Source organism: Pristiophorus japonicus, chromosome 5, assembly GCF_044704955.1.
Source record: "Pristiophorus japonicus isolate sPriJap1 chromosome 5, sPriJap1.hap1, whole genome shotgun sequence".
Taxonomy (NCBI): Eukaryota; Metazoa; Chordata; class Chondrichthyes; family Pristiophoridae; genus Pristiophorus; species Pristiophorus japonicus.
In genome coordinates this window covers 98,827,553-98,899,641 of record NC_091981.1, presented here as the reverse complement: position 1 = coordinate 98,899,641, position 72,089 = coordinate 98,827,553, and the positions used below count along the sequence as shown (strand labels likewise).

At 45.2% G+C, this 72,089-nt stretch overlaps 1 protein-coding gene across 3 annotated transcripts; it reads left to right on the top strand.

Moving 5' to 3' along the window:
- The first annotated feature begins 27,665 nt into the window (after positions 1–27,665).
- On the top strand, positions 27,666–38,967 carry LOC139264403 (cytochrome c). Of its 3 annotated transcripts, none has more exons than XM_070880800.1 (3): positions 27,666–27,773; positions 30,350–30,539; positions 38,574–38,967. In XM_070880800.1, exons 2-3 carry the CDS (start codon positions 30,371–30,373, stop codon positions 38,720–38,722), a joined length of 318 nt encoding a protein of 105 aa, XP_070736901.1. In that variant the 5' UTR covers positions 27,666–27,773; positions 30,350–30,370; the 3' UTR covers positions 38,723–38,967. The 3 variants fall into 3 exon arrangements, with proteins under 3 accessions (XP_070736901.1, XP_070736902.1, XP_070736903.1); XM_070880801.1 differs by having other exon boundaries at positions 27,741–27,837; XM_070880802.1 differs by lacking the exon at positions 27,666–27,773 and adding an exon at positions 27,874–28,171.
- Positions 38,968–72,089: the final 33,122 nt, after the last annotated feature.

Genomic DNA, 72,089 nt, shown 5'->3' with positions numbered 1-72,089 from the left:
GGGGTCTCTACATTCAAAAGTTTGCGAAGTATCATTTCGTGGCCAATGCCAAGCACGACAAAGTCTCTGAGCATGTGCTCCAAATGTCCTTCAAATTCGCAATGTCCTGTAAGGTGTCTTAGCTCAGCGACATAACTCACCACTTCCTGGCCTTCAGGCCTTTTGTCAGTGTAGAACCGGTACCTCACCATCAGAACGCTTTCCTTCGGGTTCAGATGCTCCCGGACCAGTGTGCACAAATCATTGTACGATTTCTCTATGGGTTTTGCTGGAGCAAGCAAATTTTTCATGAGGCCAAACGTTGGTGCCCCACAGACGGTGAGGAGAATCGCCCTTCAGTTGGCAGCGTTCGCTTCTCCTTCCAGCTCGTTGGCCACGAAGTATTGGTCGAGTCACTCCACGAAGGTTTCCCAATCATCTCCCTCCGAAAATTTCTCCCGGATGCCCACTTTTCGCTGCATCATTGGGTTCGTTATCTGTATTTTGTCACCAGTTGTTATGTATGAATAAAGAGTCTGACTGGATACTGAGAATTCAAAGTAAAGTGTGACCTTAGTCCTTTATTGCAGGTCTCCAGGGTGCCTCTCCAGCCTGTGAGGCCTGCTTAAGTACCTGTGCTCCCAAGGGATTGTGGGATCCCTTGGGACTCCAAGGGATGAGCTCCCTGGTGGCTGTACAAGGTATATACAAGTTTACATATATAACAATACGCACTATCCTCATTGACACTCCTGGTTACCTCCTCGAAAAATTCAATCAGGTTAATCAAACACGATCTTCTCTTAACAAATCCATGCTGACTGTCCCTAATTAATCCTTGCCTTTCTAAATATAGATTTATCCTGTCCTTCAGGATTTTTCCAATAATTTTCCCACCACTGAGGTTAGGCTGACAGGCCTGTAATTACTTGGCCTATCCCTTTCTCCCTTCTTAAACAATGGTACCACATTAGCAGTCCTCCAGTCCTTCGGCACCATGCCCAAAACCAAAGAGGACTGGAAAATGATGGTCAAGGCCTCTGCTATTTCCTCTTTTACTTCGCTTAACAGCCTTGGATGCATTTCATCCGGGCCTGGAGACTTTTCTACTTTCAAAGTTGCTAAACCCCTTAATACCTCCGCTCTCATCCAGAATTTCACACGCCTCCTTGATAGCAGTATTGCCCCTTTCCTTTGTGAAAACAGACGCAAAATATTTATTAGGAACCATACCGACATCTTCCGCCTCCACACAGAGATTACCCTCATGGTCTCTAATAGGTCCTACCTCTTCTTTAGTTATCCTCTTGCTCTTAATATATTTATAGAACATCTTTTATCTTAATTCCTTTCATATAAGAAAACCTATATACATTACATTACATAAGTTAATTAAAATACAGTGTGAATTGAATTGAAAAGAAATACAGAACATAATTGACAAATCCTTCATTTAACATGTAATTTTTTCATACCCCCTATATTGATCCGATGATTTGTATTGATAACCGGAGGGAATTTGATTGATTTTCCCTGTTTCTGGATTCTGCTGGGATTTTATCAATGGATTGTTATTGGAAGGCAAGAAACTCTGCTTGCTAAGTAATCAAACACGTAGACATGTGTTCAGAACTTAGGACGAATTTGTGGCTTGGAAATTACCCAGGGCTGTACTTATATGGAGTGGCAGCTATAGCACCAGTACATTGCACTGATATAAAATATTGCCGATTCTGTGTAGAGGAACAAAAGCACCTTGGAGTGCATGTCGACAGATCCCTAAAGGTAGTAGGCCAGATAGATAAGGTGGTTAAGAACACATTTGGAATACTTGCCTTTATTAGCCAAGGCATAGAATACAAGAGCAGGGAAGTTATGCTTGAACTGTATAAGGCACTAGTTATGCCACAGCTAGAGTACTGCATGCAGTTCTGGTCACCACATTGCAGGAAAGATGTGATTGCACTGGAGAGAGTACGGAGGAGATTTATGAAGATGTTGCTTGGACTGGAGAATTTTAGTTATGAGGAAAGATTGGACGATGGGCCGAAATGGCCTCCTTCCATGCTGCAAATTCCTATGATTCTATGATTCACAAAGACATTTAGTAAGAAAGGTGATCATAGGAATTTGTAGCATGGAAAGAGGCCATTTCGGCCCATCGTGTTTGCGCCGGTCAACAAAGAGCTATCTGGCCTAATCCCACTTTGCAGCTCTTGGACTGTAGCTCTGTAGGTTACGGCACTTCAAGTACTTTTTAATTGTGGTGAGGGTTTCTGCCTCTACCACCCTTTCAAGCAGTGAGTTCCAAACCCTCACCACCCTCTGGGTGAAGAAATTTCTCCTCAAATCCCCGCAAAACCTTCGACCAATTACTTTAAATTTATGCCCAAATTAGGAGAAAGATAATGGTCGGAAACTACCTATGGGGTTATTTTCTTTGAAACAGAGGAGGCTGAGGGGAGACCTTATTGAGGTGTATAAACTTATGAGCAGCCTAGGTAGAGTTGATAGGACGGACCTAATTCCCATAGCAGAGGGGTCAACAACCATGGGGCATAAATTTAAAGTAATTGGTCGAAGGTTTTGCGGGGATTTGAGGAGAAATTTCTTCACCCAGAGGGTGGTGGGGGTTTGGAACTCACTGCTTGAAAGGGTGGTAGAGGCAGAAACCCTCACCACAATTAAAAAGTTCTTGAAGTGCCATAACCTACAGAGCTACGGTCCAAGAGCTGCAAAGTGGGATTAGGCCGGATAGCTCTTTGTTGACCGGCGCGAACACGAAGGGCCGAAATGGCCTCTTTCCGTGCTGCAAATTCCTATGATTCTATGATTCACAAAGACATTTAGTAAGAATGATGCAAAACAATAATCTGACTAATAAGGCGATATGGAAATTAGGAGAAAGGTAATGGTCAGAAACTGCCTATAATGTAGGGCAACACCCGTGGCTCAGGACATTGTCGTTGCTGTTGGTCCTGACTCAAGCCTTAATATTAGTTGCTGCCATTATCATGCTTTGTTATTTAAGACGCTTAGTCCAAAAATTGTATAAACTAACAAATAATCTATAGATAACTTCTTTGATTAGGAAATAGTCATAATTAGTGAGGGATCAATAAATGTACTTCACTATCAAGGCAGGAAGTTTGTAAGAAAATCATGTTAGTATTCAATTTCTATGGGTAAATCATGTACATATGTGATTTTAATGCTGGCATTTAGGCTCTGAGTGAATAATATAATTAACTTGTGTAAGCAAAAACATCGGGTGGAGAGACTCTACGTCCACCACTAGGCAGGGGCTGGGACTAAGCCGACAGGGACCAATTATGGACGGATCATGTGCTCGAAGAGCCAATCACTTGGCCAGAAGGACTCGTGCCCGAGCAGGTTATGCACTCGGGACAGTATAGCAAGGACAAGCCAAACACTGATTGTCACAGTGGAGAAGACAGAACTACAAACAAAAGAGGACGCATTGACATAGATGTGACTGAAGCCAAGTCGTCGTGCTCCGCCGTTGAGAACCAAAATGGGAAGTATAGCCTGTCTAAGCCTGTTATTTACTGCCTCTATTTTGTTCAGCTTTTGTACTGTTTTGCTTAATAAATTGTCCCTACTTGTTGAAATGTGTTAGTCTCACTGTCAATTCTTTTGCCGAGTCTGATCGAAACCTTACACAAGTTACAACCCCAAACGACAGATTTGTCAAACATGATCTTCCTTTCATAAATCCGTGTTGACCCTCCCCAATCTTTATTATTATTTTCTAAGTGCCCTGTTACCACGCCCTTAATAATAGATTCTAGTATTTGCCGTATTACTGTTGTCAGGCTAACTGGTCTGTAGTTCCACATTTTCTCGCTCCCTCCTTTCTTAAATAGCGGGGTTGTATTTGCTACCTTCCCATCCACGGGAACCATTCTAGAATCTCAGGAATTTTACCAATGCATTCACTATCTCTATAGGCACCTCTTTGAAAACCCTAGGATGTAGGCCATCAGGTCCAGGGGATTTATCAGCTTTCAGTCCCATTAATTTCTTCAGTACTATTTTTTTTACCAATGCTAATTTCTTTCAACAACAACAACTTGCATTTGTATAACACCTTTAACGTAGTAAAACATCCTAAGTCTCTTCACAGGAGTGTTATAAGACAGAACAAATAAATTTGACACAGAGCCACATAAGAAGAAATTATGGCAGATGACCAAAAGCTTGGTCAAAGAGGTAGGTTTTAAGGAACATCTTAAAGGAGGAAAGAGATGCAGAGAGGCGGAGAGGTTTAGGGAGGGAGTTGCAGAACTTGGAGTCTAGGCAGCTGAAGGTACAGCCACCAATGGTTGAGCAGTTATAATCAGGGATGCTCAAGAAGTCAGAATTTGAGGAGCGCAGATATCTCGGGGGGTTGTGAAGCTGAAGGAGATTACAGAGAAAGGGAGTGGTGAGGCCATGGAGGGATTTGTAAACAAGGATGAGAATTTTGAAATCGAGGTCAATGTAGGTCAGCTTGCACAGTGGATTTGGCGCGAGTTAGGACACGGGCTGCCAAGTTTTGGATCACCTCAAGTTTATGTAGGGTAGAATGTGAGAGATCAGCTAGGAGTGCGTTGGAGTAGTCAAGTCTATAGGTAACAAAGGCATGGATGAGGGTTTCAGCAGCAGATGAGCTGAGGCAGGGGCAGAGACAGGCAATGTTACTGAGTTGGAAATAGGCAGCTTTAAGTTATGCCGCGGATATGTGGCCGGAAGCTCATTTCAGGGTCAAATATGACACCTAGGTTGCGAACAGTCTGGTTCACCCTTAGGCAGATGCTGAGGAGAGGGATGGAGTCAGTGGCTACAGAACTCAGTTCCTCATTCTCGCCAGACCCTCGGTTCTCCACTATTTCCAGGAGGTTTTTTATGTCTTCTTCCGTGAAGACAGACACAAAGTATTTGTTTAATTTCTCTGCCATGAGGAACCAACTAGAGAGCTGGGAGGAACCAACTAGAGAGCTGGCCATCCCAGACTGGGTGTTGTGTAATGAGAAGGGACTAATCAGCAATCTTGTTGTGTGAGGCCCCCTGGGGAAGAATGACCATAATATGGTAGAATTCTTTATTGAGATGGAGAGTGACAGTGTTAATTCAGAGACTAGGGTCCTGAATTTAACTAAAGGTAACTTCGGTGAATTGGCTAGGATAGACTGGAAACTGATACTTAAAGGGTTGACAGTGGATAGACAATAGCAGACATTTACAGATTACATGGATGAACTTCAACAATTGTACATCCCTGTCTGGAGTGAAAATAAAATGGGGAAGGTAGCTCAACCGTGGCGAACAAGGGAAATTAGGGATAGTGTTAAATCCAAGGAACAGGCATATAAATTGGCCAGAAAAAGCAGCAAATCTGAGGACTGGTAGAAATTTAGAATTGAGCAGAGGAGGACAAAAGGTTTAATTAGGAGAGGGAAAATAGAGTATGAGAGGAAGCTTGGCGGGAACATAAAAACTGACTGCAGAAGCTTCTTTTGATATGTGAAGAGAAAAAGATTAGTGAAGACAAATGTAGGTCCTTTGCAGTCAGAATCAGGGGAATTTATAATGGGGAACAAAGAAATGGCAGACCAATTGAACAAATACTTTGGATCTGTCACGAAGGAAGACACAAATAACCTTCGGGAAATACTAGGGGTTGGAGGGTCTAGCGAAAAGGAGGAACTGAAGGAAAACCTTATTAGTCAGGAAATTGTGTTAGGAAAATTGATGGGATTGAAGGCCAATAAATCCCCAGGGCCTGATAGGCTGCATCCCAGAGTACTTAAGGAAGTGACCCTAGAAATAGTGGATGCACTGGTAATCATTTTCCAACATTCTATTGACTTTGGAGCAGTTCCTATGGACTGGAGGGTAACTAATGTAACACCACTTTTTTAAAAAGGAGGGAGAGAGAAAACAGGGAATTATAGACCGGTTAGCCTGACATCGGTAGTGGGGAAAATGTTGGAATCAATTATTAAAGATGAAATAGCAGCGCATTTGGAAAGCAGTGACAGGATCGGTCCTAGTCAGCAGGGATTTATGAAAGAGAAATCATGCTTGACAAATCTCCTAGAATTTTTTGAGGATGTAATTAGTAGAGTGGACAAGGGAGAACCAGTGGATGTGGTGTATTTGGACTTTCAAAAGGCTTTTGACAAGATCCCACACAAGAGGTTAGTGTGCAAAATTAAAGCACATGGTATTGGGGGTGATGTACTGACATGTATTGTGTTCCCAGCACAGATGAGGCGGCACACAGGGAGGTTGAAGTAACAGTGACCTCAGTCTTTAATAAGACACTCCAGAGTGAGGAACAGGCCTTAGGGGCCGGCTTATATACAGTGCTCCCAAGGGATGCTGGGATCCCTTGGGACTTCAGGGGATGCACTGCCTGGTGGTGGAACATGGGAGTACAAATGTCTGTTCTGGTGTGTTGGCTGTGCCCCCGCTGGGCTGGCGTGTTGTTGGCCCTGCAGGGCTGCTGGGTGAGCCTGGCCTTGCTGGGCTGTTGGGCGTGATGGGTTTGATTTCCTGGTCCGGGGTGGTGTAGTTGATCCTTTGGGTGTGTGTTGTGGGCTCGAAAAAGGTGGTGTCTGCTGTGGGTTGTTCAGGGCAGTCTGTGAACCGCAGCCTCGTTTGGTCCAGGTGCTTTCTGCAAATTTGTCCATTGTGTAGTTTGACTACAAACACTCTACTCCCTTCTTTAGCTATCACCATGCCCGTGATCCACTTGGGACCATGTCCATAGTTTAGCACATGCACAGGGTCATTCAAATCAATTTCCCGTGACACAGTGGCACGACCATCATTTACATTTTGTTGCTGCCACCTGCTCACTACCTGATCATGCAGGTTGGGTGAATCAATGAGAGTCTGGTTTTAAGTGTCCTTTTCATGAGTAGCTCAGCCAGGGGCACCCCTGTGAGCGAGTGGGGTCTCGTGCGGTAGCTGAGCAGTACTCAGGACAGGCGGGTTTGGAGTGAACTTTCTGTGACTCGTTTAAGGCTCTGTTTGATGGTTTGTACTGCCCGCTCTGCCTGCCCATTGGAGGCTGGTTTAAACGGGGCCGAGGTGACATGTTTGATCCTATTATGGGTCATGAATTCTTTAAATTCGGCACTGGTGAAACATGGCCCGTTGTCACTGACCAGTATGTCAGACAGGCCGGGGGTGGCAAACATGATCCTCAGGCTTTCAATGGTGGTGGTGGCGGTGCTTCCCGACATTATTTCATGTTCAATCTAATATGTCCTTACTATACAATATAAATGCACACGAGGCCCAAACTTGAGAGAAGGTCACTCTGTGACCAGTAACCTTTATTAGCCAGCACTGAAGTGATGAAGGTAGGTGGAGCTTCCAGTTTTATACCTGAGAGTCCAGGTTAGGAGTGTCTCCCACAAGTTCACCACCTAGTGGTCAATGTTCTCACGGTGTACAACTTAGGTCAGTTTATGCATGGGCTACAATGACAATTGAATACATGACATCACCCCTCCCCCAAAGTCTTATTGGGATCACAGGTTAAGTCTCTCTGGTGGTTTACGCTCCCTTGTAGAGCGCCTGAATTGGGGCTCCGGTTGTTGGGCGCTGGCCTGAGTGTCTGCTGTTTGCGGTGCCTCAGGCCTGTCCGGACTGCCCACAGTGACTGGGCTCTCCTCCGCTTGGTTCCGGTGTTCGGTCACCTGTGGAGGAGTGAACTCTACATCGTGTTCTTCCTCTGCTTCTTCTATGGGGTTGCTGAACCTCCTTTTTGTTTGATCCACGTGTTTGCGGCAGATTTGTCCATTGGTAAGTTTAACTATCGGAATCCTATTCCCCTCTTTGGCACTCACAGTGCCTGTGAGCCATTTCGGCCCTGCAGCGAAGTTGAGGACAAAGACAGGGTCATTGACATCAATACATCGTGCCATCGCATTCCTGTCATGGTAGTCACATTGTGACTGGCGCCTGCTCTCAACAATTTCTTTCATGGTGGGGTGTATAAGGGATAACCTGGTTTTGAGCGTCCTTTTCATTAGCAGCTCTGTGGGTGAGACCCCTGTGAGCGAGTGTGGTCAGGATCTATTGGCCAACAGGCGGCGTGATAAGCAGCTTTGTAGGGAACCCCCTTGGATTCTGAGCATCCCCTGTTTGATTATCTGCACTGCGCGTTCCGCCTGGCCGTTTGAGGCTGGCTTGAATGGTGCCGTTCTGACATGGTTGATACCATTTCCTGCCATGAACTCCTGGAATTCAATGCTTGTAAAGCACGGGCCATTGTCGCTGATCAAGACGTCCAGTAGACCATGGGCGGCAAACATTGCCTGTAGACTTTCTACTGTGGCAGAGGATGTGCTTGAATTGAGAATGTCACACTCGATCCATTTGGAGTAGGCGTCTTCTACAACCAAAAACATTTTTCCCATGAAAGGATCTGCGTAGTCCACATGGACACGTGACCATGGCTTGACGGGCTAGGACCAGGGGCTAAGGGGAGCTTCCCTGGGCACATTGCCCAGCTGAGCACACGTGTTACACCTGCGAACACAAAGTTCCAGGTCTGCATCTATCCCTGACCACCAAACGTGTGACCTGGCAATTGCCTTCATCATGACAATGCTCGGGTGCTCATTGTGGAGTTCTCTGATGAACATCTCTCTGCCCATGTGGGGCATGACTACTTGGTTTCCCCACAGTAGGCAATCGGCCTGAATCGAGAGTTCATCCTTGTGCCTGTGAAATGGTTTGAATTCCTCAGGGCATGCCCTATACGTGGCTGCCCAGTCCCTATTCAGGACACATTTCTTGACTAAAGACAGTAGCGGATCTCTTTTTGTCCAGACTTTGATCTGACGGGCTGTCATGGGTGAGCCTTCGCTTTCGAAAGCTTCAACAGCTATGACCATCTCAGCAGCATGCTCGGTTGCCCTCACGGTGGTGGCTAGTAGGAGCCTGCTGAGTGCATCAGCGCAGTTTTCAGTGCCCAGTCTGTGCTGAATTGTATAGTCATAGGCGGCTAATGTGAGTGCCCACCTCTATATGCGGGCCGATGCATTTGCATTTGCATTTGCATTTATGGCCTTGTTGTCGGCCAAAAGGGACGTTAGGGATTTGTGATCTGTCTCCAGCTCAAATTTCCTGCCAAACAGGTACGGGTGCATTTTTTTTACTGCATATACATATGCAAGTGATTCCTTTTCTACCATCCCGTAGCCCCTTTCTGCCTGCGACAGACTTCTGGAGGCATAAGCTACCAGCTGTAACTGACCATTGGTATTCACGTGCTGCAACACACCCGACCTCATAGGACGATGCATCGCACGTTAAAACAAGTTTCTTACATGGGTCATGTAGCGTTAACAGATTGTTGGAGCATAACAAATTGCATGCTCAATCAAAAGCCCTTTCCTGGCTGTCCCCCCAGACCCATTCATGACCTTTGCGTAGGAGCACGTGTAGCGTGCTCAATTAGGGAAGAAAGTTACCAAAATAGTTCAGGAGCCCCAGGAACGAACGCAACTCCGTCGTGTTACGAGGTCTGGGTGCTCTCTGGATCGCTTCCGTTTTGGACGCAGTAGGTCTGATCCTATCTGCTGCTACCCTCATCCGCAGGAATTCTACCTCTGGAGCTAGGAAGACGCACTTCGCCTTTTTCAGTCGCAGCCCAACCCGATCCAGTCTGCGTAGCACCTCCTCCAGGTTGTGGAGGTGTTCTTCAGTATCGCAACCCGTGATGAGGATGTGGTCTCAAAAAAGCACCGTCCTTGGAATCGACTTGGAGGCTTTCCATATTTCGTTGAAAGATCGCGGCGGCTGAGCAAATCCCGAACGGACATCTGTTGTACTCAAACAACCCCTTGTGTGTCGTGATGGTGGTCAGCTTCTTTGACTCACTCGCCAGCTCCTGGGTCATGTAAGCTGAGGTCAGGTCCAATTTTGGAAAAGGTTTGCCACCGGATAGCGTCGCAAAGCGGTCCTCCGCTCTTGGTAGCGGGTACTGGTCTTGGAGTGACACCCGATTGATGGTGGCCTTGTAATCACCACATATCCTGACCGACCCATCCGCCTTGAGCACCGGCATAATCGGGCTCGCCCAGTCACTGAATTCGACTGTCGAGATGATGCCTTCCCTCAGCAGTTGGTCCAATTCGCCTTCTATCTTTTCCCGCATCACGTACGGCACCACTCTGGCTTTGTGGTGTACTGGCCTGGTGTCCGGGTTTATGTGAATCACTACCTTGGTCCCCATGAAAGTGCCAATGCCGGGTTGAAATAATGAGTCAAATTAGTCCAGGACCTGTGAGCATGATATTCGCTCCACAGAAGAAATTGCATTGACATCGCCCCATTTCCAGTTCATGACAGCAAGCCAACTCCTTCCCAGTAGTGCGGGACCGTCCCCCGGAACAACCCAGAGTGGCAATCTGTTCTCCGAATCTTTGTGGGTCACAACTACCATGGCGCTGCCAAGCACCGGAATGATCTCCTTTGTATATGTCCATAGCTGTGCGTCAATCGGCAATAATTTTGGCCTCCTGGCCTTGGACGCCCACAGCTTGTCGAACTGTTTGATACTTATCAGGGACTGGCTGGCCCCTGTCCAGCTCCATTGATACTGGGATGCCATTGAGGAGTACTTTCATCATTATCGGTGGCGCCTTGGTGTATGAACTGTATATGTGCTCCACATGAACTCGCTGAACTTCAACTTCCAGCGATTTCCCCCAGTGTTCATTTGGCCTCGTAGGGCTTACATCGGGCCCGTCCTCCTCGTACATCAATTTGGCTGCAGGCTTCCTGCACATACGCGCCAAGTGACCGCTGACGTTGTAATTTCTGCAGGTATATTGCTGATACCTGCAAGCTCTGGCTGGGTGTTTGCCTCCACACCTCCAACATGAGCCGTTGTTGGAAACAAAAGGTCCATTATCAGACGATCGTCTCTGACTATCTCTGTAACTGCCCTTAAGCGCACCATTGACAGGTGTTGATTGCCCCATTACTGGCCGCATTGTCCCTTGCGATGGCACGAATCGCCGTTCAGCTAGCCATTGTCTTTGTTGAATTCCCCCTTTGGGTTCGACTACATGCTTGGGCATGTCCGATTGCCCCTGTCTGCCTGGAGAACTGTGTGCCGCGTTAACAATGTTGACTCCCTGTCCATTTGCTGCATTTCAGCCAAGATTTTTGTCAAACATCATTCTGGTCTCTTCCTCCCCTGAGATAAATGTCTGGGCCATCAAAACCGCCTTTTCCAGGGTCAAGTCTTTGGTCTCAATCCCAAAACCCCAGCGTGCCCGATGCCCTCAACAAAAAAGTCTCGCAGCATCTCCGCTCTGCATGCATCTGGGAACTTACATCGGCTCGCCAGTCGCCGGAGGTCTGCCACGAAGTCTGGAACGCTTTGCCCTTCTCGCCGCTGGTGCATGTAAAACCGGTGTCTTGCCAAATGCATGCCGCTCGCCGGTTTAAAGTGTTCCCCGATCAACTTACTGAGCTCTTCAAAAGTCTTGTCCGCCGGCTTCTCTGGCACTAGAAGGTCCTTCATCAGGGAGTACATCCTGGATCTACAAACCGTCAGGAGATGAGCCCTGCATTTGTTGGCCGAATCCTGTCCCAACCATTTCTTAGTGTCGAAACTTTGCTGTAGTCTCTCAATAAAATTGTCCCAATCATCACCAACACAGTACCTCTCGTCTGTGCTGCTAGTGGCCATGCTTGAGTGGTTTAAATCCCAGTTTCTCGTCGCCAATGATATGTCCTTACTATACAGTATAAATGCACACGAGGCCCATACTTGAGAGGTCACTCTGTGACCAGTAACCTTTATTAGGCAGCACTGAAGTGATGAAGGTGGGTGGAGCATCCCCTTTTATACCTAAAAGTCCAGGTTAGGAGTGTCTCGCACAAGTTCACCACTTAGTGGTCAATGTTCTCACGGTGTACAACTTAGGTCAGTTTATGCATGGGTCGTGCCTCTGGGACCAAGTGGATCCACATCTTCGCCCCGGAAAAGTTTCCAATGCCTGGCTCAAAAAGGGAAGAAAATTTGTTGAGAACTTGGGTACATGAGGCCTCATCGACATGTGATAGCACTCGGATGTCATCCCAGTTCCAGCGGATTTTGCCCTGCCATCTCCTTCCAAGCAGTGTGGGGCCATCGCCCGGGACAATCCAGAGTGGCAGTTCGTGCACCGTGCCCTCATAGGTGACCTTGACCATGGTGCTGCCCAGGACAGTGATAAGCTCTTTGGTGTACGTTCTCAGTTTCATGCGGATGGGGCTCAGGGCTGGTCTGAGTGCCTTGTTGCACCACAGTCTCTCAAGCATCCTTTTACTCATGATGGAGTGCCAGTGTCCAGTTCCATGGCTACGGGTAAGCCATTCAATTTTAGATTTAGCATTATAGGTGGACATTTCGTCAAAAATGTGTGCACCCCATGTACTTTAGCTCTGCCTCCTCTCTCTGAGGCTCGAAATTGCTTTGATCCACCATGGACCGATCTTCCTCTGCCACGTGGTGGTTAGCAGGTTTTGCAGAGCTTGCAGCTCATCTGCAAGCTTGTTGGAGGAGCCCCATTGTTCCACAGCTCTTGCAAACATACCCTTTGAAGTAGCATGAATAGGCTGAATGGAAGCCTCCACAACATCAACAAGGTGTGAATTGCCTTGCATTCATCCTTTGTTGTGGACTCTAAGTCATCTGGGTCACCTGAGGCCTGCTGGCAGTTGCAGATTCATGGTTTCTGCCCTGTACATTTCTGCTCGCAAACACAGTTCCAGTTAATTTATGAACATTGCTAGCACTTGTGTGCTGAGAGATTTGTTTGGTGTTATCACTGGTGGATATAAACGCCTGTGCTATCGCAATGGCCTTACTGAGGGTCGGTGTCTCTACAGTCAAAGGTTTTCGTGGGATGATCTCGAGGCCAATGCCCAGTACAAAAAAGTCTCTGAGCATTTGCTCCAGGTAGCCATCAAACTCACATTGTCCTGCAAGTCGCCTTAGCTCGGTGACGTAGCTCACCACTTCCTGACCTTCAGATCACTGGCACGTGTAGAACTGATACCTCGACATCAGCACGCTCTCCCTCGGGTTAAGATGCTCCCGAACCAGTGTACACAGCTTCTCATACGACTTATCTGTAGGTTTCACCGGAGCCAGAAGATTCTTCATGAAGCTGTAGGTCGGTGCCCCGCAAACCATGAGGAGGACCGCTCTCCTTTTTGCAGCGCTTCCTTCTCCGTCCAGCTCGTTGGATACAAAGTACTGGTCTAGCCGTTTGACATAGGCTTCCCAGTCCTCACCCTCCGAGAACTTCTCCAGGACGCCCACAGTTTGTTGCATCTTTGCGTTGGATTCGTATACTCGTCGCCAGTTATTGTGTTCCTAACACAGATGAGACTGCACACAGGGAGGTTGAAGTAACATTGACCTCCGTCTTTATTAAGACACTCCAGAGTGAGGAACAGGCCTTCGGGGCCAGCTTATATACAGTGCTCCCAAGGGATGCTGGGATCCCTTGGGACTTCAGGGGATGCACTTCCTGGTGGCGGAACATGGGAGTGCATGCTTTACAGATACACAACAACGTGGATAGAGAACTGGTTGGCAGACAGGAAGCAGAGAGTCGGAATAAACGGGTCCTTTTCAGAATGGCAGGCAGTGACCAGTAGGGTGCCGCAGGGCTCAGTGCTGGGACCCCAACTATTTACAATACACATCAATGATTTAGATGAAGGAATTGAATGTAATATCTCCAAGTTTTCAGATGACACTAAGCTGGGTGGCGGTGTGAGCTATGAGGAGGATGTTAAGAGGCTGCAGTGTGACTTGGACAGGTTCGGTGAGTGGGCAAATGCATGGCAGATGCAGTATAATGTGGATAAATGTGAGGTTATCCACTTTGGTGGCAAAAACAGGAAGACAGAATATTATCTGAATAGTGACAGATTAGAAAGAGGAGGTGCAACGAGATCTGGGTGTCATGGTTCATCAGTCATTGAAGTTTGGCAGTTTTAATGGGCTTTGCAGCTCGCCTGTACACTCGTTGGAGGTGTCCCATTGTTCCACATGTCCAAATTAGGAGAAAGATAATGGTCGGAAACTACCTATGGGGTTATTTTCTTTGAAACAGAGGAGGCTGAGGGGAGACCTTATTGAGGTGTATAAACTTATGAGCAGCCTAGGTAGAGTTGATAGGACGGACCTAATTCCCATAGCAGAGGGGTCAACAACCATGGGGCATAAATTTAAAGTAATTGGTCGAAGGTTTTGCGGGGATTTGAGGAGAAATTTCTTCACCCAGAGGGTGGTGGGGGTTTGGAACTCACTGCTTGAAAGGGTGGTAGAGGCAGAAACCCTCACCACAATTAAAAAGTTCTTGAAGTGCCATAACCTACAGAGCTACGGTCCAAGAGCTGCAAAGTGGGATTAGGCCGGATAGCTCTTTGTTGACCGGCGCGAACACGAAGGGCCGAAATGGCCTCTTTCCGTGCTGCAAATTCCTATGATTCTATGATTCACAAAGACATTTAGTAAGAATGATGCAAAACAATAATCTGACTAATAAGGCGATATGGAAATTAGGAGAAAGGTAATGGTCAGAAACTGCCTATAATGTAGGGCAACACCCGTGGCTCAGGACATTGTCGTTGCTGTTGGTCCTGACTCAAGCCTTAATATTAGTTGCTGCCATTATCATGCTTTGTTATTTAAGACGCTTAGTCCAAAAATTGTATAAACTAACAAATAATCTATAGATAACTTCTTTGATTAGGAAATAGTCATAATTAGTGAGGGATCAATAAATGTACTTCACTATCAAGGCAGGAAGTTTGTAAGAAAATCATGTTAGTATTCAATTTCTATGGGTAAATCATGTACATATGTGATTTTAATGCTGGCATTTAGGCTCTGAGTGAATAATATAATTAACTTGTGTAAGCAAAAACATCGGGTGGAGAGACTCTACGTCCACCACTAGGCAGGGGCTGGGACTAAGCCGACAGGGACCAATTATGGACGGATCATGTGCTCGAAGAGCCAATCACTTGGCCAGAAGGACTCGTGCCCGAGCAGGTTATGCACTCGGGACAGTATAGCAAGGACAAGCCAAACACTGATTGTCACAGTGGAGAAGACAGAACTACAAACAAAAGAGGACGCATTGACATAGATGTGACTGAAGCCAAGTCGTCGTGCTCCGCCATTGAGAACCAAAATGGGAAGTAAAGCCTGTCTAAGCCTGTTATTTACTGCCTCTATTTTGTTCAGCTTTTGTACTGTTTTGCTTAATAAATTGTCCCTACTTGTTGAAATGTGTTAGTTTCACTGTCAATTCTTTTGCCGAGTCTGATCGAAACCTTACACAAGTTACAACCCCAAACGACAGATTTGTCAAACATGATCTTCCTTTCATAAATCCGTGTTGACCCTCCCCAATCTTTATTATTATTTTCTAAGTGCCCTGTTACCACGCCCTTAATAATAGATTCTAGTATTTGCCGTATTACTGTTGTCAGGCTAACTGGTCTGTAGTTCCACATTTTCTCGCTCCCTCCTTTCTTAAATAGCGGGGTTGTATTTGCTACCTTCCCATCCACGGGAACCATTCTAGAATCTCAGGAATTTTACCAATGCATTCACTATCTCTATAGGCACCTCTTTGAAAACCCTAGGATGTAGGCCATCAGGTCCAGGGGATTTATCAGCTTTCAGTCCCATTAATTTCTTCAGTACTATTTTTTTTACCAATGCTAATTTCTTTCAACAACAACAACTTGCATTTGTATAACACCTTTAACGTAGTAAAACATCCTAAGTCTCTTCACAGGAGTGTTATAAGACAGAACAAATAAATTTGACACAGAGCCACATAAGAAGAAATTATGGCAGATGACCAAAAGCTTGGTCAAAGAGGTAGGTTTTAAGGAACATCTTAAAGGAGGAAAGAGATGCAGAGAGGCGGAGAGGTTTAGGGAGGGAGTTGCAGAACTTGGAGTCTAGGCAGCTGAAGGTACAGCCACCAATGGTTGAGCAGTTATAATCAGGGATGCTCAAGAAGTCAGAATTTGAGGAGCGCAGATATCTCGGGGGGTTGTGAAGCTGAAGGAGATTACAGAGAAAGGGAGTGGTGAGGCCATGGAGGGATTTGTAAACAAGGATGAGAATTTTGAAATCGAGGTCAATGTAGGTCAGCTTGCACAGTGGATTTGGCGCAAGTTAGGACACGGGCTGCCAAGTTTTGGATCACCTCAAGTTTATGTAGGGTAGAATGTGAGAGATCAGCTAGGAGTGCGTTGGAGTAGTCAAGTCTATAGGTAACAAAGGCATGGATGAGGGTTTCAGCAGCAGATGAGCTGAGGCAGGGGCAGAGACAGGCAATGTTACTGAGTTGGAAATAGGCAGCTTTAAGTTATGCCGCGGATATGTGGCCGGAAGCTCATTTCAGGGTCAAATATGACACCTAGGTTGCGAACAGTCTGGTTCACCCTTAGGCAGATGCTGAGGAGAGGGATGGAGTCAGTGGCTACAGAACTCAGTTCCTCATTCTCGCCAGACCCTCGGTTCTCCACTATTTCCAGGAGGTTTTTTATGTCTTCTTCCGTGAAGACAGACACAAAGTATTTGTTTAATTTCTCTGCCATGAGGAACCAACTAGAGAGCTGGGAGGAACCAACTAGAGAGCTGGCCATCCCAGACTGGGTGTTGTGTAATGAGAAGGGACTAATCAGCAATCTTGTTGTGTGAGGCCCCCTGGGGAAGAATGACCATAATATGGTAGAATTCTTTATTGAGATGGAGAGTGACAGTGTTAATTCAGAGACTAGGGTCCTGAATTTAACTAAAGGTAACTTCGGTGAATTGGCTAGGATAGACTGGAAACTGATACTTAAAGGGTTGACAGTGGATAGACAATAGCAGACATTTACAGATTACATGGATGAACTTCAACAATTGTACATCCCTGTCTGGAGTGAAAATAAAATGGGGAAGGTAGCTCAACCGTGGCGAACAAGGGAAATTAGGGATAGTGTTAAATCCAAGGAACAGGCATATAAATTGGCCAGAAAAAGCAGCAAATCTGAGGACTGGTAGAAATTTAGAATTGAGCAGAGGAGGACAAAAGGTTTAATTAGGAGAGGGAAAATAGAGTATGAGAGGAAGCTTGGCGGGAACATAAAAACTGACTGCAGAAGCTTCTTTTGATATGTGAAGTGAAAAAGATTAGTGAAGACAAATGTAGGTCCTTTGCAGTCAGAATCAGGGGAATTTATAATGGGGAACAAAGAAATGGCAGACCAATTGAACAAATACTTTGGATCTGTCACGAAGGAAGACACAAATAACCTTCGGGAAATACTAGGGGTTGGAGGGTCTAGCGAAAAGGAGGAACTGAAGGAAAACCTTATTAGTCAGGAAATTGTGTTAGGAAAATTGATGGGATTGAAGGCCAATAAATCCCCAGGGCCTGATAGGCTGCATCCCAGAGTACTTAAGGAAGTGACCCTAGAAATAGTGGATGCACTGGTAATCATTTTCCAACATTCTATTGACTTTGGAGCAGTTCCTATGGACTGGAGGGTAGCTAATGTAACACCACTTTTTTAAAAAGGAGGGAGAGAGAAAACAGGGAATTATAGACCGGTTAGCCTGACATCGGTAGTGGGGAAAATGTTGGAATCAATTATTAAAGATGAAATAGCAGCGCATTTGGAAAGCAGTGACAGGATCGGTCCTAGTCAGCAGGGATTTATGAAAGAGAAATCATGCTTGACAAATCTCCTAGAATTTTTTGAGGATGTAATTAGTAGAGTGGACAAGGGAGAACCAGTGGATGTGGTGTATTTGGACTTTCAAAAGGCTTTTGACAAGATCCCACACAAGAGGTTAGTGTGCAAAATTAAAGCACATGGTATTGGGGGTGATGTACTGACATGTATTGTGTTCCCAGCACAGATGAGGCGGCACACAGGGAGGTTGAAGTAACAGTGACCTCAGTCTTTAATAAGACACTCCAGAGTGAGGAACAGGCCTTAGGGGCCGGCTTATATACAGTGCTCCCAAGGGATGCTGGGATCCCTTGGGACTTCAGGGGATGCACTGCCTGGTGGTGGAACATGGGAGTACAAATGTCTGTTAGAAACATAGAAACATAGAAAATAGGTGCAGGAGCAGGCCATTCAGCCCTTCTAGCCTGCACCGCCATTCAATGAGTTCATGGCTGAACATGAAACTTCAGTACCCCCTTCCTGCTTTCTCGCCATAACCCTTGATCCCCCGAGTAGTAAAGACTTCATCTAACTCCCTTTTGAATATATTTAGTGAATTGGCCTCAACTACTTTCTGTGGTAGAGAATTCCACAGGTTCACCACTCTCTGGGTGAAGAAGTTTCTCCTCATCTCGGTCCTAAATGGCTTACCCCTTATCCTCAGACTGTGACCCCTGGTTCTGGACTTCCCCAACATTGGTGTGTTGGCTGTGCCCCCGCTGGGCTGGCGTGTTGTTGGCCCTGCAGGGCTGCTGGGTGAGCCTGGCCTTGCTGGGCTGTTGGGCGTGATGGGTTTGATTTCCTGGTCCGGGGTGGTGTAGTTGATCCTTTGGGTGTGTGTTGTGGGCTCGAAAAAGATGGTGTCTGCTGTGGGTTGTTCAGGGCAGTCTGTGAACCGCAGCCTCGTTTGGTCCAGGTGCTTTCTGCAAATTTGTCCATTGTGTAGTTTGACTACAAACACTCTACTCCCTTCTTTAGCTATCACCATGCCCGTGATCCACTTGGGACCATGTCCATAGTTTAGCACATGCACAGGGTCATTCAAATCAATTTCCCGTGACACAGTGGCACGACCATCATTTACATTTTGTTGCTGCCACCTGCTCACTACCTGATCATGCAGGTTGGGTGAATCAATGAGAGTCTGGTTTTAAGTGTCCTTTTCATGAGTAGCTCAGCCAGGGGCACCCCTGTGAGCGAGTGGGGTCTCGTGCGGTAGCTGAGCAGTACTCAGGACAGGCGGGTTTGGAGTGAACTTTCTGTGACTCGTTTAAGGCTCTGTTTGATGGTTTGTACTGCCCGCTCTGCCTGCCCATTGGAGGCTGGTTTAAACGGGGCCGAGGTGACATGTTTGATCCTATTATGGGTCATGAATTCTTTAAATTCGGCACTGGTGAAACATGGCCCGTTGTCACTGACCAGTATGTCAGACAGGCCGGGGGTGGCAAACATGATCCTCAGGCTTTCAATGGTGGTGGTGGCGGTGCTTCCCGACATTATTTCATGTTCAATCTAATATGTCCTTACTATACAATATAAATGCACACGAGGCCCAAACTTGAGAGAAGGTCACTCTGTGACCAGTAACCTTTATTAGCCAGCACTGAAGTGATGAAGGTAGGTGGAGCTTCCACTTTTATACCTGAGAGTCCAGGTTAGGAGTGTCTCCCACAAGTTCACCACCTAGTGGTCAATGTTCTCACGGTGTACAACTTAGGTCAGTTTATGCATGGGCTACAATGACAATTGAATACATGACATCACCCCTCCCCCAAAGTCTTATTGGGATCACAGGTTAAGTCTCTCTGGTGGTTTACGCTCCCTTGTAGAGCGCCTGAATTGGGGCTCCGGTTGTTGGGCGCTGGCCTGAGTGTCTGCTGTTTGCGGTGCCTCAGGCCTGTCCGGACTGCCCACAGTGACTGGGCTCTCCTCCGCTTGGTTCCGGTGTTCGGTCACCTGTGGAGGAGTGAACTCTACATCGTGTTCTTCCTCTGCTTCTTCTATGGGGTTGCTGAACCTCCTTTTTGTTTGATCCACGTGTTTGCGGCAGATTTGTCCATTGGTAAGTTTAACTATCGGAATCCTATTCCCCTCTTTGGCAATCACAGTGCCTGTGAGCCATTTCGGCCCTGCAGCGAAGTTGAGGACAAAGACAGGGTCATTGACATCAATACATCGTGCCATCGCATTCCTGTCATGGTAGTCACATTGTGACTGGCGCCTGCTCTCAACAATTTCTTTCATGGTGGGGTGTATAAGGGATAACCTGGTTTTGAGCGTCCTTTTCATTAGCAGCTCTGTGGGTGAGACCCCTGTGAGCGAGTGTGGTCAGGATCTATTGGCCAACAGGCGGCGTGATAAGCAGCTTTGTAGGGAACCCCCTTGGATTCTGAGCATCCCCTGTTTGATTATCTGCACTGCGCGTTCCGCCTGGCCGTTTGAGGCTGGCTTGAATGGTGCCGTTCTGACATGGTTGATACCATTTCCTGCCATGAAGTCCTGGAATTCAGTGCTTGTAAAGCACAGGCCATTGTCGCTGATCAAGACGTCCAGTAGACCATGGGCGGCAAACATTGCCTGTAGACTTTCTACTGTGGCAGAGGATGTGCTTGAATTGAGAATGTCACACTCGATCCATTTGGAGTAGGCGTCTTCTGCAACCAAAAACATTTTTCCCATGAAAGGATCTGCGTAGTCCACATGGACACGTGACCATGGCTTGGCGGGCTAGGACCAGGGGCTAAGGGGAGCTTCCCTGGGCACATTGCCCAGCTGAGCACACGTGTTACACCTGCGAACACAAAGTTCCAGGTCTGCATCTATCCCTGACCACCAAACGTGTGACCTGGCAATTGCCTTCATCATGACAATGCTCGGGTGCTCATTGTGGAGTTCTCTGATGAACATCTCTCTGCCCATGTGGGGCATGACTACTTGGTTTCCCCACAGTAGGCAATCGGCCTGAATCGAGAGTTCATCCTTGTGCCTGTGAAATGGTTTGAATTCCTCAGGGCATGCCCTATACGTGGCTGCCCAGTCCCTATTCAGGACACATTTCTTGACTAAAGACAGTAGCGGATCTCTTTTTGTCCAGACTTTGATCTGACGGGCTGTCATGGGTGAGCCTTCGCTTTCGAAAGCTTCAACAGCTATGACCATCTCAGCAGCATGCTCGGTTGCCCTCACGGTGGTGGCTAGTAGGAGCCTGCTGAGTGCATCAGCGCAGTTTTCAGTGCCCAGTCTGTGCTGAATTGTATAGTCATAGGCGGCTAATGTGAGTGCCCACCTCTATATGCGGGCCGATGCATTTGCATTTGCATTTGCATTTATGGCCTTGTTGTCGGCCAAAAGGGACGTTAGGGGTTTGTGATCTGTCTCCAGCTCAAATTTCCTGCCAAACAGGTACGGGTGCATTTTTTTTACTGCATATACATATGCAAGTGATTCCTTTTCTACCATCCCGTAGCCCCTTTCTGCCTGCGACAGACTTCTGGAGGCATAAGCTACCAGCTGTAACTGACCATTGGTATTCACGTGCTGCAACACACCCGACCTCATAGGACGATGCATCGCACGTTAAAACAAGTTTCTTACATGGGTCATGTAGCGTTAACAGATTGTTGGAGCATAACAAATTGCATGCTCAATCAAAAGCCCTTTCCTGGCTGTCCCCCCAGACCCATTCATGACCTTTGCGTAGGAGCACGTGTAGCGTGCTCAATTAGGGAAGAAAGTTACCAAAATAGTTCAGGAGCCCCAGGAACGAACGCAACTCCGTCGTGTTACGAGGTCTGGGTGCTCTCTGGATCGCTTCCGTTTTGGACGCAGTAGGTCTGATCCTATCTGCTGCTACCCTCATCCCCAGGAATTCTACCTCTGGAGCTAGGAAGACGCACTTCGCCTTTTTCAGTCGCAGCCCAACCCGATCCAGTCTGCGTAGCACCTCCTCCAGGTTGTGGAGGTGTTCTTCAGTATCGCAACCCGTGATGAGGATGTGATCTCAAAAAAGCACCGTCCTTGGAATCGACTTGGAGGCTTTCCATATTTCGTTGAAAGATCGCGGCGGCTGAGCAAATCCCGAACGGACATCTGTTGTACTCAAACAACCCCTTGTGTGTCGTGATGGTGGTCAGCTTCTTTGACTCACTCGCCAGCTCCTGGGTCATGTAAGCTGAGGTCAGGTCCAATTTTGGAAAAAGTTTGCCACCGGATAGCGTCGCAAAGCGGTCCTCCGCTCTTGGTAGCGGGTACTGGTCTTGGAGTGACACCCGATTGATGGTGGCCTTGTAATCACCACATATCCTGACCGACCCATCCGCCTTGAGCACCGGCATAATCGGGCTCGCCCAGTCACTGAATTCGACTGGCGAGATGATGCCTTCCCTCAGCAGTTGGTCCAATTCGCCTTCTATCTTTTCCCGCATCACGTACGGCACCACTCTGGCTTTGTGGTGTACTGGCCTGGTGTCCGGGTTTATGTGAATCACTACCTTGGTCCCCATGAAAGTGCCAATGCCGGGTTGAAATAATGAGTCAAATTAGTCCAGGACCTGTGAGCATGATATTCGCTCCACAGAAGAAATTGCATTGACATCGCCCCATTTCCAGTTCATGACAGCAAGCCAACTCCTTCCCAGTAGTGCGGGACCGTCCCCCGGAACAACCCAGAGTGGCAATCTGTTCTCCGAATCTTTGTAGGTCACAACTACCATGGCGCTGCCAAGCACCGGAATGATCTCCTTTGTATATGTCCATAGCTGTGCGTCAATCGGCAATAATTTTGGCCTCCTGGCCTTGGACGCCCACAGCTTGTCGAACTGTTTGATACTTATCAGGGACTGGCTGGCCCCTGTCCAGCTCCATTGATACTGGGATGCCATTGAGGAGTACTTTCATCATTATCGGTGGCGCCTTGGTGTATGAACTGTATATGTGCTCCACATGAACTCGCTGAACTTCAGCTTCCAGCGATTTCCCCCAGTGTTCATTTGGCCTCGTAGGGCTTACATCGGGCCCGTCCTCCTCGTACATCAATTTGGCTGCAGGCTTCCTGCACATACGCGCCAAGTGACCGCTGACGTTGTAATTTCTGCAGGTATATTGCTGATACCTGCAAGCTCTGGCTGGGTGTTTGCCTCCACACCTCCAACATGAGCCGTTGTTGGAAACAAAAGGTCCATTATCAGACGATCGTCTCTGACTATCTCTGTAACTGCCCTTAAGCGCACCATTGACAGGTGTTGATTGCCCCATTACTGGCCGCATTGTCCCTTGCGATGGCACGAATCGCCGTTCAGCTAGCCATTGTCTTTGTTGAATTCCCCCTTTGGGTTCGACTACATGCTTGGGCATGTCCGATTGCCCCTGTCTGCCTGGAGAACTGTGTGCCGCGTTAACAATGTTGACTCCCTGTCCATTTGCTGCATTTCAGCCAAGATTTTTGTCAAACATCATTCTGGTCTCTTCCTCCCCTGAGATAAATGTCTGGGCCATCAAAACCGCCTTTTCCAGGGTCAAGTCTTTGGTCTCAATCCCAAAACCCCAGCGTGCCCGATGCCCTCAACAAAAAAGTCTCGCAGCATCTCCGCTCTGCATGCATCTGGGAACTTACATCGGCTCGCCAGTCGCCGGAGGTCTGCCACGAAGTCTGGAACACTTTGCCCTTCTCGCCGCTGGTGCATGTAAAACCGGTGTCTTGCCAAGTGCATGCCGCTCGCCGGTTTAAAGTGTTCCCCGATCAACTTACTGAGCTCTTCAAAAGTCTTGTCCGCCGGCTTCTCTGGCACTAGAAGGTCCTTCATCAGGGAGTACATCCTGGATCTACAAACCGTCAGGAGATGAGCCCTGCATTTGTTGGCCGAATCCTGTCCCAACCATTTCTTAGTGTCGAAACTTTGCTGTAGTCTCTCAATAAAATTGTCCCAATCATCACCAACACAGTACCTCTCGTCTGTGCTGCTAGTGGCCATGCTTGAGTGGTTTAAATCCCAGTTTCTCGTCGCCAATGATATGTCCTTACTATACAGTATAAATGCACACGAGGCCCATACTTGAGAGGTCACTCTGTGACCAGTAACCTTTATTAGGCAGCACTGAAGTGATGAAGGTGGGTGGAGCATCCCCTTTTATACCTAAAAGTCCAGGTTAGGAGTGTCTCGCACAAGTTCACCACTTAGTGGTCAATGTTCTCACGGTGTACAACTTAGGTCAGTTTATGCATGGGTCGTGCCTCTGGGACCAAGTGGATCCACATCTTCGCCCCGGAAAAGTTTCCAATGCCTGGCTCAAAAAGGGAAGAAAATTTGTTGAGAACTTGGGTACATGAGGCCTCATCGACATGTGATAGCACTCGGATGTCATCCCAGTTCCAGCGGATTTTGCCCTGCCATCTCCTTCCAAGCAGTGTGGGGCCATCGCCCGGGACAATCCAGAGTGGCAGTTCGTGCACCGTGCCCTCATAGGTGACCTTGACCATGGTGCTGCCCAGGACAGTGATAAGCTCTTTGGTGTACGTTCTCAGTTTCATGCGGATGGGGCTCAGGGCTGGTCTGAGTGCCTTGTTGCACCACAGTCTCTCAAGCATCCTTTTACTCATGATGGAGTGCCAGTGTCCAGTTCCATGGCTACGGGTAAGCCATTCAATTTTAGATTTAGCATTATAGGTGGACATTTCGTCAAAAATGTGTGCACCCCATGTACTTTAGCTCTGCCTCCTCTCTCTGAGGCTCGAAATTGCTTTGATCCACCATGGACCGATCTTCCTCTGCCACGTGGTGGTTAGCAGGTTTTGCAGAGCTTGCAGCTCATCTGCAAGCTTGTTGGAGGAGCCCCATTGTTCCACAGCTCTTGCAAACATACCCTTTGAAGTAGCATGAATAGGCTGAATGGAAGCCTCCACAACATCAACAAGGTGTGAATTGCCTTGCATTCATCCTTTGTTGTGGACTCTAAGTCATCTGGGTCACCTGAGGCCTGCTGGCAGTTGCAGATTCATGGTTTCTGCCCTGTACATTTCTGCTCGCAAACACAGTTCCAGTTAATTTATGAACATTGCTAGCACTTGTGTGCTGAGAGATTTGTTTGGTGTTATCACTGGTGGATATAAACGCCTGTGCTATCGCAATGGCCTTACTGAGGGTCGGTGTCTCTACAGTCAAAGGTTTTCGTGGGATGATCTCGAGGCCAATGCCCAGTACAAAAAAGTCTCTGAGCATTTGCTCCAGGTAGCCATCAAACTCACATTGTCCTGCAAGTCGCCTTAGCTCGGTGACGTAGCTCACCACTTCCTGACCTTCAGATCACTGGCACGTGTAGAACTGATACCTCGACATCAGCACGCTCTCCCTCGGGTTAAGATGCTCCCGAACCAGTGTACACAGCTTCTCATACGACTTATCTGTAGGTTTCACCGGAGCCAGAAGATTCTTCATGAAGCTGTAGGTCGGTGCCCCGCAAACCATGAGGAGGACCGCTCTCCTTTTTGCAGCGCTTCCTTCTCCGTCCAGCTCGTTGGATACAAAGTACTGGTCTAGCCGTTTGACATAGGCTTCCCAGTCCTCACCCTCCGAGAACTTCTCCAGGACGCCCACAGTTTGTTGCATCTTTGCGTTGGATTCGTATACTCGTCGCCAGTTATTGTGTTCCTAACACAGATGAGACTGCACACAGGGAGGTTGAAGTAACATTGACCTCCGTCTTTATTAAGACACTCCAGAGTGAGGAACAGGCCTTCGGGGCCAGCTTATATACAGTGCTCCCAAGGGATGCTGGGATCCCTTGGGACTTCAGGGGATGCACTTCCTGGTGGCGGAACATGGGAGTGCATGCTTTACAGATACACAACAACGTGGATAGAGAACTGGTTGGCAGACAGGAAGCAGAGAGTCGGAATAAACGGGTCCTTTTCAGAATGGCAGGCAGTGACCAGTAGGGTGCCGCAGGGCTCAGTGCTGGGACCCCAACTATTTACAATACACATCAATGATTTAGATGAAGGAATTGAATGTAATATCTCCAAGTTTTCAGATGACACTAAGCTGGGTGGCGGTGTGAGCTATGAGGAGGATGTTAAGAGGCTGCAGTGTGACTTGGACAGGTTCGGTGAGTGGGCAAATGCATGGCAGATGCAGTATAATGTGGATAAATGTGAGGTTATCCACTTTGGTGGCAAAAACAGGAAGACAGAATATTATCTGAATAGTGACAGATTAGAAAGAGGAGGTGCAACGAGATCTGGGTGTCATGGTTCATCAGTCATTGAAGTTTGGCATGCAGGTACAGCAGGTGGTGAAGAAGGCAAATGGCATGTTGGCCTTCATAGCTAAAGGATTTGAGTATAGGAGCAGGGAGATCTTACTGCAGTTGTACAGAGCCTTGGTGAGGCCACATCTGGAATATTCTGTTCAGTTTTGGTCTCCTAATCTGAGGAAGGACGTTCTTGCTATTGAGAGAGTACAGCGAAGGTTCACCAGATTGATTCCCGGGATAGCAGGACTGACATATGAGGAGAGACTGGATCAACTGGGCTTGTATCCACTGGAGTTTAGAAGAATGAGAGGGAATCTCATAGAAACATATAAAATTCTGACGGGATTGGACAGGTTAGAGGCAGGAAGAATGTTCCCGTTGTTGGGGAGTTCCAGAACCAGGGGTCACAGTCTAAGAATAAGGGGTAAGCCATTTAGAACCGAAATGAGGAGAAACTTCTTCACTCAGAGAGTGGTTAACCTGTGGAATTCTCTACCGCAGTAAGTTGTTGAGGCCAGTTCGTTAGATAGGCTGATTCCGGACTTGAGGGGGTTACCTTATGATGATAGATTGAGTAGACTGGGTCTTTACTCATTAGAGTTCAGAAGGATGAGGGATGATCTTATAGAAACATTTAAAATAATGAAAGGGATAGACAAGATAGAGGCAGAGAGGTTGTTTCCACTGGTCGGGGAGACTAGAACTAGGGGGCACAGCCTCAAAATACGAGGGAGCCAATTTAAAAACTGAGTTGAGAAGGAATTTCTTCTCCCAGAGGGTTGTGAATCTGTGGAATTCTCAGCCCAAGGAAGCAGTTGAGGCTAGCTCATTGAATGTATTCAAGTCACAGATAGATAGATTTTTAACCAATAAGGGAATTAAGGGTTATGGGGACCGGGCGGGTAAGTGGAGCTGAGTCCACGGCCAGATCAGCCATGATCTTGTTGAATGGCGGAGCAGGCTCGAGGGGCTAGATGGCCTACTCCTGTTCCTAATTCTTATGTTCTTATATATTCAAAAGGGAGTTAGATATGGCCATTACGGCCAAAGGGCTCAAGGGGTATGGAGAGAAAGCAGGAAAGGGGTACTGAGGTTGAATGATCAGCCATGATCTTATTGAGTGTCGGTGCAGGCTCGAAGGGCCTAATGGCCTGCTGCTGCACATAATTCCTCTGTTTCTATGTCCTTATTCCCCATTATAATTTCTCATGTCTCAGCCTGTAAGGCACCACATTTACTTTTGCTAATCTTTTGAATTTTACATACCTATAGAAGCTTTTAGTCTGTTTTTATGTCTCTCGCTCGTTCACTCACATACTCTGTTTTCCCTTTCTTTATCAATTTCTTGGTCCTCCTTTGCTGAATTCTAAAATCTTCCCAATCCTGAGGCTTACTACTCTTTTTGGCAACATTATAAGCCTCTTCCTTTGATCTAATACTATCTTTAACTTCTCGTGTTTGCCACGGTTGGACCTGTTTGTTTTTTTGTGCCTTAAAGGAATGTACATTTGTTGTAAATTACAAGTAACTTCACTCCAAAAGTACTTCATTGGCTGCGAAAGGCGCTTTTGAAATGCATGTCTTTTTAAAATGATGTCTTACGGGGCGGGGTCAGGCTGGTGATTGACAGGCTCAATGCCGGCTTCAGTGCTGACGCTTTAGAGGCGCCACTTCCTGCTCTCTCAGCCACACTTGAAGCTGCTGATAAAGTCCTGCGGCTTGCCGGAACGGCGTGGACGACCTTGAGGACAAGTGGTGAGGTGAGGCTGAATTTGGAGTGGCGATAGGGGAGTAAATGGGAACGAGGCGGCGGGTGCTTGTGAGGTGAGCATGGAGCCCGGCGTTAGCACAAGGACAGGTGTGGGCTCGGAGAGCGAGATTGGGCTAGCCGGCAGGCAGTGAGCGGGGATAGCGCCCCGCTGTATAGTTACAGAGGCTGTGGCTCTCATTCTCCACACCAAATGCCCGGGGCTGCGGTGCAGTGAAACCGGCAGGCCGGAGTTACTTGTGGGGCCGATGACCTTCCCTTCCTTCCTCCTGAATCCGGTCACCAGAAGCAGTGGCCTGGAATCTCAATGTTTCAGCACGTTTAACCTTTTTAATGTGAAACGTATTGTCGCAACTAGTGAGGAAACTTGGTTTCAAACCGGCATTGCGGGTGAGTATTGAGTTTGGAGGTTGCCCCTGGGTGTGCAGGAAGTTCTCGTGTCTCCCGCCTGTCTGCTGGCGGCTTGTGTTTCAGGGTGAGGGCTGATTCTGCGGATCGACAAGTCCGCTTACCCGGGATTTGTTCCAATGTGAGTTGCTTGTCGCGCTTTAAAAAACTGAGATTCGAGACATGGAGATCAGACCTGCAGGTTTGGGCGGGAATTACTGCGCCGCAAAAATATAACCTTGTGTCTTTTTAAAAAAAAGGGTTAATAACTGTCGCTACTCTAGTCGGTGTGAGTTAAAGAAAGTGAAAGTGTCCCAGTGTTTCCGATACGTGGCTGGTTGTCTGAATTTGGGGAAGTGAAGGGCAGCAACTCTAGGCCGAATGTCACTAAACTGCTACAAAATAACCCTAGCACGTTGTGTAGTACCGGGCAGTAGTCGTTTCCGGGTCTTTGGTTCAAGTCCGTTGCCCTTTTTAAATCTCCTTGTTTCACCTTGTGCAATCGCTTGTTTCACCTTGTGCAGTTTCAGTATTGGTGACTTGCTGACTTCAGCAACCTTGAGTCCCCCTCCTTGCCTGATTCATGATGATTCACTGTCTCATTTCCGGTATCTCATTCTGTCCACGATTGAGGATTTTAGTGTTTAAAGGCACTTGAAAACTTAAAATAATTGGATTTTTTGACCCACGTTAGGATTTAGAATGACCTTGAGTTTGTCCTTTAATCTTTCCTCTGCTTGTTTCAAGCTGTGAAGTGAACATGCATGTTGAATTTAAAGTTAGAAATAAAACCGCAAGTCAGCATTCTTTTATTTAAAGAAAATTGCTTTGATAGCTTTATAAATTACTTTTGAGAATGAAGGATGCACGCTTTAATCCTGCCACAGCAATGAAATGGCCCTTATCAAAGTCACAAATGACATCCCATGAGACTGACTGTGGTAAACTATCTATCTCTCCTTCTCTACCTGTCTGCAAAGACCTCTGACATTGTTGACCACACCATCTTCCTCCAACACCTCTCCTGTCATCCAGCTGGGTGAGTCAGCCCTCACCTGATTCCATTCTTATCTGTCTGGCTGCAGTGAGAGAATCACCTGCAATGATGTATTTTCCTGCTCCTGCCCCATTACCTCTGGAGTTCCCTAAGGATCTATTCTTGGTCCCCCTCCTATTTCTTATTGACTTGTTGGCCCATGGTGACATCATCTGAAAACATAGCATCAGATTTCATGTATATGCTGAAAACACCCAGTTCTCCATCACCTTTCCTGACCCCTGTACTATCTGATTTATCATGCTGCTTGACTAGATCCAGTACTGGATGAGCAGGAATTTCCTCCAACTGAATGATGGGAAGACCATAGCCATTGACTTTGGTCCCCGCAATTGTTCCCTAGCCACCAACTCCATCCCGCTCCCTGGCTACTGTGAGGCCGAACCAGAACGTTCGTAACCTTGGTGTTCTACTTGACCCCTGAGATGAGCTTCCTCCACATTTGCTGTGCTCTATCACCAAAACCACCTGCTTCTGCCTCTAAAATGGCCCGTCTCAGCTCGTTTGCTGCTGAAACCTTCATCCATGTCTTTGTTGCTTCTACACTTTACTATTCCAATGCTCTCCTGGCTGGCCTCCCATTTTCCATGATCGATAAACTTGAGCTCATCCCAAATTCTACTGCTGCTCATATCCTAACTCACCAAGTCCTGGGGGGGTGGTGGTGAACTTGGATTGGGGGTGTCAGCAACTTCAGCTGAGGGCGGCATGCACTTGGGCTGGGATGGGATCAGGAACTCGAGGCTTTTGCTGGGTTGGTGGAGCTCTATCCTCTCTGGGTTCTGAAGTCAGAATGGCTCGAATTACACTTTGCAGAGTCACTCAACTTGGGCTGGGTGATTCCAATTACACATCCCAGAGAGAATTCTGTGTGGCTTATTCTCCAAGGGACCAATCAGCAATTGGGTCATGTGATAATGGAGAGCCAATCAGAGCATGTTCACAGTGCAAATAACTGCATCCTTATGAGTTTAGAATGTGAATGTTTGTTTTTTAGATGCACTATACTAATTTAGTGCTTTTAATGGTTGAACTTTCACAATGGAGGCAGAGCTATCACAAAGTCACTAATAGATGTAGGCAGTGCTGCTGTTTGACTAATACTTTCTCCCTTCCTATCTTAGCTCAAGTAACTACAGAGCAAAATGGGTGATGTAGAGAAGGGCAAGAAGGTCTTTGTTCAGAAATGTGCACAATGTCACACTGTTGAAAATGGAGGCAAACACAAGACTGGGCCAAACCTGTCTGGTTTATTTGGACGCAAGACTGGGCAGGCTGAAGGATTTTCTTACACAGACGCAAACAAAAACAAAGGCAAGTTGTTTTAGATGCAGATTGCTACTTCAGCTACTTGAAGTAGCAACTCTTAACAGTCAAATCTATAATTAGTTACATAAGTTGGATACAGACAGCATGTGACGGTATCTTAATAGATGGCTTGAAAAGTGAGGCTTCAGGTACTTCATTCTATGGCAGCTTTTGAATTGTTGACTAATGTTTGAACTGAGATAGAAATATGTCCATTTTATGTTAAATGTGAACGAACTGTCAAATTGAATAGTTCATTGTGGAAGTATTAAAACTAGTTGCTACCTGAAAGTTCTTTTTACATGCATGTGTAAATTGTTCAGAAAATACAGATTAAGCTTAATTCAGACATTTGATATTGGGTAGGTAGTTGCTATTAATTGAAGGTTTTTCAACAGCATTTATACACTAGGAATTAAAATCTGAGAAACTAAGGAGTGGAATTAATGACTCTTGGAGAGAATGGGAATAAGATTTGCAGTTGAGCATGTGTGTAAAGACTGCATCAAATGAAACTTGCAAATTAATTTGCTGCGCTTGAAGTTTTAACATGACCATTGTTTTCCCTTTATTCAATGTTGTGTACTTTTTAGTTTGTTCCCATTTGTCCCATCTTTGTATGTCTTGAGATTTCCTTAACATCTAAGTTTTGGTCCTATAATCTCCAATTTGCATTCCACTGTGCTGCAGTCAGAAGCACAGAATGCCTCTAAATATTGGCACATTTCTCAAGCAATTGCATCTCTGAAGACAGTAAATGCTTATTCATCTAGGTAACCAGATCTTTTGGTAGCAGTAGGTATGGCTGGCCTTGACTGGACATTCATAGAATCATAGAAAATAATGACACAGGAAGCCATTCGGCCCATCGTGTCTGCCGGTCAAAAGAGTTATATGGCCTATTCCCACCTTCCAGCACTAGGTCCATAGCTCTGTAGGATATGGCTCTTTAAGTGCACATCCAAGTACTTTTAAATGTGATGAGGGTCTCTGCCTCTACCTCTACCACACTGAGTTCCAGACTCTCATCACCCTCTGGGTGAAGAAATGTTGCCTCACCCCCCTAATCCTTCTACCAACTATTTTAAATCTATGCCTTCTGGTTATTGATCTGTCTGCTAAGTGAAATAGGTCCTTCCTATCAACTCTATCTAGGCCCTCAAAATTTTATACACTGCAATAAGGCCTCCCCTCAGCCTCCTCTGTCCAAACTTTCCTCATAACTAAAATTCTCCAGACCAAGCAGCATCCTCAAATCTCCTCTTGTGCCCTCTCCAGTGCAGTCACATCTTTCCTGCAATGTGGTGACCAGAACTGCACGCAGTATTCGAGCTGTAGCCTATCTAATGTTGTATACAGTTCTAGCATAACTTACCTGCTCTTGTATTCTATGCCTCAGCTAATAAAGGAAAGCATTCCATATGCCTTTTTAACTATCTTTATCTTTATTGACCTGTCCTACCTTCAGGGATCTGTGGACATACACTCCAACGTCCCTCTGTTGCTCCACGCCTCCCTTGTATTATGTATTCCCTTGTCTTGTTGCTCCTCCCCAAATGTATTACCTCACACTTTTCCGGATTGAATTCCATTGCCACTTTTCTGACCAGTTCATTGATATCTTCCTGCAGTCTGTCAACCACACGGCCAATTTTTGTATCATCTGCAAATTTCTTTATCATGTCTCCTACATTTCAGTCTAAATCATTAATATATACTACAAGATGTAAGGGACCGAGTACTGAGCCCTGTGGAACCCTACTGGAAACCACCTTCCAGTCACAAAAGCTCCCTGCGACCATTACTCTTTGCTTCCTGCCACTGAGCCAATTTTGGATCCAATTTGCCACTCTTCCCTTGGATCCCATGGGCTTTTACTTTTTCGATCAGCCTACCATGTGGGATCTTGTTAAAAGCCTTGCTAGAATCCATGTAAACTACATCAAATGCACTGCCCTCATCGACCCTCCTTGTTACCACCTCCAAAGAACTCAATCAAATTAGTCAGACACAACCTTCCCTTAACAAATCCATGCTGACTGATCTTGATTGATCTGTCTTTCTGAAATTAGAATTGATTCCAGTAATTTGCCCATCACTGAGGTTAAACTAACTGGCCTCTAATTACTTGGTTTATCCCTTTTTAAACAATGGTACAACGTTGGCAGTTCTCCAATCCTCTGGCATAACTCCTGTATCCAGGAGCCTCTGCAATTTCCTCCCTTACTTTTTTTTTTAGTAGCCTCGGATATATTTCACCCAGTCCCGATGACGATTTATCTACTTGCAAGGATGCTAAACCCCTTAAAATTTCCTCTGTTTATCCTGTTTAATATTTCAATACCTTCTTCCTGAACTTCAACATCGGCATCATCCCCCTCTTTTGTGAAGACAGCCACAGAGTATTCATTTAGTATGTTACCCACACACACACATCACCATTTTGATCCTTAATAGGTCCTATTCTCTTGCTCTTTATGTAATTGTAAAACATCTTTGGGTTTTCCTTGATTCTACTTGCATGTCCTCTTTTTTGCTTTCCTAATTTCGTTCTTAATTTCACCCCTGCACTTTCTATACTCTTCTAGGCTTCCTGCAGTATTGAGCTCATGATGTCTGACAAAGGCTTCCTTTTTTGCCTTATCTTGCCTTGTATGCACCTTCCAGAAGGCTCTACATTTGGCAGTTCTACCCTTTTTCTTTGTGGGAACATGTTTACCCTGAACTCCATGTACCTCCGTCTTGTATGCCTCCCACTGCTCTGACACTGATTTACCTTCAAGTAACTGCTTCCAGTCCACTTTTGGTAAATCACTTCTCAGCCTAATAAAATTGGCCTCTTTTTCTCTTTTTCCTCCCCCCCCCCCCCCAAATTTAGAACCTGTACTCCTGTTTTTTCTTTGTCCTTATCCATAATTATGATAAAACTAACTGAATTATGATCACTACAACAAAAATGCTCTCCCACTGCTACTCCTTCCACCTGCCCAGCTTCATTCCCGAACACGAAATCCAGAACTGGCACCCCCCCCCCCCCCCTCCTTCACCCCTTCACCCCCCCCCCCCCCCCCCCCCCCCAGCCTCTTGTTGGGCTTGCTATTTATTAGCTAAAAAAAATTCTCCAGATTACAATTTAGTAATTCTGTGCCCTCTGTACCTTTTACACTGAGTATCCCGGGTAATATTAGGGTAATTGAAATCCCCCACTATTACTGCCCTATTGTTTTTGCACTTGTCAGAAATTTTCCTACAAATTTGCTTTTCTATCTTCCTTGGACTGTATACTCTCAGCAGTGTGCCCCTTTTTTGTTTTTTAGTTCCACCCATATGGCCTCATTTGATCCTTCCAACATATCGTCCCTCCTCACATCTGTAATTGTTTCATTAATCAATACTGCGACCCCCCCCCCCCCTCCTTTTTTTAAACCCTGTTCTATCCCGCCTGAAAACCCTGTAACCAGGAATGTTGAGCTGCCCTTTCAGCCATGTTTCAGTAATGGCTATAATGTCACAATGCCACATGTCTATCTGTGCTCTCAGCTCATCTGCCTTATTCCCTAGACTACTTGCATTAAAGTATATACCATTTAACATTGCCAAACTGCCTTGTCTATTTTCCAGCCTTTTTTTTTCTGTCTTCCAAACTCACTTACTAATCTTCTGCCTTCCATTTCCAACTTGGCTTCTCTCCCCTCTAACAATGCTCTCTGGTTCCCACCCCCCTGCCAAGCTTGCTTAAATCCCCATCTCTTTCTCTTTCTCCCCCCCCCCCCCCGGCGAGGATATTGGTCCTGGCTCTGTTGAGGTGCAATTAGGGATGGGCAATAAATGTTGGCTTTGCCAATGATGCCCACATCCCATGAACAAATTAAAAAAATAATAATAATATCCTCTCCAGCCATTGTTTTGGATTCTTTGCAGCCTTGGTGTCCTATTCAACCTAAGTTGAGTTTCCAACTCCTTATCCCCTTCATAATAAAGATTGCTGACTTTCGCCTTCGTAGCATTGCCTTTCTCCATGTTAGCTTATCTGCTGAAATTCTCATTCCATGCTTTTTGTCACCTCCTAGAATCCACTATTAAATGGGAGCTTTTCATTTAGAACAAAAATTACATGGAGATCTGATTTTTTTTTCAAAATGAAAGGGATTTGATGAGAAATTTCTACTGGTTGAGTTTTGATAACTAAGGTTATAAATTTAAGGTCTTCAAAAGAATGAAGGGAGCAATAAGATAATTTTATTATGCAGAGGGCTGTTGGGATGTAGAATGTCCTACCAGAAACAGAGGTGAAAGCAGAATCCATAAAAAGTGGATAAATCGTAAGGAAAAGGATATGTGGAAGAAGTAGGTGAATGGGTCCAAGAGTTGGTGCCAATGAAATTGGTCAGTGTGCTGTAAGTTTCTATATAGGGGAGTATATCCATGCTTCAAGATGAGACAAAGTGAGTGGTTTTGGTGAATTGTGAAGAGTACAGCAAGTTGTTTTTTTTTAAAAAAGGACTTGAATTAATTAGTGGCAGATGCAGTTCCATGTAATTGAGGTGGTACACTTAAAGTTGGAAATACAGTCTAAATGGTGGGGTAGGTGATAACTGAGTTTAGTGGTCCAGGTACATGTCATTAAAGGCTAGCTTGCAGGTGCAAAGATTGATCTGATGCTAATGGTATCTTGGACAATCACACTTTAGGCCAAGTGTATTGGTCTGGTGGAGGGGCAGTCCAGTGACTATTCATCCAGATAAAGGAGTGAGCTGTAATAGACCAGGTAAACGTGGATTGAATTCCCAGGAAGTTAAAGATGACTGATTTTAAGATATTGAAATAATAAAGGAAATTGCGTATGTGTGGAAGAATTCCCTCAGTTATATCTGACCTTCAGATGCATATTGCTTACAGTTCATTCCTTGAGCACAAAGTCCTCCATTCTCATTACATTTTCACATGTCATAGAAACATAAAAAATAGGACAGTAGTAGGCCATTCGGTCCTTCGAGTCTGCACTGCCATTCAGTATGATCATGGCTGATCCTCTATCTCAACACCATATTCCTGCTTTTTACCCATACCCATTGATGCCTTTTGTGTCTCTGTCTGTATCATATATTCAGTGACTTGGCCTCCATGGCCTTCTGTGGTAGGGAATTCCATAGGTTCACTACCCTCCTGAGTGAAGAAATTTCTCCTCCTCTGTCCTAAATTTCCAACCCCTATCCTGAGACTGTGACCCCTTGTTCTTGACTTCCCAGCCAGGGGAAACATCCTCCTTTCATCCAGTCTATCCAACCCAGTCAGAATTTTAGACGTTTCAATGAGATCCCCCCTCATTCTTCTAAACTCTAGTGAATACATGCCTAGTCGATCCAATCTCTCATTATACAACAGTCCTGCCATCCCAGGAATCGGTCTGGTGAACCTTCGCTGCAATCCCTCTATGGCAAGTATATCCTTTCTTGGGTAAGGAGACCAAAACTGCACAAACTACTCCAGGTGTTGTTTCACCAAGGCCCTGTATAACTGTAGTAAGACATCCTTGCTCCTGTACTCAAATCCTCTTGCAATGAAGGCCAACATACCATTTGCCTTCCTAACTGCTTGCTGCACTGGCATGTTTGCTCTCAATGATTGGTGTTACAAGGACACCCTGGCCCCTCTGTACATCGACACTTCCCAAGCCATCACCATTTAAATAATACTTTTTCTGTTTTTCCTACCAAAGTGGATAACTTCACATTTATCCATGTTATACTGCATCTGCCATGTGTTGCCCACTCACTCAACCTATCTAAATCACCTTGCAGTGTCTTTGCATCCTCCTCACAACTCACAATCCCACCTACTTTTGTGTCATCAGCAAACTTGGAAATATGACACTTGGTTCCCTCATCCAAATCACCCACTAGTCACTGCCTGCCACCCTGAAAAAGACCTGTTTATTCCTACTGTTTCCTGTCAGTTTTCAATCTATGCCAATACATTACCCCTAATCTTATGTGCTTTCATTTTGCACACTAACCTCTTGTGTGGGACTTTATCAAAGGCCTTCTGAAAATCCAAATACACTGCAACTACTGGTTCTCCCTTATCTATTCTATCAGTTACATCCTCAAAACTAGTAGATTTGTCAAACACAATTTTCCTTTCCTAAATCCATGTTGACTTTATTTAATTCTGTTGATATTATTTAAGTGTGCCGTTATCACTTACTTTATCATCGACTCCAGCATTTTCCCTACTACTGATGTCGGGCTAACCGGTCTATAGTTCCTCGTTTTCTCTCCTTTTTTAAATAGTGGGGTTACATTTGCCACCCTCCAATCTGCAGGAACGGTTCCATAATCTATAGAATTTTGGAAGATGACAACCAATGCATCCATTATTTCCATGGCTACCTCCTTTAGTACTCTGGGATGCAGATCATCAGGCCCTGGGGATTTATCTGCCTTCAGTCCCATTAGTTTCTCCAGCACTATTTTCTTAATAATCATTTCCTTTAATTCCTCTTGCTCACAAGACCCTTGATTCCCTAGCATTTCTGAGACGTTATGTGTTCTCTTCCGTGAAGACAGAACCAAAGTATTTAATTGTCCTGCCATTTCCTTGTTCCCCATTACAAATTCTCCCGTTTGTCTAAATGACCTACATTTGTCTTCACTAATCTCTTTCTTTTTACGTACTTGTAGAAACTTTTGCAGTCAGTTTTTATGTCCCTTGCAAGTTTACTCTCATACTCCAATATTTTTCCCCTTTTTTTGCTGAATTCTAAACTGCTCCCAATCCTCAGGCTTGCTACTTTTTCTGGGAACTTTGTATAACTACTTTGTATCTAATACTATCCTTAATTTATTTTGTTAGCCATTTTTCCTTTCGTGTTTTTACACCAGAAAGGAATGTATAACTTGCAATTCATGCATTCGTTTCTTAAATATTAGCCATTGCCTATCCACCATCATGCCTGTTAATGAATCTTCCCAATCTATCATAGCCAATTCATTCCTCATACCTTACTAGTTTCCTTAGTTTAGATTTAGGACTGTAGTTTTGGATTGGACTACTTCACTTTTCATAAAGAATTCAATCATTTTATGGTCACTCTTCCCTAAAGGACCCTGCACAACAAGACTGTTAATTAACCCCTTCTCATTTCACAATACCCAATCTAGGATAGCCTGTTCCCTAGTAGGCTCCTCAACTTGTCTTTTTAAAAAAAAAAAACTAATTTGGTTTGGCCAGTCTATATGTATATTAAAGTCACCTACGATTACTGTAGTACCCTTGCTACGTGCATCTCTAATTTTCTGCTTGATGCCGTCCCCTACACTACCACTACTGTTTGGAGGCCTATAGACAACTCCCACCAATGTTTTCTGCCCCTTGGTTCCATCCAGATTGATTCTACATCTTGATTTTCTGAGCCAATATCCTTTTCTATTGCTCTGATTTCATCCTTTACTAACAAAGCCACACCACCCCCTCTTCCTTTTCCTTTTTGCCTGTCCCTTCCTGAATATCGAATATCCTTACATATTCAGTTCCCAACCCTGGTCACCGTAATTGCAACTATATTGTATCCGTTTACATCTATTTGCACTGTTACAGATGCTTTGTGCATTCAGATACATTGTCATCCTAAATTCACTCCTTTATGGGATGCAGCTCCATGAACATCTTCCACAACATTGCTCAAGTGATTATTCATGTTTGAACCATGACTGAACGCAAGAAACCTTGACTACAGATGTCATTAGTGTACTTTCAGCAGTGGTTGCTGGATAGTGATCCAGTGTAGGGACTGTGGCTTCCCTGACCCTCCTAAAATCCAGAGATACTCCGACCAATTGTAATGTCTCTTCAGCCGTCCTCCCCGATTAAACAGGCAAATTCCGCATGGCTCAGTTGCTTATGGTGTAAACCTGTTGAACCATTAGCATTAGGATAGCCTTCTGTTTCTTGAGGGCAGCTGTTTTATGGGAGTGGTGGGTCCCATCTATTTTGCATTTTCTTCATTTGATGGTGCTCATGTTTCATGTCTTTGTGTAGGTATTACCTGGGGTGAGGACACACTCAGGATATACTTGGAGAATCCGAAGAAATATATCCCAGGAACAAAAATGATCTTTGCAGGTCTCAAGAAGAAGAGTGAGCGTGAAGACTTGATAGCTTATCTCAAATCTGCCACAGCCAAGTAACTTTCAGCTACAGCATCTGCTGCCTTATTTATTGATGGGTAGATTTGTCTCTCGATTGAGCAACCTGGAAATGGTGGCACCATTGCTGTTGCAATTGAATTTTTAACTACCTGTGGGTTTTTTAAACCATGTGTGTCCTGTTCAAGGCATTCTCTAACATCCTGTAACACTGTACTGTACAGTTTTAAACTTATAAATCACTGGTGATCCTTTCAATCAGGCAATAAAAGGGACCGTCAATCACCCACATTGTTTCTGTTCATTGTCACTAGTGGTGTAATCTATTCAACTATGGTGATGGGGGAAGATTGTTAATATACTAACAGTTTGGGTTCTCCCAGATTTCATCAACTCCCATTGAATTCCCAGCCAGAACTATTGGAGTAAAGGCCAATCACTGCTATGAATTGGAGGTTGCTTCAACTGAACCATTCTCAACATCTACTGGCATCTTTGGAACAAGTACTAATTACCCCCTTTTTGTTGAGAAATAGTGACCTGGGACATTGAGAACGGAAGGTGATTTACTATTCCGGTATTTAAGTTTGCAGTTGCTGTGTATCTCAATATAAAAAATGGGATTGATGTATTTTAATTCTGGTTGGTATTCATGAGCACCAAATTCAGTGTCTGAAAGCTGTATTACACAACATGTTGGGACATGAGATTTGATACTATTTAAACTTAAGCATTTGTTTGCATGGTAAATTTGACAAAAATTAAACTGCAGTTCACATTACACAATCTCTAGAAAAATTGACACACTAATGAAAAAGAAGTATTAGATCTTGTACAATTTTGATAGTGCTGCCAGTTGTATTTGACACATGATCATATTCTTGACCCCAAATTAGTGATTTCTTCAAATAATACCGTAGGTTTTTTTTAAACTGAAGTACTTGAATGATCTATGCCTTGCTAAAATCTGTAAAACACTGTCCTCTACCTCAGTGGGTGGCCATTGAGGCTGATAACCTAAGCACTGGGTTTATATATTCAAATCATGCTGGGGAAAATATTCATGATATTTTAAAGTTAATGTGCTGGAATGTAATGGCAGTGAATATTTACAAAAAGCAGTTAAATCGGATGTCCATATCGTGGAAGCTTTGGAAGTTATGTAATTTAAGTAGGGGTTTCCCCACTGTAGCTGTTGCATTTCCAGGCATATGTAAATAGAGTAAGGAGACGAGTAGCAAATTTGACATATCTTGTTCTTTTGGTTGCCATTATGCCTTCATGACTCACTTGGTTTGGTGCTCTTCCTAGTAACTTGGCTTCCCCTCAAGCTGACCTCCCATCTGTTAATATGCCCTGGTACCATATTTTTATATAAATGCTGCTTTCCTGGGTGGTGGAAACCAATTAATACCAGTCCACAGTGGAATTTTTCCTGCAGTCTTTTTTATTTTGATTTGGAATAACAATGGGGGATAAAGTTTACTGACTTAGCTGATCCTTGGTGTGATGCAACACAGCTTTGTTCACTGTTTTCCACCTTGGGTCACTCGACAGCACAAATGCACCATTTTAATTCACCTTTTTTAATGGTCAAAATACCAATTCAGAAAGGTGTTCAAGCTAATTCGCTAAATACTGTTCAAGCTTGAACAATTTTACACCATTACATTACTTGTGCATTCTGATTAGTGAGTGACAGCTTCTCAAGATGGCCATTATCTTATGGGGACAACAAATGTCCCAATCTACACTTTTTAGTACCCAATAAAACCATGGAAATATTGCAATGAATAGTGTACACTAGCAAGATGTGGAGACTTTGACTCATTGTTTCTTTTTGAAAAATATTGCCATGATGGTTGGTTGCAGTTGAGTACTGTGGCATACTCCCTGCGGTTCAGTATCTCGACTCAGGTGTGCTTGTTTCACTAACCGGTTTGTTTCCATCTCGTGAAAAGTCATAGCTTTTTGGTGATATGGGGATTTTTAAGTAATATTTTGGCTTGCTCCTCTGAACTAGATTATGGGAAATGAACTAGAGATTTTTCTGCTTCAGCAATATAGAATGAGGTGGAAGGAACAATAACCAATGGTAATTTAGGCAATGATTAGTATTTGAAAATAGATTTAAGTACTGGAAAATGAATTAAAAAAAAAAAAAGAACTCTGCATGTAATCACCTAAAGGATTGGACGAAGCCATTGTTCTGATTTCTCTTGATCTCCAACACCCAGTCTGCTTTGGATTGCAGTGTCACATTCAAAACAGATGTCAAACTCTGTAGGTTAACAAACAGCAATTTACAGTAGCTAGTGATTTATTTATAAATGCAGGTTTACTAAAAGCAAATGAAAGTTCAAGACTCACAGGAAATTACTTCAGAGTAATTACCTGGAATGGCCTTCACAGCACCGTACAGGAGCAAAAACTCATTGTTGAAGCTGTGTTTGTGCCTGGACCAAATGGTCTCCTTTCATATGTTGTGATACTTGTGCAGCAATTCATTTACAGCATTAGATATAGCCAAAGCATTGCATACCTTTTCAACCCTAAATGAAGCAATAGGGAAATACACATTTATAATAAAATAATGTAGGCTTTCCCCATCTGCTGACAGTAGGGCTTCAGTGGACTCTGTCCTCCAGATTGTATTGTGACTCACTGTGTAAGTGAAAAAGCTGGCTATGGCTTTATCTATGTTATCACGCAATATGGCTATTGCATGCTTCCTTTCATGCTGTTTAATGCAAATTGTGTTGTATTTACCAAATTATTTCCACCTCCATTTCAACTTCTTTCATGTGATTGGAGATCATTAAATATATTATGATGCAAATTTGCTAATTGTAATGTGATGTGGATTTTTAAAGAGGATAAGGCAAACCATCAAAGGAGTCAAAATAATCTCCCACCCCCCCCCCCCCAATATCATGTGACTCATTATGATCACCTATGGAAGATCTAGTATATTAAAAAGTGGTACTGTGCACAATTCCTGTAACTTAAAGTAAAACAGCAACAAATCAGACTGAAGAGGTAAGAGACACGAATCAAAAGTAAGGAAAGTGGTCGTTTTCTAGCCAATGAGAAGATTTGTTTAAAAACACCAATCCTGAATGATCTGCATCTAAAAGAACACAAACCAATTAAATTGCTCAATACTTTTTGGGACAAAATGTTTGTCAGCCATGTTTTGCCCCATAAATAATAGCTCAAATTTCACAATTTTATGTCCCAAGTACTGCTACAATTTTAGGGACTGCAGTAGATATGTTCTGGTTCAGTGATGCTAGTTGTCCTGCACGTACATCCCCCAACCAAAGTTGACTCGTTGCTCTATCTTTTAATATAATCGTATAACCTGAAGGTGTAACCATGATCTTATGATCTGATCTGGATATTCATGTCCTTCACTCATGCCTCCTATCTCTTCGAAGGTGAACTGAGAAAATGACTGGTAAGATGAGACCAGATACCAACTAAGTTATAAAATGACTCCACAATCAATTCAGTATGTCGTTGCATGAAATCAAAATAAACATGCGCGCAGTCTTATGACTTCTAACTACCAGACCATATGCTAAACTTCTGAGCCAGGTGAATACTTGCTGAAGCAACTTTCTATTCAAAAATAAATTACTATTGTATGTGTTTTATTCTCCCTTTGCTCACCAGAGGCGAGGGCCTTTATCAGACATCTGTCATGGTCTGCCCAATACATTGGGTGCTTTTCGGGTCTTTGGGGAAAATTAGCCTTTTATCTTTCTCTTTGCAACACCCCTGCTTTAAACTGGTGTGAATATACTTTGCTTTAAAATACAACCTTTGACAATTCTAGCCCTGAATTTACCTAATGACTTAACGCCCGGTTTCTGGGTGGTATTGGCCATTGTGGGTGATAATCGAGTGAGTGAAAATTTCCCTACCTGGGTTACGCCGGCGGTTTCGAGGCACCGCTGGGGAGCGGACTGCAGGCGTGCACGTCCTGCGATCGCCCTGGCGCGATATTTGGCTCAACGGTGACTTGTAGGTAAGTATGAAAAAAAAGCCCACAAGGATCAGGGGAGTTAAGTGGTAGGTGAGGAGTAGCTCTGCAAGAAAAAGGTTAGTAATGTTTTTTTTTACTCCATTTTAAAATTCTGTGAATTAGTTTGAGTCTTGAAAATGTTTTTATGATGGTTTTTGAAAAATTCTTTTGTTTTCTGCTGCTATGCCCAACCCGCAGACTCGGGGTAAATTTTCAGTGATTTAAAAAAAAAAAAATTTATTGCTCATTTTCTTTAGGAACCGCCCAATCAATCCTAAATTCCACTTTTGTGCCCAGATTGGGAGTGCAATGCCCATGTTTTTCACCTCGACTGATTTAAAAAATATTTGTGGGGTAAGTTTATGCCAGCGATGATCTTGGCGGTCTTTTGGGCGGCAAGTGGGCACTGGTGGGCTGTTAGGATTGAGAGCGAGAATTTCCTTTCTATTGAAAAAGTAGCCCCAAATCTTAAAATCAACATTTTTATTTTGTGAACCTCAGCCTTTGTAACAAAAGCTTGAGATTGTGGTTGCACTTTTTCCCAGAACAATCCCATTTGTCAGTTGAAGGAAGGTATCTATTAACCTGTCTTTGGAATATTCATAATTTGTTTATATTTGAGAATTATAAATACATGACCATTTATATAAAGATTGTTTATACAGTTACTAAGCAAAACACTCGCTTGTTTTCCAAATGTTTACTGGAGACATGCACTTCTCCCAATTCAACACCCCAACATCCACATGGAAACAATGCTATCAATAAACTTTAGAATGTTTAATGGGATTTCTGACAATGTAAAATATATGCAATTTATATTCATTAAAACAGCCAATTCACCAAGAAGTACTTAATTCTCTGGGCAGATCATCTACAAACTTATTTCCAAATTCCCCTCTCTCTGGGTTGCAGACCCGTTGTGTTCTCTTCTCTCCCACCCCCCAAGTGCTGCTAGAACCAATCTTCTGTGCAGATTCCCCATCTGCTGTGGTCCCAAACACTGGACTCCTTAATGGTTGTAAACTCCACAGCACTCTCCCCAGTGCTGCAAAACCTCAAGACCCCCAGGATTTCCCAATATGACCAGATTCTGAGACCCACCTATGTTATTAGACCCCAGCCTAATCCTCCAACCTTGGGTGCTGCCAGACTGCAGGCGCCTGTTCCTTCAGTGCTTGGACTCCTGGGCCTTCCCCATAGTGTTGATAAATCCTAGGGAATCTCCTAAAGCACCAATTACCATGCTCCACATCAGTGCTAAAGCCCAGATTCCTCTCTGCAGTCGTGCCAATTCACAGACCACCCACCTACTGGTCAAAAAGCCATCAGATCCCACTTCAATGAAGGAAAAACTACAGGACCCAAAATTAGGGGCATAGCAAACTCAGGAATGCAAAGGAGAACATTAACAGTTAAGATAGGTGGCAGATTCAGTTTAGTGGAGAGAAATATGAAGTAGTAAATTCTGGGGAAACAGTGAAAGGAAGTATAAATGAAATGATTAGATTCTTCAGACTGGAGGAATAGACATAGGGATGCAGATCAATAAATCTTAAGGGGGGAGTACAGGTAGTAAAGGCAAATGGATTCCTAGATTTTATAAATTATTAAATATTAAAATAGGATGCTGAATTTGTATGATAATTAGGCCACTTTTTGGAGTATTGTATGTGCACTCCCATCAAAGGGAGCATTCACTGGGGTTATGACAGGAATTGATTATTGTAGAGGGGCGCAAACAATTTCCCATTTGAACAGAAAAGGTTAAGGGAAATATCAAGGTATTCAGAGTTATAAAGAGGTTTTGAGAGGACAAGTAGGGAAAGATAATTTCCACTGGTTAACATGGGGCATAGATTCAGAATTATTCCCAGAAGAATGAAGGGGAAGTTAAAACATGTTTTTATCATGTCATTAGAACGTGGAACACATCCACAAGTGACAACTGGGACAGCAACTTATAACATTATTTAAAAATAAATTGGATAAGTACCTGAAAATGAAGGATGCAAAAGGAGATAAAGGACAGGGAAATACAATTCGATTGAACAGTTCCAGTTGAAGAGCTAGTACTGGGCACAATGGGCTGAATTTTGTGCTATACTATGATTTGTATCCTCTCCATCATAAAGACAATACTTTGACTTAAGTAACATCACCTGCTTCTGCTGATCTGACACTGAAACCTTCATCCATGCTTTTGTTTCCTCCGGTATCGACTATTCCAATGCTCTCCTGGCCAGCCTCCCAGCTACCACCCTCCATAAACTTGAGCAGTGTAGTTTTGGATGAGCTCGTATCGTAACACTAATCTGTTCCTGGTCAGCCATCACCTCTGTGCTTGTTGACCTACATTGGCTCACGGTATAACACTGCCTTGATTTTTAAAATTCTCATATGTTCAAATCCCTCCATGGCCTTGCCCTCTCTATCTCTATAACCTCTGCATTCCTCCACACTGGCCTCTTGTGCGTTCCCCACTCCCTTCACCCCACCATTGGCAGCAGTGCCTTCAGCCATCTAAGCCCTAAGCTATGGAATTCCCTCTCTAAACCTCTCTGCCCCTCTATGACTCCTTTTTTTTAAAAAAAACTATCTCTTTCACTATAAGCTTTTAGTCACTCATGGGCTATTGTCTGATTATGCTAAGAAATAGGAGCAGGAATAAGCCATTCGGCCCCTCGAGCCTGCTCTGCCGTTCAATAAGATCATGACTGATCTAGCTCAACTCCACCGTCGCACACTATCCTATCCTTTTGGTTCCCTTAGAATCCAAAAATCTATCAATCTCCATCTTGATTATACTCCACTATCGCGTATCCATCTCCCTCGGAGGGAGAATTCCAAAGATTCACAACCTTTGGAGTGAAAACATTTCTCCTCAGTCCTAAATTGCTGAACCCTTATTCTAGACTCCCCAACCAGGGGAAACATCCTCCTTGCAACTACCATGTCAAGCCCCTTAAAGATTTTATGGATTTCAATAAGATCACCTCATTCTTCTAAGCTCCAGGGAATATAGGCCTAGTCTACTCAATCGCTCCTCAAAGGAAATGTCCCCTTCCCAAGTATTAGTCTAGTGAACCTTTGTTGCACTCCCTCTAAGGCAAGTGTATCCTTCCTTGGGTAAGGAGACCAAGGCTGGAATTTTCACATTGCAGAGCGTGTGGGTTTGGGAGCAGGTCGGCAGTTAAAACTGCTGAAATTGACAGCTTGTCGGGGACCAGCTGACTTCCGCATTTAACTGGGGCATGTTTCGAAGCACACCACGGATCCGCTCAGGAGAGGCGGGCAACATTATTGAGGTAGTTAACTGCTCGTTGAGACCTTAACAGCTTTTTAAATGCGGTATCTACTTTACCTGGTTGCACACAGGATTCACTGCATGGCAGATTCACTGCATGACAGATGCAGTATAATGTGGATAAATATGAGGTTATCCACTTTGGTGGCAAAAAAAGGAAGGCAGAATATTATCTGAATGGTGACATTAGGAAAAGGGGAGGCGCAACAAGACCTGGGTGCCATGGTATATCAGTCATTGAAGTTTGACATGCAGGTACAGCAGGCAGTGAAGAAGGCAAATGGCATGTTGGTCTTCATAGCTAGAGGATTTGAGTATAGGAGCAGGGAGGTCTTACTGCAGTTGTACAGAACCTTGGTGAAGCCACACCTGGAATATTGTGTTCAGTTTTGGTCTAATCTGAGGAAGGATATTCTTGCTATTGAGAGAGTACAGCGAAGATTCACCAGATTGATTCCTGGGATGGCAGGACTAACATATGAGGAGAGACTGGATCAACTGGGCTTGCATCCACTGGAGTTTAGAAGAATGAGAGGGGATCTCATAGAAACATATAAAATTCTGACTGGATTGGATAGGTTAGAGGCAGGAAGAATGTTCCCATTGCTGGGGAGTTCCAGAACCAGGGGTCACAGTCTAAGAACAAGGGGTAAGCCATTTTAGGACCGAGATAAGGAGAAACTTCTTCCCTGAGTGGTTAACCTGTGGCATTCACTACCGCAGAAAGTTGTTGAGGCCAGTTTGTTAGAGGTATTCAAAAGGGAGTTGGATATGGCCCTTACAGCCAAAGGGATCAAGGGCTAGGGCGAGAAAGCAGGGAAGGGGTACTGAGGTTGAATGATCAGCCATGATCTTATTGAATGTTGGTGTAGGCTCGAGGGGCCGAATGGCCTGCTCCTGCACCTAATTTCTATGTTTCTATGACCTCGGAAAACTCGCCTGTGAAGGGGATGTGGGAGCTCAGTGGTCATTGTGCGAGTTCATTAAGTGACAGCTGGAAACGCGCACAAATACTCCCACCTTACTCCTGCTTTCATGCCTAAGGGAAAGGCTCTTGCTGATCCCATTTTGTACAGAAATTTTGTTTTCAGAAGTTTGTAGCTGATTTCTGCTCTCTCTCTCTCTCTCTCTCTCTCTCTCTCTCTCTCTCTCTCTCTCTCTCTCTCTCGCAATATATATATAGAAAGTCATTCTCACTACAGCGAGGGATTGTGCCTCTATCAGATCAGCATGGGTGCAAGGGCGGGTCCTAGTGCACCTCCATGGGGGAAAAACCTTGGAGGGTCTGAAATAAAAAGGTTTGGTGCTCCCCCTCCCCCCCCCCCCCCCCCCCCCCAATCGATTGTCGGAAGTGGGGTTCCAACATGATGGTAATGGGTGGCCAGTTGTCGCTGTTTTAGAGGGGGGGCCGGCAGTGTTATTCTTATAGATACTGGCTCTGTTGTTACCATCATCCACACCCCACACCCTAAACGCCATGCCGGGGCGAGCAAGGGTTGCTTACTTCTTAAAGGCTTTAACAGAGATACTATAGCTGCCTATACAGGACAGGACTCCAAACTGCAGTTGGGAGGTCTCACCTTTTAAGGTCCCCCCTCACCTATGTTGATGTCAACTCTGGATAGTAGAGGTATTTTGGGAGCCGATCAATACGGGGCAATTATCGACTATAATCCTGACTGTGCATAGGGTTAGGAACTTATGGCGGTACACTCGAAATCTCGGATGCCCCTGCGGTGTTTGCTATTAAGAAGGTGTCCTTTATGACCCTCCCCCAGCCGACCATGGGACAAGCATGTTAGGCGCCTTGTTAACAAACATCTAGTTGCCTTTGCCACTACCAAGCACGACTGCGCGGGAGAATGGAAGGGGAAGAATTGATAGAGGGCCCTCTCATCCCTTCACCAAACAGTACCCCATCCTGAGAAAGAGCCACCCGTACATTCGAGACACGATTGAGTTTCTTGTTCAGCAGGGCATTCTTAGATCTGGCACTTTCACGACCAATTCGCCTGCTTGGCCCGTTAAGAAGCCGAAAAGAACCTGGAGACCAACCATTGACTATTGTAAATTGAGTTCTGTTAGTCCTGCATGTTGGCCAGTTGTAAGGGAAACCCCTACCCTATTGTCGCAGAACCCAGTCCATGCTACGGTTTTCACCACTCTCGATTTCTCCAACGCTTTTGGTCTATTCCTGTTTGAAAGGGCGATCAGTATAAATTTGCTTTCACCTTCGAGGACCAAAGCTATCCCTGGACGTGCCTGCCACAGGGCTTCCACTTTGCCCTGACCATATTCTACAAAAGAATGGTGGCGTTCCTCAAGTCCTTTTCATGCCCCGATTGTTTACTCCAATATATGGACGATTTGCTGCTAGCACCAGGGAGCATCGAAGAACACTTACCTTTCCTGGATGAACTACTCACACATTACGAAATCAGGAATAAAGATCAATCCTCGCAAAGTCCAGTTGGTTAAAGATCATGTCACCTTTCTGGGAGCTTCAATCTCTCCTGATAGTACATTTCCCCGATTCCCACAAAGTCAAAATCATTCAGAGACTGCCCTTGCCTACTTCAAAAACTGCCCTACGGTCATTCCTGGGTTTGGTGGAATACCAAAGAAATTTCATCCCAGGATTTGCAGAATTGGCAAAGCCCTTCTATGAGCTCCTGAAGCTTGAGGGTGAGGATATTCATACAGCCTGGACAGGTACCCACACCCAGTCTGTGGACAAGCTGAAAGCTGTTGTAATACAGGCTTCATTTTTAGTCTCCCCGGATCCAACCCAGCCCTTCAACCTGGAGGTCGGAGCAACTGAGCAGAGTCTCACCACCGTCCTCTGTCAGGAGAGAGCTTGCTGATTGCAGCCTATCGCATACGGAAAGCAGTGACAGGATCGGTCCAAGTCAGCATGGATTTATGAAAGGGAAACCATGCTTGACAAATCTTTTGGAATTTTTTGAGGATGTGACTAGTAGAGTGGACAAGGGAGAACCAGTGGGTGTGGTGTATTTGGACTTTCAAAAGGCTTTTGACAAGATCCCACCTAAGAGATTGGTGTGCAAAATCAAAGCACATGGTATTGGGGATAATGTACTGACGTGGATAGAGAACTGGTTGGCAGACAGGAAGCAGAGAGTCGGGATAAATGCGTCCTTTTCAGAATGGCAGGCAGTGACTAGTGGGGTGCCGCAGGGCTCAGTGCTGGGACCCCAGCTCTTTACAATACACATTAATGATTTAGATGAAGGAATTGAGTGTAATATCTCCAAGTTTGCAGATGACACGAAACTGGGTGGCGGTGTGAGCTGTGAGGAGGACGCTAAAAGGCTGCAGGGTGACTTGGAGAGGTTAGGTGAGTGGGCAAATGTATGGCAGATGCAGTATAATGTGGATAAATGTGAGGTTATCCACTTTGGGGGCAAAAACACGAAGGTAGAATATTATCTGAATGGCGGCAGATTAGGAAAGGGGGAGGTGCAACGAGACCTGTGTGTCATGGTTCATCAGTCATTGAAAGTTGGCATGCAGGTACAGCAGGCGGTGAAGAAGGCAAATGTATGTTGACCTTCATAGCTAGGGGATTTGAGTATAGGAGCAGGGAGGTCTTACCTGGAATATTGTGTTCAGTTTTGGTCTCCTAATCTGAGGAAGGGCGTTCTTGCTATTGAGAGAGTGCAGCGAAGGTTCACCAGACTGATTCACGGGATGGTGGGACTGACATATGAGGAGAGACTGGATCAACTAGGCCTTTATACACTGGAGTTTAGAAGGATGAGAGAGGATCTCATAGAAACATATAAGATTCTGACGAGACTGGACAGGTTAGATGCAGGGAGAAAGTTCCCGATGTTGGGGAAGTCCAGAACCAGGGGACACAGTCTTAGGATAAGGGGCAGGCCATTTAGGACTGAGATGAGGAGAAACTTCTTCACTCAGAGAGTTAACCTGTGGAATTCCCTGCCGCAAAGAGTTGTTGATGCTAGTTCATTGGATATATTCAAGAGGGAGTTAGATATGGCCCTTACGGCTAAAGGGATCAAGGGGTATGGAGAGAAAGCAGGAAAGGGGTACTGAGAGAATGATCAGCCATGATCTTATTGAATGGTGTTGCAGGCTTGAGGGGCCGAATGGCTCACTCCTGCACCTATTTTCTATGTTTTTATACGCATCGAGAATTTTGCAAGGAGTTGAAAAGACCTACAGGCATGCGAGCGATACCCGCTGGTTGTTTTCTAGTCGGTGCATCATTTTACTTTCATTACAGGCACCGTCTTACACAGTCCACACACGCCATTAAAACTGCTGCTCAAACCAGGGGACTCCGTAATATCTTCACAGTGGATCAGCAAGTGGACACTTGAACTTTTGCAAAGGGACATCGACATTACCCCCAAAGTGATCACACTGCTGCCACAGATCTTAGCTCACGAGGGCGACCCCCATAAGTGCCCACTGCCCCTCATTGACTTTGACTCCCATGCTGTTGAGAGGGAACCAACAAAGGTGGCGCCCGATGTCTATGTTGATGACTCCTTGTTTCACCTACACAGATCACCGCACACCGGATACGTTGTCATCCTACCAGACCAGATCATCAAGCTAAAATGCACACATCACTCCTCACAGTACGCTGAAATGTTGGCACTTTTGGCAGCAGTCAAAGAAACATCTGACCGTCCAGTTAACAGTGTCTACGCTATTAATACAATGCTGACCTTACCCTTGTATCATAAAAATAATTACTGTACGGAGGAAGGCAAACCCCTCACGTGGCCCCTGGCTACACCTGCCCAAGGCATTTCTCAAGCAACGTTCCCAACCTTGCTTCATTGGCACGGTGGCTGCACATAAGATAGGTGCCCCACACTCTGCCAGAATGCCGAGGCAGACAGGGCCACCAACGATGCCGCTGTTCACAGGGATCCAGAGATTCCACACACTGAACCATGCTGCCCAGTCATTAGAAGCCCTGCCCTCAAACACATCGATCTAGTATCTTTACAAGATCAATATCAGCCATACGCCACAGAATGTGCCTGGCACGAGCAGGGCAAGCCCCTTCCTCAGCCCACAGCTTGGGCCTCCAAGATCATTTTGATCCCCAGCTCTGACCCAACTGATCAGTTATTAATGTTCCAGAGAATGGCAGATGCCAGCCCGGCGGTATGTGTGCCACTGGTGGTGGGCGAGGAACTGCTTTCCCTGTTCCATTCCCACCCGATAGGTGGGCAATATTCAGCCTCTACCACACTGGATAAAATAGCTGCAATAGCATGGTGGCCTGATATGGAGAACACAGTGAAACTGTATGTATCACGGTGCCTGCCCTGTCTGCAACACAACCCTCCTCCACACACAAATCGAGCCCTCCTCAGGAGCATCCCTTCCCCAGAGGGACCTTGGACCCACCTTCAGATTAATTTCATTGGCCCACTACCCAAAACACAGGTCAATTTTACGGCTTGGAAGTGGTTCTCCAGTTTACTAAATGGATAGAGGCATTCCCTCCAACACGGCGCTAAGATTTCATTGAGTGAGGTGTTCTGCAGGTGGGGAATACCGTTACAGGTCCACAGCGATCAAGGGTCACACTTTACGGGACATATTTTTACCAATCTACAGGAAATTATGGGGATTAAACACAAACTACATATCTCCCACCACATCCAGTCATCGAGAGTGGTGGAAAGAGGAAACCGGAGCCTCAAAACAATATTTAACAACTTATGTGCAGACCACCCCACTCAATGGGCTAGTATGTTACCAGTGTGTTTAAAGGCAATAAAATCAACACCCCATAAGATGACAGGAGTCTCTCCATACCAAGCCATGGCAGGTAGACTAATGAGAACCCTGGGCCACATAACCCTAACCGGGACAAGCCCCCTAATACAAGAACCGTGTAGCTCTAAATGGTTGCAAATGTTGATGGAATATACCAACCAAATGAACCAGCTTGTGGCCCAAAACCTAGGGAAGTCAAAGATACAGGTTAAAAAACACTTTAACAAAAAGCTACGGCCATTTGAAAAATACCAGGTGGGAAATAACGTCATGGTCATAAATTATGGGAAAAAGGAAAACACCTTTGAGCCAAAATGGAGGGGACCCTATCCGATTGTGGATAGGTTGAATCCAGCAGTTTACTTGATCCAATTCCTAGAAAAGAAGGGAGCAAGGGCAAGAAAGTGGTGCCACATAAATCAGCTAAAAACTGCGAGAGAATGAATATTACACCACCTCCCTTTCAGATACGATAAGCTACAATGGCTAACCAAGAACTAATGGGCATTACTGAAGTTACTCGGTTTAGCAAACATCGCCATAGTCACTACCACCGCTTACTGGGGACATGCTTGAACTTTATGGGATGAAACCCCAGGTCCTCAGAGGAAGGAGATCGACCACCCACAATGACACATGGGGATTGTACGAAGGGGAAATTCCCTTGTAGTTAAACACCAGTCAGACACGTTACGAGATGATAGAGGTTAAGATAGTTTGCAAAACAATCAAAGGGGGAGTTCACATGTGGGAAATAAGGGAAGGATATGGAGCATGCATCAGATGTAACATAAAAGGAATAGGGACATGGCAATTCATGAGGAAGGACCACCGTGACACATGGAAAAGGGAACAAGCGGGAACCCGATAGTGTCGAAAGGGAAGGGATATATCCAGTTATGTTGACCTCGATGGTGGCGAGGGCATGAGGGCAAATAGACTTGCATAGGGTCTGACATTGAGCCAAACAGTAGTGGCAGAGATGCGGATGAGACAGATAGCTTTGCCATATCTATAAGAAGATGGGCAGACAAGGATGGATCAAGGATTCATTGTAATATTCTGGTTGACGGATGTGTGCTGGGACTAGGGTATATGCCCAGTGTAAAACTTATGGCCCATATACAGGCCAAGACTCCAGATCCACCGAGTAAAGGACAACAAGAACGGTCCCCAGTTATCACCAGGGCTAGGGAACGGCCTGGTAGTGATACCGACACACAAGGTAATCTATCATCAAGTAGTGGCAGAAATGGTTCGTGTTTTCCTAAATCTTACGGGACTGGTCTTACCAGGAAACTGAAACAACTGACTCAGGAAATGATGAATCAAATGTTTAACCAATACTGGGAAAGGACCACACTATCCGTAGGTAGAGAGAAGGTAAAAGACATATTTGGGTATAACAACGAGACTGGGCGAGACCAAGGATATAACATGACCAACATAGAAGAGAGCAGGAACGCAGCAAACCCGAGCAGCAACCGAACTAGTCAGGGAGGAATGAGGAGGCGACGGGAGTTATTGAATGATGCCTTCACTGGATTTAACACACCAACTTTGGTCGTCAGCTCTATGGATCTAGCTAGTTTACAACATCAACTACGTACGGTATGGGAAAAATCGAAAGATATAGTAATCAGTGAAAATAATATCGAGAGTGGAAATAATGACTGTACATTTACAGGACACTATACACGAAATAGAAAACAAGACTAAAAAAATTAATGAAATAATCAGAGAAGATAGAAAGTCTGACCAAGCATCTCAGAACAACGTGTGCATTATTTACGGAAGTTGGTTAGTAGAACAAGCCCGGGAAATTTGAAGGATATTAATGAAGGACGCCTCCCCACATGGGGGACGAATCAACACTTGTCTGGCTCTCCCGGTACGCTGGCGACACCGAGGCGTGTAAGATTAGAAACCTGGCTAAAGTTTATTCAGTCGAGCATGAATGTCACAGGGTGGGGGACCAAAGGCTATTGGGAATGGCTATCCAGCTCCCCAGCCTTCTGAACCGAACCACGCCCAATCCCCTGTTTAGAGTAGAAAATACAAGGGTAGTACGAGGGAACGCCATCAGTCAGTTCCTGACAACCGCGCAGTGGGTAACATGGCTAGGAGAGTTGACCTGGTTAGAACCAAACCTGAAGGGACGTAGCAACAGCAAGGATGCATACAAATGTCAGTATGATTTATACAATCATGCATTGACGACATGCAGTTTTGATTAGAATCAACATAGTGAGAATTGTGCTATGGAAGTGACGGGCCTTTCGGATGTTAGGACAAAGATAGCTTCACCACTTTGCAGGACTATACCATCACGGGAAAGTCAGGTGTGCTATTTCCCCGGGGACATATTGCTTTGTCCCCATCAAGACAGTTATAACAGGGACTAAAAACCTCATTCATGCAAGAACCCCGGCGGAGGTAAACCTGCAGGTTCGGGATGTATTGAAACAAGAATTACACGAGAATGTCACAAAATTCAGTTATGACATCCCGGAGATGCCAGAGGCTCTGAAGAAATTGATGGCACGCGTCAGTGCCTCACAACGTCATTATTATACTTTACAGCAAGAGAATGAGGGAGTACTTAAAGAAATTCCAGGAGTAGGGTGCTGTAAGGCTGTCTTGCTCTTTTCGCTTCGTTGCTTTAAACATCGAATTACACGCACACACTCAGTTGTAGCAAAGGCCGGATAGGGTCTTTTATTCAGACATTCATATTAAACAAATTCTCTGCTTGCAAAGGCAGCTCTCCAAGCAGTAGCACACCTTTCAAGATTCCAGTGTCACTGGTGTGTGTATGTGTGTGTGGGACAAAAGCCAGTTCCATCTCTTTATACCTAAAAAAGCCTTTGAACTCTTATTTTTTGCATTTAGACAATCACAGCTAACTTTCTGAATTACTTTACACAAACCAGATTGTTTAACATACAGATGTCATCAAATAGTAACAAGGTACACTCAAATACAGACAGTGTCATGAATTACTATTATTCGCATAGTAACAAGTTACACTCAAATACTTAACATCGTTTAACATACAGATGATATCATCAAATAGCAACAAGGTACACTCAAATACAAACATACAGACAATGACCAGCTACTCATTATCCTAAAGTCAAGTCTCACTGCCATAAATCGATTCCCACCTTGAAGTACTGTAAACATCCAGGTGATCAGAAAGTCACATTTCGTGGTTCCGATCGTCCAGCAGCCTCTTTCGATCCAATCTTCCTATTTTTTAATCCAAACTCCAATCTTCCAACTTTTAACCCTTTCGATCTCCAGACCGCGCTGAAGCAAAGAATTCAGAAGTGCGGGCTTGTGCTCCCACATAGGGGATGCCACACACTGGTGGGACATGGGACTGCACATTGAAATTCCCCATGGATCCACATTCTCTCTCATATTTTGGCTGTTTCACAAGTATTTGTACTAATGGCATTAATAATTATTGTATGGTGCTTAAAAGCTATGGTCAAGAAAGTAGAAAACGAGATGGTGATTGCGACCGCTATAAAGCCACGTCCGTCCTCCTTTCAACCTTTGTGGAAATATTACCCTTAGAGTAAATGATTGTGAGGGATCTATGTTTCTCCCTCAAAGAAGGGGTTAATATTTCCACAGAAACCAATAGTCACAGAAGCCACATCATTAAAGGCTTCTTTCCAGATTCTTTCATGTAAAACACAAATACCAGTTTCTGTAACCTGCCTTTTAATCCAAACTAGTCAATGGTTTCACTGAGTTGACCATCATCATCATGGGCAGTCCTTCAAAACGAGGATGACTTGCTTCCACGCCAAAAAAGGATGAGTTCACAGGTGTTTCAATGAAAGACCTAATATTCCAGGTCCTGAACTACATCCTGAAGGGTGGAAGATGCCTGTGCGTGGATTTTTTTAATGTGTGGTGGCCGTTGCACACCAGCCCCCACACGGGCTTGACAGAGCTAGGTCTTGGTCTGTCCTTGTCAACCTGTGTTGCTACTTTTAGTGATTTGTGTATGTGTACTCCAAGATCCCTTTGCTCTTCTACCCCATTTAGATTCTTATTTTCCAAGTAATAAGTGACATCCCTATTTTTCTTACCAAAATGTAATACCTCACATTTATTTGTGTTGATTTAATTTGCCAATTATATGCCCATTCTTCAAATTTAGTAATGTCTTGTAATTTGTTGCAGTTCAGCTCTACTACCACCCCCCACCCACCCAATTTGGTGTCATCTGTAAATTTAGAAATTGTGTTATTCATTCCAAAGTCTAAATCGTTAATAAATTGAGAACAACAGTGGTCCCAGCACTGATCCTTGTAGAACACCACTTCCCACCTTCTGCCATTCTGAACAGCTACCCTTTACCCCAGCTAGTTATCCATTCTGCTACTTGTCCCCTGACTCTGCATTCTCTGACCTTATTCATTCGTCTGTTATATGGTACCTTATCGAAGGCCTATTGAAAATCTAGATAAATTACATCTACTGCATTACCCTTGTCTATTCTCTCTGTAACATTTTCAAAATGAGGTTGGTCAAGCAAGACTTTCCCTTTTGAAATCCATGCTAACTATTCATTAATATATTTTTGGTTTCTAGATGTCCTATTTTCTCCTTTAGTAGGATTGGATTATTTTTCCTTTGTCAGCTGTGGTTCAGTCGGTTGCACACTTGCCTCTGAATCAGAAGGTTGTGGGTTCAAGGATCACTCCAGGAACTTAAGAACATAAATCTATGCTGACACTCCAGTGCAGTGCTGAGGTAGTGCTGCACCGTCGGAGGTGCCATCTTTCGGATAAGATGTTAAACTGAGGCCCTGACTGCCCTTTCAGGTGGATGTAAAAGGTCCCATGGCACTATTTTGAAGAGGAGCAGGGGAGTTATCTCTGGTGTCCTGGCCAATATTAATCCCTCAATCAACATAACAAAAACAGATATTCTCATCATTTTCACATTGCTGTTTGTGGGAGTTTGCTCTGTGCAAGTTGGTAGCCGCGTTTCCTACATTACAACAGTGACTACACTCCAAAAGTACTTCATTGGCTGCAAAGCACTTTGAAACATACGGTGGTCATGAAAGGCGCTATATAAATGCAAGTCTTTCTTTCTTTCAACCACCTATGTTAAGCTGACTGGTCTATAGTTTTCAGGGCATGTTCTATCACCCTTCTTAAAAAAAAGGTATTACATTAGCTACCCGCCAGTCCTCTGGTATTAAACCTTACTCTAACGAATTGTTAAATATACTCTGCTATCTCTTCCCTAGATTCTTTTAAAATGCGTGGTTGTAATCTGTCTGGACCAGTAATATTATTAGCTTTGAGTTTGATTAGTTTATTAACATTTCTCCTTTTTTTATGTTCAATGCAGTTATCTCATTTTTAATCTCATCGTCCAATGTCATGTCCACATGTTCTGTCTCCTTGGTAAATACTGAAGCAAAGTAATATTTAATATTTCTGTCATCTCTCTGTTGCTGCATGTGATATTATCCTGCCCATCCCTTATAACAGTGACTACACTTCAAAAGTACTTAATTGGCTGTAAAGCGCTTTGAGACATCCAGTGGTTATGAAAGCAGCTATATAAATCTAAGTTTTTCTTTCTTTCTTTAGTGGCCCAATTCCCATCCCAACTTATCTTTTTTTATTTATGTCCCTGTAAAATATTTTACTATTTTGTTTTATGTTCCTTGATAATTTAACTTCATCGTTCCATTTTGCCTTTCTAGTTATTTTTTTTTGACTTCTCTCCTAATCTCTTCATATTCTCTCTTGACATGCTCTCCCCTGCTGTCCATGTACTTAGTGTATGCCTCATTCCTAACCCCAAATTTTTCGCTTATGTCTTTATTCATTCATGGTGTCTCATTAGTGTTTAGCATGTTCTTGTTTTTTAGTGGAATATATTTTTCCTGGACTCTGTTGAACACAGTTTTAAATATTTCCCACTGCTGCTTTACATCATTGTTTGCCAATATTGTTGTCCATTTTATTTCCCCAAGTCCTATTCTCAGCCCCTCAAAATTGACTTTTCTCCAATCTATTACTTTGGTCTTCGTCATACGTATGTCCTTCTCAATTATTACCTTAATGCATGCTTACTATTGCCTAGATATTCCCCTACCTTTTCTTTTTTTTATCTGCTCTGGTTCATTCCCCGTTACTAGATCCAATAACAAATCCTTCTTTGTTGGGCTTTTTACATATTGGGTTGGAAAGGAGTCCTGTACACATTGTAGGAACTTCATTCCCTTATCCCCTTTACCTATCTCGTCTGGCTAATTAATATCGGGGGAGTTGAAATCCCCCATAATTATCATTCTATGTTTTTTACTCATTTCCTAATTTGTTTTCATATTTCTTCCTCCACTTCCCTTCCACTATTAGGTGGCCTGTAGACTATTAGTGTGATTGATCCTTTATTGGGCCTGAAATTCATCAGGATGTAAGGTCCGCCCATTTCTCGGCAGTATTCCGGTAGTGCGTCGTTTAAAATCGCTGGAATACCGCCGAAACCAGAGAGCGCTAGTTTTGTGAAAATCTTTTTGGCGGTATGCGAGCGGTGTGCAGTGGGCGGTATGCAGCATTATAGTCAATCAAAATCGACTTTCTTGTCGATGGATGGTGCGGCACTGCACTGTGCATGTGCAATTTTTTTTTGTCGTTTTTTCACAGATGCTTTTACCCAGCGATTTCGGGGGTCAGGGGTTACCTGCGCATGCAGAGAGAGTTGGAGTCGAGGGAGAGAGAGTGAGAAGGAGCAGCAAAGTATTTGAGGGTTAGTTGTTATCAGCAGAGATTCCAGAGTCAAATAGTATTAATAACAAATAATAATAATACGATATCAATAATAATACATATTTTATCAATAAAAAATCATATAATAAATATAAATCTAATGGAAATGCTGAAAAAGAAGTCTAAGTGCAGGAATATCGAGAAGGATGGGAGGTTGAGGGTGCCCGCCTTCGATGAAACAGAGCTACCTGCCCTGCTGGCAAACATCACAAAGAGATACTCTGGCTTTACGAAGGGTGGTCGTGGAAAGCCCCCCCACCCCCCGCCCCCCCCAAAGGAGTACAACAGAATATGGGATGAGATCGGGGAGGCTGTCTCCTCCACAAGTACAATGGTATGCTGGAGAAAGAGGTGGAACGACCTGGTGAGGGTAGCAAGAGTAAGTAATAATTTTAGTTATGCACACCCCACGTGCCATGTACCCTGTAAATGTAGATTCAGTGTCACATGTTAATTATCTTAAGGTTACGGCGATGTATTTGTGCTTTCAGGCAATGACAAGAGGATCAACGCAGTGTTTTGATGTGTGTGTGTGCGCGCGAACCTGTGTGTCTGCGATGTTAAATGGATTGAAGATTTTTACTTTCATTTACTTTACTTTCTGCAGAAGAAGACATCTGCAATAGCAATGGATCAGCGGCGTACTGGATAATGACCCCCAACGCAAGAACCCTTGACGGAGATTGAGATCCATGCCCTGTCGCTGGTCGGGGATAGCAACGATGTCACCACCAGCGTTGGAGTTGACCCACCCACACAGTTGGTCAGTTCAATACAATCCCCGCTCTGTGTTGCAGTCCTGTAATGTCATGTAATGTAACTGTAACTGTAATGTTGGCCTCATGTAATGTAATGTAAGTTTATTGCACTGTAATGTTGGGTTCATGTGATATACTGCAATGTTGGGTGCATGTAACGCAATGTATATGTATATATGTAATACAGTAATGCAGCCGTGGTGGACATTTAAGTAAGACTGCACTACATCACTGTACTCATGTAACCCTTTAACCCTGACACCTCCCCTGGTGCCATGCATTTTTGAATGTTGTTTTGTACTTCCAGACTCAGAGGATTCAGACCAGACCTCCGCAGAGAGAACAGACGACAGATCCATTGCCTCCACCTCTGACTTCACCCATGCCAGAGATGATGAAGAGGAAAAGGAAGAGCAGCTCATCCTGGAGCCAGTGGAGGTGGGTGTGGAGACGGAGGAGAATATAACAGTTCCATGTGGGCCAGCTGGTACATCCTCCACCACCGACTCTATATTCAGGGGATTCCCCCATGCCTCCTCAGATTCTGCGGAACCAGCAGTGAGCAGCAACGCACCCCCAGCGGTGCAGCGCCTTTCCGCAGCGACGGAGGTTGGTGCAGAAAATGTCAGTTGCTGCAAGACAGATAGACGCATACCAGGATATGGTGCATCTGTCACAGGCCAGTGTCGACATAGGTCGAGAGCTGCTCAAGGCCATTGCTACGACAGCCGGAAACATCGCAATCAGAATGACAGTCAGAGGATATGTTGTGTCTGATCACATCGATGGAGCGAACTGCCGACTCCGTCGATGCTGTGCGGCAATCAACAGGATCGGACATGGCGCGGAATCCCCCCATGCCATAGTAGTCGGGTCGACAGCACCTGAGGATGGTGAACTGACAGAGGCTTCCAGCCCTGAAGCCATGCCTTCCGGATCACAAGCTTCTCCTGAAGCCCCATTCATTGCGCCTGCAATGTCTCACCCCCAACGAAAGCAACAGCACTCCGGGTGCCCTTCCACCACGGTACCACCACGGGGAGGTCCGGGCTCAGGGGCAGTGGGAAAGAGAAGGACGGGAATAGGAAAGGGGTGGTGAGTCCGAAGGTTGGGCGAGTATGTGGTCGAGGTCGAGGACAGTAAAGGATGCTTTGTTGTTGTCAATGTTAATTCATTGTTAATTTTAATTGTTAAAGCTTGATTTTTAAAAGTTTATCGCAAGTTGTTAAAGTTGTTAAAGTTGTTACAGTTTTACAAAGTTATAGTTACAAGTTTTACAATTATTCTTTTTTTTTCATTTTTACATCAACGTTTCAATTGAAATTAAGCACTCTTGTACAGTCAAACTTTTGGAGTAACAGTCATTCGGGTCCCACACACTGGGTGCAGGAAAATATGAAACATAACTTGTTATATATGCAGACTATAGATATACTCTCTGTGTAGTCACTGTATAGTTGCATAAGATGGAGACTTGTTTAGCTGATGTAATATCAATAAGGTTTACACTGTGTGTATATATACTATGCTGGCATCACTAGAGGGTGCAACTGGTGGAGACCGGGGTTTCCTGCCCTGGTGGCAGGGGCTGTATAAAAGGGGAGCTACCATGTAGCTGCCTCACTCTGGAGTTACGAATAAAGGATCAAGATCACTACAGTTTGAGTATAACACATTGCCTCATGGAGTCATTCACAAGTACATTACAGACATAACAACTGACGATGAGATTACAGACTTTCACCCTACTATGGCTACTTTTGGCACACTAAAAGACTTCACAGAGGGTGATGATTGAGATGCCTTCACGGAAAGACTCGAGCTATATTTCGTGGCAAACGACCTGGCAGGGGAGATGGATGCATCGGCGGAGAACCGCAAGGCTATACTGCTGACCAGTTGTGGGCACGAGGTCTACCGCCTCATTAGGGACTTGCTGGCACCCACGAAGGCCAAGGATAAGACATACGATGAGCTGACTGAACTAATTCACGACCAACTAAAACCAAAAGAGAGCATTCTCACGGTAAGGCACAGATTCTACACTCACCGCAGAGGACCAGGAGATTGCAAAATATGCTGCCAACCTCAGGAGACTTGCGGCACCGTGTGATTTTGGCACGCACCTGAATGAAGCATTGTGATACATCTTTGTTATAGGAATTGGCCACAAAGGCCTCCTTCACAAGCTATTATCTGCCGACACCACAGTCAACCTGCAGAAGGCCATCAGCATCAGTCAGGCGTTCATAAGCTCGACCTGCTGCACCAAGCAAATTATTCATCCTGTGGACTCAACCCCGGCAAGTACTGTACACAGAATGGTGCCTTTCACAGGCAAGACTGTAGAACGTGGCTCTGCCCAGGGCAGAGAGCACAGACCTCAGGGTTCCAAAACCGAGGGGTGCGAATCGAGTAGCACCATGCTGGCATTGCGGAGGAAACCGTAGGGTTCACCAGTGTTGGTTTACTGAGTACGTATGCAAAGCCTGTAATACGAAGGGCCACCTCCAGCATATGTGTAAAAGAAATACGACTCACCGTCTAGCAGAGGAGTCGGTAGATGACTTTGAATCTAGCGGGGAGTATGATGATTTGGCCAGAGAGGCAGCTCAGCCCCAAGAAGAAGTGTATGAAGTGTATACTGCATCACCGATTGTCCTCCAGTGAAGATGGAAGTCAAGATAAACGGCGTTCCAGTCTTCATAGAAGTGGACATGGGAGCGACCCAGTCAGTGATGAGCCAGGATGCCTTTGAGAGGCTATGGAACGAAAAACGACCCGAGCTGGTTCGAGTACAAGAAAAGTTGCGCACCTACACCAAGGAACTGATCCCAGTCCTTGGGAATGCGATGTAAGTGTAATCCACAATGGCGCGGTGCATAAGTTACCTCTGTGGATTGTTGCAGGTGTTAGTCCAGCGCTACTCGGAAGAAGGTAGATGGGGAAGACCTCTTCACTCCAGCAATCGATTTCCCCGTGTTCAGAGGCAGAGCAAAATCTCGCCTTCGCTTGGGCCAGGCACCAGAGAACAGACCAGCGTAGCACCTGAGGCACAGACCATCCAACACGACTGCGTGGCAATGATCCGACTGAAACGACCTAAAAGTGCCTTCCTGGCTCCAGTGGCAGGACTCCTGGGGAGAAAGATCGAATTCACAGGCACTCTTCCAGCATTTGTGGCAGAATCGTGGGAGAGAAGGATCAAGGCAGTCGACCTCGAGGACAGAGGCAAGATGGCGTCCCTGCTGCAGCGAGGTGCAGCATGGCTGGAATTAAAAATGGCCGCAGCCAGACCAGAAGATGCAACGCTGAGGGACCAACACGTGGTGTCTAACAAAGGATTTGATTGGGGTAAAGCCAGCAGGGTTCTCTTAAAGGAGACCTGCAACCAACTGAACTTAAAGAGACATTGTATGCATGGCAATCAATGTAACGAACCGATTAAGAATGTAAAGAACAAAATGTTGTTGTGAGATTTTGGGAATAGAGTGTCCCCAAAAGTAACAAGCGAGCAAATTCGGGAGTGTGAAGGCACTGATCCTGATACCCTGCCCCAGGTTTATCCCACATTGCAGGCACCCGATGGCACTATTCGCCACAGATCTGGAAATGAAAATGGTGCCAATATGCGCAGTCGGCCGCCATTGCCCACCACCCAGGCCCTAGACCCAGTCGCTACCTCGGCCATGTCCGGGAGCAAAAGGTCAGAACCAACGAGTTCCCCAAATGGGACCTGGAACAGCCAGGCTCCCAACACCATTAGAGAGCAGGCAGAAGATTCTGCAGCCCTCAAAGGAGGGCAGGGAGGCCACACACATCTGTGGCTCTGCCCACCATTAGGCAACAGCAAAGGCCCTGAGTCCTGGCAAGGTGAGCGAACTAAGCCCACCCCGCTAGCTAAGGGTGCAGCGCCACCATCAGATGACTAGGACCCTGTCCAGCTACTCTGGAACTCGCGTCCTCGCATACCTGTACTGCTACCTCAGTATTGACCATGACTGAATCATGAATGCAATCTACCCAATCCTGGCGCATGACTGTAAAACGTAACGAATGTAAGCCACCGAACCAAGGTGTCATGATACAAACTGTAAAAAATGTTTTTTTCTCCTTTCTTTGTACTTGCACTGTGTTTGATCCTGTATGTTAATGTAATGGGCCAGCTGCATGATCTCGCTCTGTGGGGCGGTAGCGGGTGGGGGGGGGGGGGAATGGATGTATGTAGCCATGGACACACACATGGATCACACCCAGAACCCACTGGAACCTCCACTGCATCATCAAACCATCCAAACTGGTAACCACTACCCAATGTTGTGGCAAAAGGATTTGGGGGTTAACAGGGAGAGAGCCAAGCCAAAGCACAGCCAAGGTCTGGGGAGAACTAAGCCAGAGCATATAGTGCAAAGGTAATTGGCACAAAGGACTTGGGGGAGAGTGCTGTTATACATGCAGATTATAGATATACTCTCTGTGTAGTCACTGTGTAGTTGCATAAGATGGAGACTTCTTTACCTGATGTACTATCAATAAGATTTACACTGTGTATATACATGCTGGCACCACTAGAGGGTGCAACTGGTGGAGACCGGGATTTCCTGCCCTGGTGGCAGGAGCTGTATAAAAGGGGAACCACCATGCAGCTGCCTCACTCTGGAGTTACGAATAAAGGACCAAGGTCACTACAGTTTGAGTACAACACATTTTCTCGTGGAGTCATTCACAAGTACATTACAGGCATAACACAACTCTCCACATTCAAGCAAAGCATTCATTTATGAGCTGCTGATGTAACAATTTTGCAGTGGCATACTCTCCGTGTGCCCTCCGCTGAGGTGTTGGTGTGGTTGGTGCCATGAGTTCATCTGGAAGCTCCTCCTCATCTTCCTTCCCCTCATTTTCCTCTTATTCCTCCTCCATCCCCTGCACTCTCTCCTCAGGTGGTCCCGCAGTCCCTTGTGGCAATTCCTGTCCGCGCATGATTGTTAAATTATGCAACATGCAGCACACCACTGTGAACTGAGCAACCTGCTCAAGGTGGTATTGCAGCCTAATAAGAACATAAGAAATAGGAGCAGGAGTAGGCCATACAGCCCCTCGAGCCTGCTCCACCATTTAATACGATCATGGCTGATCCGATCATGGACTCAGGTCCACTTCCCTGCCTGCTCTCCATAACCCCTTAATCCCTTATCGGTTAAGAAACTGTCTATTTCTGTCTTAAATGTATTCAGTGTCCTGGCTGAGGCAGCGAATTCCCCAGATTTACAACCCTCTGAGAGAAGAAATTCCTCCTCATCTCAGTTTTGAATGGGCGGCCCCTTATTCTAAGATCATGCCCCCTAGTTCTAGTCTCCCGTATCAGTGGAAACATCCTCTCTGCATCCACCTTGTCAAGCCCCCTCATAATCTTATATGTTTCAATAAGATCACCTCTCATTCTTCTGAATTCCAATGAGTAGAGGCCCAACCTTCTCAACCTTTCCTCATAAGTCAACCCCCTCATCTCTGGAACCCTAACCCTATCTCCCAAGTGGCTCAAGCATCGAAAGTGTTGCTTCAGCACTCCAGTTGTCTTTACAATAATATTACGTGTGGCTATATGGCTCTTATTATATCATTGCTCGGCTTCTGTCTGAGGGTTCCGTAGCGGGGTCAAGAGCCAGGTGATGAAGCCATACCCTTTGTCCCCAGCATCCAGCATTTACCTTGTGGCTCAGACTTCAACAGGTCGTACACTGTGCTCTTACACAAGTGGATGCTCCCTGGACAGGAGGCATTCACTGCCATTATGCACTGTGTATGGTTGCAGACGAGCTGAACGTTGAGGGAGTGGAATCCTTTATGGTTTCAGTACACCTCCGCCTCCTGTAATGGTGCTCGCAGGGCAATATGGGTACAGTCAACAGCACCCTGCACCTTGGGGAAGCCGGCAATGCGTGCAAAACCCAAAGCCCTCTCACTCTGTGCCTCACTGGTCATTGGGAAGTTTATAAATTCCATCTGGCTTGCATACAGTGCTTCAGTTACCTGTGGAATGCAGCGATGAGTAGCGTGCTGAGAAATGTCCCCAGCTGATGCCTGAAAAGAGCCGCATGCATAAAAGGAAAGTGCCGCAGTCACCTTCACCTCGAAAGAGAGTGCAGTAATGTTGGTGGTACTGGGCTGCAGGACTTGCCTTAATGAGCTGGTAAATGTCATATTTGATCGCCTATTTTTTGAAGCGCAGCATTTGAACGCACTGTTGATCGGTCAGGTCCAAGTATGAACGCTTCTCCTTGAAAATCCTTTGGGGGTAAGGCCTCCCCCTCCTCATCATCAGTCTGCGACCTCCTCCATTACCCTGATAATTCAGCTCAATAAACCTTCTCCCATCTGGATCCTGCTTTAGACAGGTAGTCAGCAATACAGGCTGAGATAATATAGGCTGAGATAATACAGGCCCCATTCTTTTTAAATCTCCAGAATCTCCTCAAATATCCTGAGATAAACTCAAACGATTTTTAGATGAAAAAAATATTAACTCAAATGCCTTCCAGCTTAATAATGTAATTAGTACCAATGAAAATACCTTTCCATCTGTAAATCCCACTGTAAAGTCACTGTTCACCTCTGAAATACTGAGGTGCTGCCTTTGTTGACCCCTGTTCCCGATTTCAAAATGGCGGCACCGAACACTTTCGCCCATTCCCGCCCACTTAAGATCGAGTAAAACCATCTTCTCCAGGACGGTATGCAGTTCCGGTGGTATGTCCGTGATATGTCATGAAACTTGCACTTTTTGGGTGGTATGCGGGCGGTTCTACATGGCGGACGGTGTGCATACCGCTCGGCGGTATGTCGGTGGTATATAACTGTTTTTTGACAAAACTTGTATTCTTCAGTGGTAAGCGGGCGGTAGTGGGTGGTATGTCGATGAATTTTGGGCCCATTATCTTTTATCGACATGGATTCCATTTCTATTTTGCTGATAGCTGCATCACTTTTTTCTACTGCCATTATGTTATCCCTAATAAGTGCAGATACTCCACCTCCCCTTTTTCCCTCTCTATCTTTTCTAAACATGTTATACCCTGCAATGTTTAATTCCCAGTCCTGATTTTTCTGTCAGCATGTCCCAGTACTTCCTACTATGGCTGGTTCCTCGCAACATATTACCTTCAGCTCCCCTGTTTTATTACGGACACTGTGTGCATTGCTGTACAGACAGTTTAACTCATTTTTAAAAGCAGTTCCTCTCACTTTATTGTTAACCATCTTTTTACATTTGTGTTTTATAACTCCATTTATTCCCTGGCCATCAATGTCCTCCCTTACTTTATTTTTTCCTATGCTCTCCATTCCTGTTTTGTTTATATTTAGGCTGGTTTTATTTCTTGTCGATCCCTCCCCCCATCTTATTAGTTTAAAACTTCTTCACCTCAGGCTCCTTTCAGGGATCTGCAGGAGACATTTTCAGGATCTCGCAGTTGACTGCACACAAATGCATCACCCAGGTGACCGTTGCCATGTTTCACAAGTCAACCAACCGTTTTGTCACTGATGAAGCCAGTGTTACTGAGCGGGTGCTCGGCTTTGCAGCTCTGGCTGTCCTCCCACAGGTGCAGGGCGTCATCGACTGCACACCTGTGACCATCAAGGCACCCCCTGATAGCCCGGGAGTGTTTGTGAACCAGAAGGACCTCCACTCCCTCAATGTGCAGCTAGTCTACAACCATAAAAAGATCATCATGCATGTATGTGTCAGATTCCCTGGCAGCTGTCATGAATCTTTCGTGCTGCGAAAGCTCACCCTCCCTCAGGTCTTCGCACCTCCAAATAGACATACTGGCTGGCTGCTTGGAGACAAGGGCTATCCACTGAAGACATAACTGATGACACCCTTGAGGAGGCCAAGCAATGATGCCGAGGATCACTATGATGAAATCCAAATGGTGACCAGATGTGTCAGAAAGCAAGCAATTAGCGAGCCGAAGATGCACTTCAGATGCCTTGTCATTTCTGGAGGAGCCTTTCAGTACACACTAGCTAGGGTCTCCAGAATCATTGTCATCTGTTGCGCACTGCACAACATAGCGCAGCAGCAAGGATTGGAGCTGCATGAGGAGCAAGGCTCAGAGCGCACAGCCTCTGTAAAGGAGGAGGAGGGACAGGTGGAACATGAGGAGGAGGAGGAGGAACCTGAGGTGGCGATGGCATCAGCAGCTATGCCCATTGCTGCCGGGTGACCTGGGATGGCTTCATAATGGCACGATTTAGTTAAGTTGCACCAGTGCACCCATCTGGCTCCCAGGTGCTGTACCAACATTCCCCCATCCAACCCCCACCAACACCACAAAGCAGCCCTAAAATTACCAAACCATTCCTGTCAAACAAACACCAAACTCAAGGGTAAGTAATGTTTTACCATTCACTCCAACTGACAAGGCCACTTCCCAGGTAGCAGGCAAAAATGGACAAGGCAGGAAAGTGGTGCAAATAAATACATTTTTGTGCGTCATAAATAGAACTGAAACTTAACACTAACATTTTGGCAAATACCTCGATCTACTTTCAATCATCAGCAAAGTGATGGAAGGTATTGTCGACAGTGCTATCAAACGGCATTTACTCACTAATAACCTGCTCACCGATGCTCAGTTTGGGTTCTGCCAGGACCACTCGGCTCCAGACCTCATTACAGACTTGGTCCAAACATAGAAACATAGAAACATAGAAAATAGGTGCAGGAGTAGGCCATTCGGCCCTTCTAGCCTGCACCGCCATTCAATGAGTTCATGGCTGAACATTCAACTTCAGTACCCCATTCCTGCTTTCTCGCCATACCCCTTGATCCCCCTAGCAGTAAGGACCTCATCTAACTCCTTTTTGAATATATTTAGTGAATTGGCCTCAACAACTTTCTGTGGTAGAGAATTCCACAGGTTCACCACTCTCTGGGTGAAGAAGTTCCTCCGCATCTCGGTCCTAAATGGCTTACCCCTTATCCTTAGACTGTGACCCCTGGTTCTGGACTTCCCCAACATTGGGAACATTCTTCCTGCATCTAACCTGTCTAACCCCGTCAGAATTTTATATGTTTCTATGAGGTCCCCTCTCATTCTTCTGAACTCCAGTGAATACAAGCCCAGTTGATCCAGTCTTTCTTGATAGGTCAGTCCCGCCATCCCGGGAATCAGTCTGGTGAACCTTCGCTGCACTCCCTCAATAGCAAGAATGTCCTTCCTCAGGTTAGGAGACCAAAACTGTACACAATACTCCAGGTGTGGCCTCACCAATGCCCTGTACAACTGTAGCAACACCTCCCTGCCCCTGTACTCAAATCCCCTTGCTATGAAGGCCAACATGCCATTTGCTTTCTTAACCGCCTGCTGCACCTGCATGCCAACCTTCAATGACTGATGTACCATGACACCCAGGTCTCTTTGCACCTCCCCTTTTCCTAATCTGTCACCATTCAGATAATAGTCTGTCTCTCTGTTTTTACCACCAAAGTGGATAACCTCACATTTATCCACATTATACTTCATCTGCCATGCATTTGCCCACTCACCTAACCTATCCAAGTCACTCTGCAGCCTCACAGCATCCTCCTCGCAGCTCACACTGCCACCCAACTTAGTGTCATCCGCAAATTTGGAGATACTACATTTAATCCCCTCATCTAAATCATTAATGTACAGTGTAAACAGCTGGGGCCCCAGCACAGAATCTTGCGGTACCCCACTAGTCACTGCCTGCCATTCTGAAAAGTACCCATTTACTCCTACTCTTTGCTTCCTGTCTGACAACCAGTTCTCAATCCATGTCAGTACACTACCCCCAATCCCATGTGCTCTAACTTTGCACATCAATCTCTTGTGTGGGACCTTGTCGAACGCCTTCTGAAAGTCCAAATATACCACATCAACTGGTTCTCCCTTGTCCACTCTACTGGAAACATCCTCAAAAAATTCCAGAAGATTTGTCAAGCATGATTGTCCAAACATGGACAAAAGAGCTGAATTCCAGAGGTGAGGTGAGAGTGACTGCCCTTGACATCAAGGCAGCATTTGACCGAGTGTGGCATCAAGGAGCCCGAGTGTTTGAATGTTTGAATCCCTTCAATTCGGCTTCCGCGCCTGCCACAGTACCGAAACGGCTATTATCAAAGTCACAAATGACATCCTTTGTGACTGTGACAAAGGCAAACTAGTCCTCCTTGTCCTTGACTTGTCTGCAGCCCTTTGACATGGTTGACCACTCTATCCTTCTCCAATGCCTCTCCACTGTTGTCCACCTGGGTGGGACTGCACTTGCCTGATTCCATTCTTATCCATCTAATTGTAGCCAGAGAATCATCTGCAACAGCTTCCCAATCCCGCATCGTTACCTCTGGTGTCTCCCAAGGATCGATCCTTGGCCCCCTCCTATTTCTCATCTACATGTTGCTCCTTGGCGACATCATCCAGAAACATAGCATCAGTTTCCACATGTACGCTGATGACACCCTGCTCTACCTCACACCCACTTCTCGTGACCCCTCCACGATCTCTAAATTGTCAGATTGCTTGTCCAACATCCAGTTCTGGATGAACAGAAATTTTCTCCAATTGAATATTGGGAAGACCGAAGCCATTGTTTTTGGTCCCCACCACAAACTCCGTTCCCTAGATACTTACTCCATCCCTCTCCCCCAACTCCTGTCTGAGGCTGAACCAGACTGTTCGCAAACTTGGTGTCATATTTGACCCTGAAATTAGCTTTCGACCACATATCCGCAGCATAACTAAGACCGCCTATTTCCACCTCCGTAACATCGTCCGTCTCCGCCCTTGCCTCAGCTCATCCACTGCTGAAACCCTCATCCCTGCCTTTGTTACCTCTAGACTTGACTATTCCAAGGCACTCTTGGCTGACCTCCCACATTCTACCCTATGTAAACTAGAGGTGATCAAAAATTCGGCTGCCCGTGTCCTAACTCACACCAAGTCCCACTCACCCATCACCCATGTGTTCGCTGACCTACATTGACTTCTGGTTAAGCAATGCCTCAGTTTAAAATTCTCATTCTTATTTTCAAATCCCCTCCCTATCTTTGTAATCTCCTCCAGCCCCACAACCCTCTGAGATGTCTGCACTCCTCTAATTCGGCCCTCCTGAGCATCCCTGATTGTAATCACTCAACCATTGGTGGCTGTGCCTTCTGTTGCCTAGGCCCCAAGCTCTGGAACTCCCTGCCTAAACCTCTCCGCCTCTCTACCTCTCTTTCTTCCTTCAAGTCGCTCCTTAAAACATGCCTGTCACCTGCGCTAATATCTACTTTGCGGCTCGGTGTCAAATTTTTATCGCATGATAGTCCTGTGAAGCACCTTGGGACGTTTCACTACATTAGAGGTGCTATATAAATACAAGTTGTTGTTATTGTTGGCATATGGAACTCTGTTAATTCAGCTTCTGAAAGGTGTTCATGTTTAGCTCAAATCAATATAGGGAGAAAAAAATGTGGTTGGTACATTGGAGGAGAGAGAGAGAGAGAGGCACAGAGTTACTTAGCAGCAGTTGGTCTTTGCAACCAAACACCAGCCTTAGATATTTTGAGAATAGAATGTTTACATGAGAAATATTGGGCCCAAGTTTCCACATGATTTGCGCCTGATTTTTAGGAGCAACTGGTGGAGAACGGACTATCTTAGAAATCGCAATTCTCCACATTTTTTTTCTGCAGTTCTAGTCAGTTAGAACAGTTCCACTTTGGAACAGAATTTTTTCTTCAAAAGGGGGCGTGTCCGGCCACTGACGCCTGATTTCAAAGTTTCCACAGTGAAAACGTACTCCAAACTAACTTAGAATGGAGCAAGTGAAGATTTTTGTAGAACTGAAAAAACCTTGTCTACACATTAAAAAATCAGGCGCAGTTTACAAATTAGGCATCCGGAACGAGGTGAGGGGGTGGAGGGGAGGGGGGGGGAAGGGAAGTCATTAAATTCTATAATAAATCCTTATTTATACTTCTACAAATATTATACAAATAAATCCAACCTGAATAAACATTTATAAGCAAAGAAAAGCTTAAATAAACCATCTTCCTACCTGTGTGAAAGTGCTTCAGCCAGGGAGAATGCTGCAGGCGTTCGTTCCCGCGGGGGGGGGGAGGAGAAAGCCGTTATTTCCCAACGGCGGGCGGGGAGGGGAGGGAAACGGCTGCCTCAACTTTCTGAGGCTTCCTGCAGCCTTCTCACTGCTGCAAGAAGCCTCAGTGCTGATGTGCTGATGGCAATGTGCTTTTATTAAAAAATGTTCAAAAATTAAACAGCTACAAAGAACTACAAAAATGGCCAAGTGCCACTTTTTAAAAAAGGAGGGAGAGAGATAACAGGGAATTATAGACCGGTCAGCCTGACATCGGTAGTGGGTAAAATGATGGAATCAATTATTAAGGATGTCATAGCAGTGCATTTGGAAAGAGGTGATATGATAGGTCCAAGTCAGCATGGATTTGTGAAAGGGAAATCATGCTTGACAAATCTTCTGGAATTTTTTGAGGATGTTTCCAGTAGAATGGACAAGGGAGAACCAGTTGATGTGGTATATTTGGACTTTCAGAAGGCTTTCGACAAGGTCCCACACAAGAGATTAATGTGCAAAGTTAAAGCACATGGGATTGGGGGTAGTGTACTGACATGGATTGAGAACTGGTTGTCAGACAGGAAGCAAAGAGTAGGAG

What these genes read in the sequence shown, in the direction of transcription:
- LOC139264403 (XM_070880800.1), top strand. Translation starts at nt 30,371, where the DNA reads ATGGGTGATGTAGAGAAGGGCAAGAAGGTCTTTGTTCAGAAATGTGCA. An exon ending in AGACGCAAACAAAAACAAAG is followed by an intron (nt 30,540 to 38,573) that starts GCAAGTTGTTTT and finishes GTCTTTGTGTAG; the next exon opens with GTATTACCTGGGGTGAGGAC.